The sequence below is a fragment of the Convolutriloba macropyga genome, chromosome 9 (genome assembly GCF_964194025.1).
Source record: "Convolutriloba macropyga chromosome 9, txConMacr16.3, whole genome shotgun sequence".
Taxonomy (NCBI): domain Eukaryota; kingdom Metazoa; phylum Xenacoelomorpha; order Acoela; family Convolutidae; genus Convolutriloba; species Convolutriloba macropyga.
The window spans coordinates 44,695,963-44,768,051 of NC_134476.1; the positions used below are offsets into that span (position 1 = coordinate 44,695,963).

The 72,089-nt window shown below is 37.6% G+C and overlaps 1 protein-coding gene across 1 annotated transcript; it reads right to left on the reverse strand.

Annotated features, from left to right (window-relative positions):
* Nucleotides 1–11,229: 11,229 nt before the first annotated feature.
* LOC142346233 (uncharacterized) lies at nt 11,230–53,782 on the reverse strand. Its single transcript, XM_075398748.1, has 5 exons — nt 53,405–53,782; nt 42,312–42,370; nt 19,596–19,792; nt 11,389–11,945; nt 11,230–11,297 (listed from the first exon to the last, which is right to left on the reverse strand). Exons 1-5 carry the CDS (start codon nt 53,613–53,615, stop codon nt 11,230–11,232), a joined length of 1,092 nt encoding a protein of 363 aa, XP_075254863.1. The 5' UTR covers nt 53,616–53,782.
* Between the last annotated feature and the right edge of the window lie 18,307 nt (nt 53,783–72,089).

Genomic DNA, 72,089 nt, shown 5'->3' on the forward strand with positions numbered 1-72,089 from the left:
TAAAATGATGTAAGAATTGGGCTGCCAAGGCAGGTAAAATGGTGTAAGAGTGAGGGGGTAATTTGTCCAGAGGGGTAAAATGAGGTAAGAGTTGGGCTGCCAAGGGGGGTAAAATGGTGTAAGTGTGAGGGGGTAATTTGTTCGGAGGGGATAAAATGATGTAAGAATATGGCTTCCAAGGGGGGTAAAATTGTGTAAGAGTGAGGGGGTATATTATTCCAGAGGGGTAAAATGAGGTAAGAGTTGGGCTGCCAAGGGGGGTAAAATGGTGTAAGTGTGAGGGGGTAATTTGTTCGGAGGGGATAAAATGATGTAAGAATATGGCTTCCAAGGGGGGTAAAATTGTGTAAGAGTGAGGGGGTATATTATTCCAGAGGGGATAAAATGAGGTAAGAGTTGGGCTGCCAAGGGGGTTAAATTGGTGTAAGAGTGAGGGGGTAATTTGTTCAGCGGGGGTAAAATGATGTAAGAATTGGGCTGCCAAGGGGGTTAAAATGGTGTAAGAGTGAGGGGTTAATTTGTCCAGAGGGGATAAAATGAGGTAAGAGTTCGTCTGCCAAGGGGGGTAAAATGGTGTAAGAGTGAGGGGGTAATTTGTCCAGAGGGGTAAAATGAGGTAAGAGTTGGGCTGCCAAGGGGGGTAAAATGGTGTAAGTGTGAGGGGGTAATTTGTTCAGAGGGGATAAAATGATGTAAGAATATGGCTTTCAAGGCGGGTAAAATTGTGTAAGAGTGAGGGGGTATATTGTCCAGAGGGCATAAAATGAGGTAAGAGTTGGGCTGCCAAGGGGGGTAAATTGGTGTAAGAGTGAGGGGGTAATTTGCTCAGAGGGGGTAAAATGATGTAAGAGTTGGGCTTCCAAGGGGGTAAAATGGTGTAAGAGTGAGGGGGTATATTGTCCAGAGGGCATAAAATGAGGTAAGAGTTGGGCTGCCAAGGGGGCTAAATTGGTGTAAGAGTGAGGGGGTAATTTGTTCAGAGGGGGTAAAATGATGTAAGAGTTGGGCTTCCAAGGGGGTAAAATGGTGTAAGAGTGAGGGGGTAATTTGTTCAGAGGGGGTAAAATGATGTAAGAGTTGGGCTGCCAAGGGGGTAAAACGATATAAGAGTGAGGGGGCAATTTGTAGTAATGGAGCAATTCTAACAATTATTATTTATATATATAGACCGTCAAGAGTTGGACAAGCATCGATGGTCTGGAGGATAAGGCGACGCAGCTGAGCGTACAGAGATTGTGGGTTCAAGACTGGCAGTCTTCAGGTATGGGGGCTAAAAGATTGAGGGGGTTAATTGATGTAAGAGTTGGGCTGCCAGGGGTGGGGGGTAAAATGATGTAAGAGTTGGACTGCCAAGGGGGTAAAATGGTGTAAGAGTGAGGGGGTAATTTGTCCAGAGAGGTAAAATGAGGTAAGAGTGGGGCTGCAAAGGGGGGTAAAATGGTGTAAGTGTGAGGGGTAATTTGTTCAGATTGGATAAAATGATGTAAGAATATGGCTTCCAAGGGGGCCAAGGGGGGTAAAATTGTGTAAAAGTGAGGGGGTATATTGTCCAGAGGGGATAAAATGAGGTAAGAGTTGGGCTGCCAAGGGGGGTAAATTGGTGTAAGAGTGAGGGGGTAATTTGTTCAGAGGGCGTAAAATGATGTAAGAGTTGGGCTTCCAAGGGGGTAAAATGGTGTAAGAGTGAGGGGGTAATTTGTTCAGAGGGGGTAAAATGATGTAAGAGTTGGGCTGCCAAGGGGGTAAAACGATATAAGAGTGAGGGGGCAATTTGTAGTAATGGGGCAATTCTAACAATTATTATTTATATATATAGACCGTCAAGAGTTGGACAAGCATCGATGGTCTGGAGGATAAGGCGACGCAGCTGAGGGTACAGAGATTGTGGGTTCAAGACTGGCAGTCTTCAGGTATGGGGGCTAAAAGATTGAGGGGGTTAAATGATGTAAGAGTTGGGCTGCCAGGGGGGGGGGGGGGTAAAATGATGTAAGAGTTGGTCTGCCAAGGGGGGTAAAATGGTGTAAAAGTGAGGGGGTAATTTGTCCAGAGGGGTAAAATGAGGTAAGAGTTGGGCTGCCAAGGGGGGTAAAATGGTGTAAGTGTGAGGGGGTAATTTGTTCAGAGGGGACAAAATGATGTAAGAATATGGCTTCCAAGGGGGGTAAAATTGTGTAAGAGTGAGGGGGTATATTGTCCAGAGGGGATAAAATGAGGTAAGAGTTGGGCTGCCAAGGGGGGTAAATTGGTGTAAGAGTGAGGGGGTAATTTGTTCAGAGGGGGTAAAATGATGTAAGAGTTGGGCTTCCAAGGGGGTAAAATGGTGTAAGAGTGAGGGGCTAATTTGTTCAGAGGGGGTAAAATGATGTAAGAGTTGGGCTGCCAAGGGGGTAAAACGATATAAGAGTGAGGGGGCAATTTGTAGTAATGGGGCAATTCTAACAAATATTATTTATATAAATAGACCGTCAAGAGTTGGACAAGCATCGATGGTCTGGAGGATAAGGCGACGCAGCTGAGGGTACAGAGATTGTGGGTTCAAGACTGGCAGTCTTCAGGTATGGGGGCTAAAAGATTGAGGGGGTTAATTGATGTAAGAGTTGGGCTGCCAGGTGTGGGGGGTAAAATGATGTAGGAGTTGGACTGCCAAGGGGGGTAAAATGGTGTAAGAGTGAGGGGGTAATTTGTCCAGAGGGGTAAAATGAGGTAAGAGTGGGGCTGCAAAGGGGGGTAAAATGGTGTAAGTGTGAGGGGGTAATTTGTTCAGAGGGGATAAAATGATGTAAGAATATGGCTTCCAAGGGGGCCAAGGGGGGTAAAATTGTGTAAAAGTGAGGGGGTATATTGTCCAGAGGGGATAAAATGAGGTAAGAGTTGGGCTGCCAAGGGGGGTAAATTGGTGTAAGAGTGAGGGGGTAATTTGTTCAGAGGGCGTAAAATGATGTAAGAGTTGGGCTTCCAAGGGGGTAAAATGGTGTAAGAGTGAGGGGGTAATTTGTTCAGAGGGGGTAAAATGATGTAAGAGTTGGGCTGCCAAGGGGGTAAAACGATATAAGTGTGAGGGGGCAATTTATAGTAATGGGGCAATTCTAACAATTATTATTTATATATATAGACCGTCAGGAGTTGGACAAGCATCGATGGTCTGGAGGATAAGGCGACGCAGCTGAGGGTACAGAGATTGTGGGTTCGAGACTGGCAGTCTTCAGGTATGGGGGCTAAAAGATTGAGGGGGTTAAATGATGTAAGAGTTGGGCTGCCAGGGGGGGGGGGGGGTAAAATGATGTAAGAGTTGGTCTGCCAAGGGGGGTAAAATGGTGTAAGAGTGAGGGGGTAATTTGTCCAGAGGGGTAAAATGAGGTAAGAGTTGGGCTGCCAAGGGGGGTAAAATGGTGTAAGTGTGAGGGGGTAATTTGTTCAGAGGGGATAAAATGATGTAAGAATATGGCTTCCAAGGGGGGTAAAATTGTGTAAGAGTGAGGGGGTATATTGTCCAGAGGGGATAAAATGAGGTAAGAGTTGGGCTGCCAAGGGGGGTAAATTGGTGTAAGAGTGAGGGGGTAATTTGTTCAGAGGGGGTAAAATGACGTAAGAGTTGGGCTTCCAAGGGGGTAAAATGGTGTAAGAGTGAGGGGGTAATTTGTTCAGAGGGGGTAAAATGATGTAAGAGTTGGGCTGCCAAGGGGGTAAAACGATATAAGAGTGAGGGGGCAATTTGTAGTAATGGGGCAATTCTAACAATTATTATTTATATAAATAGACCGTCAAGAGTTGGACAAGCATCGATGGTCTGGAGGATAAGGCGACGCAGCTGAGGGTACAGAGATTGTGGGTTCAAGACTGGCAGTCTTCAGGTATGGGGGCTAAAAGATTGAGGGGGTTAAATGATGTAAGAGTTGGGCTGCCAGGGGGGGGGGGGTAAAATGATGTAAGAGTTGGTCTGCCAAGGGGGGTAAAATGGTGTAAGAGTGAGGGGGTAATTTGTCCAGAGGGGGTAAAATGAGGTAAGAGTTGGGCTGCCAAGGGGGGTAAAATGGTGTAAGTGTGAGGGGGTAATTTGTTCAGAGGGGATAAAATGATGTAAGAATATGGCTTCCAAGGCGGGTAAAATTGTGTAAGAGTGAGGGGGTATATTGTCCAGAGGGGATAAAATGAGGTAAGAGTTGGGCTGCCAAGGGGGGTAAATTGGTGTAAGAGTGAGGGGGTAATTTGTTCAGAGGGGGTAAAATGATTTAAGAGTTGGGCTTCCAAGGGGGTAAAATGGTGTAAGAGTGAGGGGGTAATTTGTTCAGAGGGGGTAAAATGATGTAAGAGTTGGGCTGCCAAGGGGGTAAAACGATATAAGAGTGAGGGGGCAATTTGTAGTAATGGGGCAATTCTGACAATTATTATTTATATATATATAGACCGTCAAGAGTTGGACAAGCATCGATGGTCTGGAGGATAAGGCGACGCAGCTGAGGATACAGAGATTGTGGGTTCAAGACTGGCAGTCTTCAGGTATGGGGGCTAAAAGATTGAGGGGGTTAAATGATGTAAGAGTTGGGCTGCCAGGGGGGGGGGTAAAATGATGTAAGAGTTGGTCTGCCAAGGGGGTAAAATGGTGTAAGAGTGAGGGGGTAATTTGTCCAGAGGGGTAAAATGAGGTATGAGTTGGGCTGCCAAGGGGGGTAAAATGGTGTAAGTGTGAGGGGGTAATTTGTTCAGAGGGGATAAAATGATGTAAGAATATGGCTTCCAAGGGGGGTAAAATTGTGTAAGAGTGAGGGGGTATATTGTCCAGAGGGGATAAAATGAGGTAAGAGTTGGGCTGCCAAGGGGGGTAAATTGGTGTAAGAGTGAGGGGGTAATTTGTTCAGAGGGGGTAAAATGATGTAAGAGTTCGGCTTCCAAGGGGGTAAAATGGTGTAAGAGTGAGGGGGTATATTGTCCAGAGGGGTAAAATGAGGTATGAGTTGGGCTGCCAAGGGGGGTAAAATGGTGTAAGTGTGAGGGGGTAATTTGTTCAGAGGGGATAAAATGATGTAAGAATATGGCTTCCAAGGGGGGTAAAATTGTGTAAGAGTGAGGGGGTAATTTGTCCAGAGGGGTAAAATGAGGTATGAGTTGAGCTTCCAAGGGGGTAAAATGGTGTAAGAGTGAGGGGGTAATTTGTTCAGAGGGGGTAAAATGATGTAAGAGTTGGGCTGCCAAGGGGGTAAAACGATATAAGAGTGAGGGGGCAATTTGTAGTAATGGGGCAATTCTAACAATTATTATTTATATAAATAGACCGTCAAGAGTTGGACAAGCATCGATGGTCTGGAGGATAAGGCGACGCAGCTGAGGGTACAGAGATTGTGGGTTCAAGACTGGCAGTCTTCAGGTATGGGGGCTAAAAGATTGAGGGGGTTAAATGATGTAAGAGTTGGGCTGCCAGGGGGGGGGGTAAAATGATGTAAGAGTTGGTCTGCCAAGGGGGGTAAAATGGTGTAAGAGTGAGGGGGTAATTTGTCCAGAGGGGGTAAAATGAGGTAAGAGTTGGGCTGCCAAGGGGGGTAAAATGGTGTAAGTGTGAGGGGGTAATTTGTTCAGAGGGGATAAAATGATGTAAGAATATGGCTTCCAAGGCGGGTAAAATTGTGTAAGAGTGAGGGGGTATATTGTCCAGAGGGGATAAAATGAGGTAAGAGTTGGGCTGCCAAGGGGGGTAAATTGGTGTAAGAGTGAGGGGGTAATTTGTTCAGAGGGGGTAAAATGATTTAAGAGTTGGGCTTCCAAGGGGGTAAAATGGTGTAAGAGTGAGGGGGTAATTTGTTCAGAGGGGGTAAAATGATGTAAGAGTTGGGCTGCCAAGGTGGTAAAACGATATAAGAGTGAGGGGGCAATTTGTAGTAATGGGGCAATTCTGACAATTATTATTTATATATATATAGACCGTCAAGAGTTGGACAAGCATCGATGGTCTGGAGGATAAGGCGACGCAGCTGAGGATACAGAGATTGTGGGTTCAAGACTGGCAGTCTTCAGGTATGGGGGCTAAAAGATTGAGGGGGTTAAATGATGTAAGAGTTGGGCTGCCAGGGGGGGGGGTAAAATGATGTAAGAGTTGGTCTGCCAAGGGGGTAAAATGGTGTAAGAGTGAGGGGGTAATTTGTCCAGAGGGGTAAAATGAGGTATGAGTTGGGCTGCCAAGGGGGGTAAAATGGTGTAAGTGTGAGGGGGTAATTTGTTCAGAGGGGATAAAATGATGTAAGAATATGGCTTCCAAGGGGGGTAAAATTGTGTAAGAGTGAGGGGGTATATTGTCCAGAGGGGATAAAATGAGGTAAGAGTTGGGCTGCCAAGGGGGGTAAATTGGTGTAAGAGTGAGGGGGTAATTTGTTCAGAGGGGGTAAAATGATGTAAGAGTTCGGCTTCCAAGGGGGTAAAATGGTGTAAGAGTGAGGGGGTAATTTGTTCAGAGGGGGTAAAATGATGTAAGAGTTGGGCTGCCAAGGGGGTAAAACGATATAAGAGTGAGGGTGAAATTTGTAGTAATGGGGCAATTCTAACAATTATTATTTATATATATAGACCGTCAAGAGTTGGACAAGCATCGATGGTCTGGAGGATAAGGCGACGCAGCTGAGGGTACAGAGATTGTGGGTTCAAGACTGGCAGTCTTCAGGTATGGGGGCTAAAAGATTGAGGGGGTTAAATGATTTAAGAGTTGGGCTGCCAGGGGGGGGGGGTAAAATGTTGTAAGAGTTGGTCTGCCAAGGGGGGTAAAATGGTGTAAGAGTGAGGGGGTAATTTGTCCAGAGGGGTAAAATGAGGTAAGAGTTGGGCTGCCAAGGGGGGTAAAATGGTGTAAGTGTGAGGGGGTAATTTGCTCAGAGGGGATAAAATGATGTAAGAATATGGCTTCCAAGGGGGGTAAAATTGTGTATAAGAGTGAGGGGTTATATTGTCCAGAGGGGATAAAATGAGGTAAGAGTTGGGCTGCCAAGGGGGGTAAATTGGTGTAAGAGTGAGGAGGTAATTTGTTCAGAGGGGGTAAAATGATGTAAGAGTTGGGCTTCCAAGGGGGTAAAATGGTGTAAGAGTGAGGGGGTAATTTGTTCAGAGGGGGTAAAATGATGTAAGAGTTGGGCTGCCAAGGGGGTAAAACGATATAAGAGTGAGGGGGAAATTTGTAGTAATGGGGCAATTCTAACAATTATTATTTATATATATAGACCGTCAAGAGTTGGACAAGCATCGATGGTCTGGAGGATAAGGCGACGCAGCTGAGGGTACAGAGATTGTGGGTTCAAGACTGGCAGTCTTCAGGTATGGGGGCTAAAAGATTGAGGGGGTTAAATGATGTAAGAGTTGGGCTGCCAGGGGGGGGGGGGTAAAATGATGTAAGAGTTGGGCTGCCAAGGAGGGTTAAAATGGTGTAAGGGTGGGGGGGGGGAATTTGTTCAGAGGGGGCAAAGTGATGTAAGAATTGGGTTGCCAAGGGGGGTAAAATGGTGTAAGAGTGAGGGGGTAATTTGTTCAGAGGTGGTAAAATGATGTAAGAATTGGGCTGCCAAGGGGGGTAATATTGTGTAAGAGTGAGGGGGTAATTTGTCCAGAGGGGGTAAAATGAGGTAACAGTTGGTTTGCCAGGGGGGGTAAAATGGTGTAAGTGTGAGGGGGTAATTTGTCCAGAGGGGTAAAAAGAGGTAAGAGTTGGGCTGCCAAGGGGGGTAAAATGGTGTAAGAGTGAGGGGGTAATTTGTTCAGAGGGGGTAAAATGATGTAAGAATTGGGCTGCCAAGGGGGTATAATTGTGTAAGAGTGTGGGGGTAATTTGTCCAGAGGGGGTAAAATGTGGTAAGAGTTGGGCTGCCCAGGGGGGTAAAATGGTGTAAGAGTGAGGGGGTAATTTGTTCAGAGGGGGTAAAGTGATGTAAGAGTTGGGCTGCCAAGGAGGGTAAAATGGTGTAGGAGTGAGGGGGTAATTTGTTCAGAGGGGGTAAAATGATGTAAGAGTTGGGCTGCCAAGGCAGGTAAAATGGTGTAGGAGTGAGGGGGTAATTTGGTCAGCGGGGGTAAAATGATGTAAGAATTGGGCTGCCAAGGGGGTTAAAATGGTGTAAGAGTGAGGGGGTACTTTGTCCAGAGGGGGTAAAATGAGGTAAGAGTTGGTCTGCCAAGGGGAGTAAAATGGTGTAAGAGTGAGGGGGTAATTTGTCCAGAGGGGTAAAATGAGGTAAGAGTTGGGCTGCCAAGGGGGGTAAAATGGTGTAAGTGTGAGGGGGTAATTTGTTCAGAGGGGATAAAATGATGTAAGAATATGGCTTCCAAGGGGGGTAAAATTGTGTAAGAGTGAGGGGGTATATTGTCCAGAGGGGATAAAATGAGGTAAGAGTTGGGCTGCCAAGGGGGTAAAATGGTGTAAGAGTGAGGGGGTAATTTGTTCAGAGGGGGTAAAATGATGTAAGAGTTGGGCTTCCAAGGTGGTAAAATGGTGTAAGAGTGAGGGGGTAATTTGTTCAGATGGGGTAAAATGATGTAAGAGTTGGGCTGCCAAGGGGGTAAAACGATATAAGAGTGAGGGGCAATTTGTAGTAATGGGGCAATTCTAACAATTATTATTTATATATATCGACCGTCAAGAGTTGGACAAGCATCGATGGTCTGGAGGATAAGGCGACGCAGCTGAGGGTACAGAGATTGTGGGTTCAAGACTGGCAGTCTTCAGGTATGGGGGCTAAAAGATTGAGGGGGTTAAATGATGTAAGAGTTGGGCTGCCAGGGGGGGGGGGTAAAATGATGTAAGAGTTGGGCTGCCAAGGGGGGTAAAATGGTGTAAGGGTGGGGGGGGGGGTTAATTTGTCCAGAGGAGGTAAAATGAGGTAAGAGTTGGGCTGTCAAGGGGCGTAAAATGGTGTAAGAGTGAGGTGTAATTTGTCCAGAGGGGTAAAATGAGGTAAGAGTTGGGCTGCCAAGGGGGGTAAAAGGGTGTAAATGTGAGGGGGTAATTTGTTCAGAGGGGGTAAAATGATGTAAGAGTTGGGCTTCCAAGCGGGTAAAATGGTGTAAGAGTGAGGGGGTAATTTGTCCAGAGGGGGTAAAATGAGGTAAGAGTTGGTCTGCCAAGGGGGGTAAAATGGTGTAAGAGTGAGGGGGTAATTTGTCCAGAGGGGTAAAATGAGGTAAGAGTTGGGCTGCCAAGGGGGGTAAAGTGGTGTAAGTGTGAGGGGGTAATTTGTTCAGAGGGGATAAAATGATGTAAGAATATGGCTTCCAAGGGGGGTAAAATTGTGTAAGATTGAGGGGGTATATTGTCCAGAGGGGATAAAATGATGTAAGAGTTGGGCTTCCAAGGGGGTAAAATGGTGTAAGAGTGAGGGGGTAATTTGTTCAGAGGGGGTAAAATGATGTATGAGTTGAGCTGCCAAGGGGGTAAAACGATATAAGAGTGAGGGGGCAATTTGTAGTAATGGGGCAATTCTAACAATTATTATTTATATATATAGACCGTCAAGAGTTGGACAAGCATCGATGGTCTGGAGGATAAGGCGACGCAGCTGAGGGTACAGAGATTGTGGGTTCAAGACTGGCAGTCTTCAGGTATGGGGGCTAAATGATTGAGGGGGTTAAATGATGTAAGAGTTGGGCTGCCATGGGGTGGGGGGATAATATGATGTAAGAGTTGGGCTGCCAAGGGGGGTAAAAAGGTGTAAGAAAGAGGTGTAATTTGTCCAGAGGGGTAAAATGAGGTAAGAGTTGGGCTGCCAAGGGGGGTAAAATGGTGTAAGTGTGGGGGGGTAATTTGTTCAGAGGGGATAAAATGATGTAAGAATATGGCTTCCAAGGGGGGTAAAATTGTGTAAGAGTGAGGGGGTATATTGTCCAGATGGGATGAAATGAGGTAAGAGTTGGGCTGCCAAGGGGGTAAATTGGTGTAAGAGTGAGGGGGTAATTTGTTCAGAGGAGGTAAAATGATGTAAGAGTTGGGCTTCCAAGGGGTTAAAATTGTGTAAGAGTGAGGGGGTAATTTGTTCAGAGGGGGTAAAATGATGTAAGAGTTGGGCTGCCAAGGGGGTAAAACGATATAAGAGTGAGGGGGCAATTTGTAGTAATGGGGCAATTCTAACAATTATTATTTATATATATAGACCGTCAAGAGTTGGACAAGCATCGATGGTCTGGAGGATAAGGCGACGCAGCTGACGGTACAGAGATTGTGGGTTCAAGACTGGCAGTCTTCAGGTATGGGGACTAAAAGATTGAGGGGGTTAAATGATGTAAGAGTTGGGCTGCCGGGGAGGGGGGGGGGGTAAAATGACGTAAGAGTGGGGCTGCAATGGGAGGATTTTTTAGGAAAATGCAGCTCAAAACTCTTACGTCTTTTTGGGCTGCATTGAGCTTCCAGGGGGGGGGGTAAAATGGTGTAAGATTGAGGGGGTAAAAGACAAATTAACCCCCCACTCTTACATCTTTTTTGGTCTGCCAAGGAGGGTAAAATGGTGTAAGAGTGAGGGGGTAAAAGACAAATTACCCCCCAACTCTTACATCGTTTTACCCCCCTTGGCAGTCCAAAAAAGATATAAGAGTGGGGGGTTAATTTGTCTTTTACCCCCTCACTCTTACACCATTTTACCCCCCTTGGAAGCCCAATGCAGCCCAAAAAGACGTAAGAGTTTTGAGCTGCATTTTCCTAAAAAAATCCTCCCATTGCAGCCCCACGCTTACATCATTTTGGGCGGAAAAATTCAACCCGGGTTATCACGCATAACAATTTTACTTATCACGCATAACAATTTTCCTGTGTCAAGTCCGTGTGTCAAGAAAACGATAAGTTTGTTTTGGTTTTAGTTCAAACTTCAAACTGTATTTACACTTATAAATACTTACGTAATTACCTATCTAAATGGTATTTTTTAATAGTGGAGACTAATTGCAAGTAAATGATATTGGTGTCATATGCCAAAGGTATGTCATAAGCCAGTAATAAGTAATAGAGGACACTTATAAGAAATGACCTGAAGTGGTTGTGTGCTAGATTCTGATTTCACATTACTGTGGTTACTTAACATTACTGTGATGCTGCTAGCAACTTGGCCTTTTAAGGAAGAATCTGGACTTCTTGTTTCGATTGATTAATTTTCCTTGCAGGACGCTTTCGTGATACTGTTTTAACAGTGCTTCGTCTTCCTTTCTGGATAAATTTGTCCGACATCAGACGGTTATCCTTACCAACTGAACGATTTTTTAATCAAGTTACGTAATGTTTTACTGTTTTGCCGACCCACCTTTTTGATCGCCCTTAGAGGATGTTGACTCCTGTGACTCTTTCGTTCCTGCAAAAATGATTAAAAGAGGCTAACTTCTGAAACATTTCATGTAATTTTTTTTAGTTATTTAAGTCCTCAGAAATTAGGTCAAACTAACTTGAACTCTTCCCAGCTGTAGACTTTTTGAGTTGTGATTTGGATGTTTTTGAGGAAGAAAGCTCTCCATCGCTATCGCCAGTCGCTGAACCGACAACTTTAGATTCCTTCATTGCCTTTGAAGATTTTGAACTTGTGCCCAAGCTCTTTTTCGAAGACCTGCTGTCTCCCTGGCTGTCTGTGGAATTTCTCTTGGTTGATGGTGTTCTGGAGGATGTTTTATTCTCTGTCTCTTTGCTTGTTCGCCTGGAGCTGCTCGTGCTGCCACCCCCAGTGAGTTTCTTTGTGCCAATACCATCCGAGGCTAATGTACTTCTTGCTAACCCCGATCCCGCGCTGCTACGTCGCTTCGGCTTATCCGCATCACGGATGGATTGACCGTGGAATTTCTGTTTGATCATGATGTCAAGTTCATTGTGAAATAGTTTTGAGGGATTTGAGTCCTCGAATTGGGTAGTTGCATTAGATCGACGCACAAAATCTGTGCACATGTGGGGCTCACAAAGACGCCGATCCTGCATGACTTCGTTTGGCTTAATGGCAACTTCCTTCTTTTTGCTGAAAAGTACATCAATTGATTTTGGGATCTTCTATTGGTTTTTTCTCGCTACCTTACTAATCATAAAACGAACCGTGTATGATATCTTACCAATTATAAAACGGACCATGGTACTTTATTAACCATAGAACACACCAGAAAAGAACAGCTTCTCCATAAAAAGGAAAAATATTAATAGAATTAATATATTAAAATATTATTATACTTAAATATCATATAACGAACCATATATGGTAACTCGAATTATAGCAAGATCATAGAACAAAAACTTTTTATGGATTCTTTGGGCCATTTATGGTCCGTTTTATGGTAAGTAAGGTACCAAATATGGTTCGTTGTATGGTAAGTAAATTTGATCAACCCGGGTAACCAGGTCTGCTCTTATGTGGGCAGTCAGAATTAAATGATTTGTGTCATTGCCCGTCCTATTTTGTAATTTGCTATTAATTTGAAGCAAATTAACAGTGACGATGCTTTAGATAGCTTCAACCAAACGTCCTATTAACGGGAAACGAACAAAACCCCTTTCCCCTTTACGGGAACCTACTCAGGTTTAAGCCTCGATTCATGAATAGACCCCGCTCGACCAAAATGACCATGAAAAGGCTTTAGCTCGACTGTAGATATAATCTAGGCTTTAGCTCAACCCAAATTTGATGCTGGACTGTAGCTCGACCCATAAATGAATGGACTTTAGCTCAGCCAAAATTTGATGTCTTTTAAAGGCTTATGGATAGATGATCAGCATATGGGCAGAAGATCAGCTTATAGATTGGCGATCAGCTTATTAGCAGAAGATCAGCCTATTCATAGAAGATCAGTTTATGAGAGGGAGATTTTTTATATTTTTAGATCAAATAGCGCTTTTTCATTAGGTCAAGGAATTGCTAAAATCTTGTGAAAGATCTCCAGTGTGTATAGAATTATAGCAAGAATTCTGGGTGTAGCTTGCCTAGGAAACAAATCACTGTTTTGGACGTTGGTAGGCTATGAAAAGACTTTAGTTCGACACATGAAAAGACTGTACTCGATTTTAATTGACAATGAAAAGACTTAGCTGGACCCATCAAAAGACTGTACCACGACTTCAATTAAGTACTGGACTGTGTGACTTTGTGTAATTATGGTTAATAAAGACCCCTAGAATTGGGTAGTCTTTTCATAAGTCGAGGCCTAAACATGGGTAGCCTGAAGTCAAATTTGAAAGTCAAAAAACCCTACAAAAATATAACACCATGGAGTTAACACCTCCACTTTAGAAAACAACAAAAGACTCCAAAGTTTTTGGGATTGGAAAAATTAAAAACGTCCAAAACAGATAAAAACTGACTACGATCATATATGAACAATGATTTAAGCAACTTATCGCATCTGATTGGATTCTCACCAAAATGGATTCAATGAGTTTAAGTCCTACGAAGAAATGAAAAGCAAATTTCGCAATATTCAATTGAGCCGAAACTGGTGGCTTTTTTTAATTATCTTTGAGGAAGAAGAGTTTTTGATGAGGATGGGGGTTATTCCTTTGGAGTTGTCTATCCGTAGATTTTTTCGACTTCTTTTTTTAACCTGATCTAACTTCTTTTCAACAACTTGTGCTTAAGTGACTTTGTCTGAGCGTGTATTCGCAGGTTTTCTAGGAAAAATAACCCTAAAGTTGAGCTTTTTTCAAAATTGAATCAATTTTGTCGGAGCTAGATATATTTTACAAAACGAAGCTGAATAACCTTAAACTTAAGAGAAGTGCAAAATCCCCAACTTTTGGAAATTTTCAAATTCATAAAACTTTGACACGAAAAATTCCTTATTAATTTTTTAATGAGTGATGCTATTCGTTACTATGCTAAATATTAATTAATGAAAACTCTAATTATAACAATGTTTATCAAAAAATCAAAAAGAACTAGTTTTCAGTTTTCATAAAGTAGGTATAGTGAGTGAACCTGAAATGAATAAGTATGGCGAGTGCAATTACGAAAAATTGACTCAACAGAAAAAAAACCTCACTAGCATGAAGATCTTATTTTTGAGTATAGGGCAGTAAGTGATCGTTTCGAAATTACTTGACAAAATTGAAAGTTCAAATTTGAACTTTGAACTCGTGCATATAAAAAAGGTTCGTTAAAGTTGGAAAGCAAACATTCGAGAAACTCCAAACTTTCTAATGTACATCCATTTTGTTAATTTGTATGTCAGTTTTTCTTCATTAAGTTCAATTGTATTGAAACAATTTGCATGCTTAAAATTGAACTTTGACCTTTTAATTTTTTCAATGCGTTTTAAAAATTTGCCTTTATGAGGCAGTCTATATGGCGGGTTTCAGAAACTTGAACACACAAACTAACGTTTGCATAACTCAGGGAATGCATATGAACATCCGTATGCCAACATCTGTATGATTTAAATTTGAACTTTGAGCTTCGCAACTTTCGCTAGGGTTCCAATTTTATGCTACTTTCTATATAGTTAGTCCCATCAAGTTACAACACAGGCAATCGTTCCAAATACTCGTGACATAAAATTAAACAATAAAAGCTTATCTCAGCATGTTTTAAGTGTAAAATTTGACCTTTGAAAAGTTCGATAGCGTTAGAACTTTAAACTAACAACCAAAACTTGATAATAATAGTAATACTTTTGGTTCCTGCGTAATCGCAGCGAACAGCATTACGCCTACAGTAGCCTGTTCTCAGCTGCCCTTTTTCTTATTATTCCCCACATTTCAGACTGTTCTTTTTATGAGCAGCATTGCTCTTTTTTGGTGAATTTGGCCACTTTTTTTGCGTCTGAAACTTTCACGTGATACCATCATTGCAGCCAACATTGGTCAGGCTATGGTCAACCTGAAGCTATGGTTCAGTAAGAGCTTATCCTTACACAGACAGCTTCACGGAGGCAGGGGATCGAACTCTCAATCCTTGTCGTGTGTCCACTGATAACTACACTGAAAAAGCTAAAGAGAAAGGGCCTGGACATGCTAATTTGCCCATTAGTGAGCAATTGTTTGTTCGGTTTCTCGAATCTTTGCTCATTTCATCCTTTAACTAGTCACATAAAGTTGCAACGCAAGCAAACGCTCGACAAATTTATTCATGCACTTGTACAATTATCTTTATAAAGTCCGTAGCTTAAAGTTGAAACTTTAAGACACTCGCTATACATGCTGTTTAAAACTTGAAACGTTCGATGGGACTAACTATAGGCCATATAGCTTCAGTAGCTTACACTATAACTCAAAGTTGAAAACCGTACCTATCTCCAAGTGAGTTTCAGTACTGGGCCAGTATAAATGCAAGTTCTCATCTTTGTTGAATCATAGACTGATTCATATCCAGGTCGAGGTGGCCAGACCGAAGTGGCCAGACCGAAGTGGCCTCTGATCAGAACGTCTTCGAACGCACACATGTTCTCGGTGCGCTCGAACAACATGGTCTGGAAAAGGCTTCGAGCAAATTTTTGTGAGGACAATGATCTGGAACTTGTCTGATCAGAGTTCACTTCGGTCTGATCGGAGACCATTTTGTCTACTAGTCTGATCCAAGCCCGATTCGAGAGAACTTTTTTCATTTTTTTACTGAGAGACGTTGCCTCTGTCAAGAATCAACAATACAGCACCATTTTTAAATCACTATATGTTGAGTATAATTCCGTTTTAAGGTCTTTAAGTAAAATTTAAATGTATTATAAAACTCACTACCTCTACCAAAAAATAATTTTTCTGGTGTTCTACATTCCAGTCGAATTGTTTTAAGTCCATTAATTATAGAAACACCTGACTTAATCAGTAAATTTATAGACAAAGCAAATTCTAAACTTTGTTATTTGTGATGAGAACGATTTTTTAGCTAGCTGTTTTTGGCTTTGCCAAGTTACACTTTGTTTTTGTTTCATTTACCATAAATAAAAAGAAAATTATCTAATTGTTTTTGAGTAATATCAATCGTTGATAATAGTTGTTTAGCTATTTTAAACATCTCATCAAATAATCCATCTTTACATTTTCTTGTTTCTAATCTAATTAATTCTATTCTTTCTACTAAATCATTTGGGTTCGTTAGCCCAAATGCTAAAACCCTCGAGTTTAATATTAGTTTTATTAGTTTTTGTGCATTGTTTTTATCACCTGTATTGTTATCATTGATTATATATGTAAAAAAGTGTGTTTTGTTATCTTTTTCTCTTTCTACATCATGCAGTTTTACGCTACTATTAGATAAAACTGAATAATTTTCTGTGGAAATAAAAACTTTTTGCTGCTTACTATGATTCGATTTCACAAAAGTTGGGCATCAACACAATTGATTTCAATTTCGCCTTCTCCAGTACTTTTGTTGGCATTATCTTCAACTGACTACTGCCCTCAGAATTTACTTTTAATAAAACCCCTATTGTTCCACAAGTTTTCATAGATATCTGACCATCACCATCTTTTATCTGAAAAGGTTCATTGAAAACTAGTGCAAATGTTTCTTCGGCGTTGGACATTCAAGCTTCATATGATGTTCTTTTGTTTTCTATTAGTTTAATTCGAGAGTTTAATAATTTAGTTAATGGATCAAATAATTCTTCTATGTTATCATAGTATTTTTGTTGTTTTTTCTTATCTTCTGATCTATTTCTTCTCTTTCTTTTTCTAGATTATTTATTTCTATTTGTTTTTCTTGTTTTTTCAAATGATATTTTTGAAAATCTCACAATATTAGGTCAGTTTTCATTAATTATAAACTTAAAACATTAATACACTCTTGATAAATTTTGTTTATGATTGTCTTTGTGTATCATTAGAACAAAAAGAATACCTCAGCTAAGTTTTGATAGTACATAACATATAGTCAAAAAATAATATTTAAGAAAATATTCAAGAAAAACCACAATCCAAATTTCCCCTTTTAAAATTTGAAATCTTTGATAAATTGTCTCTTTTCAATGCATTTTATATCAGTAGAGAAAATCCTGGGGATAAATTGGGATATCACATGACCTTCAAACAAAATTTTACGTCAAGTTTTTGGTTTATTGAAGAATAAAAATAAATTGGATAGAAATTGGTCGATTGTAATTACTTCAAGCGTTAAAATGTTTCTCGGATAATTTTTTTAACAGTGTGGTTTATAACATCAGAAGGAAGAAAACCTACGCCAAACTCAGATACCACATCAAAAATAATAAAATTTTTCACTTTATCGTTGAAAAACCTTGGTTTTTAATCTATTCATATTTTTAATGCACTACTTGTAATACTTAAACGTATCATCACTTACCACGCTTTTCCTAATCTTAATATGTTGCTCAAATACCACTGTGTACAACCCTCGCTTACCTGCTTCAAAAATTTCTTAACCATTATATACCAATCTTTAATCATTGGATATGTTCCAACTCAACTAGTTGTTAACGTTTTGGATGCATCTTAACCCATTGTAAAATTTTTACAGGCGTTTTATGTTGAAATAAAATTGAATATTTTTTCCATTTTTAAAGCGCAGAATTAGAGACTTGGGCGAAACTTAAAAACTGAAAATAATACAAAAGTAGTTTTTTATCAACTATAAATTAGATAAGGATATTTACGGTTCGACTTCCAGCAGAAAATCTCAAAATAAACAGGATTGAATAGTTGTTAATTGATTAATTTGATTTTATTAATGCTGAGGTCATTGCTACATCTTGATGTCAATTGTTTCTCTTTTCTCATCTCCTTCTTTAACACTTCTCCAATTGTTTTTCCACTCTGAATAATAATCTTTTGAAACAAGAACTCTGGAGAAATTTTCCACCAATTTTGAAAATTGGACAAATCTGTTGAATAGGAATACCCTCTGCTGCTCAATTTTTTATTCAAGTGATATTCACATTGTTTTCATCCTGATTAGCATGATTTATTTTGCATAGAAAACACTTATCTCAGGCAATAAGTAAATTTATTTGTTTGGGCTCTTTTTCTTGAAAAATTGATTTTTAGAAGATAATGTTCATGTAACTCCAGTTGAAGTTATCTCGCGTGTCTTCTTGCGATCATACATATTCTGGTATTGCCAATAGAAAATTGTCAGAGGTTTCCATGTGCTCGTAACTGCATAACACTTTTTGAATATCTCCTAAAAAAGACAGAACAATTTTTCTTTAAGTGGCTTCTTCACTTCCATTTCAACATTGTATTTGTCTTCTGTTGTTGAAATGGACCTGTTTTTCTTGCAAAATTGGTTCAGTTCTCTAGTCATATTTTGAATTGTTGTAAAGTTTTCATCACTTAAATTCAAAGTTTTTCTCCAACCGCCCTCATTAATAGTCTAATATTAGCAAAGTTTTTGATTTCGTGAAACGCATTCTGCTTGCTTTATTTAAAGTAAAAAGTGAGTTTGGTTCAGATAGGAACACATCGCCTGCATTTTCTTCAAAGAAAGTTCTGACGTGCTTGAGAACTAATAACTATTTATTTCCCGAATGATTACCTACTTTAGAACCTTTAACTATTTAAACCCTTCTATTTAATTAATCAGTATATGTTAATTTGAACTGTTTTTTTAGAATTATTTAACATTTAATTTACAAACTAACATTATTTAAAGACATTTTATCTTCGAATTTTTTACAAGTATAAAGCTTATGTAATGTGATAATAACTTGTTTGGGTGACCCCAGGGCATCAACTAAAGGGTTTCCCACTAAGCCTACCTTGCATGTAAATATCTCATGACCAATTGCACATTTTTTTGTTCTAAGCATAACTTGATTTACTTATTGGTTAAAGAATATCCTTAAAATATATAGTCGTAGTCACTTGGATGTGGGTGGTGATAATCGCGGATTTGTTCCTGATCAATTTTGTTGAGAAATTGAAGTTTGTTGACCTATTTTCTATCTATGTTAGGTAGATTTTCAAATTTTTACTTAATGATTGCACTTTTCTGTTAGTCCTAACTGCTATTATACCTATTGAGAGAGAAATAGATGTGTTTCATTCATTCATTTAAGTTTTAGAGTTTGCGTTTCAATTTGATGGTATGAACAAGCTTGTTTGAAGGTAATTGATTTTGTTCAGTTTCTTTGTTGGCTTAGTTACAACATGCGTTGAACTGTTTATTCAACCAAATTTTATATGTAAAAAAATTCATTGCACACACACTTTATTTTTTTTAATGGAGATGGAACTTATAACCGGTATTTGGTTGTTTTTGTTTTTCATTTCACGTTTTGGAAAAATGTCGTTAAAACTGTAATTTTAACGTATTTTTGTTATTGATATCAAAATTGTATCAGAAATGAACATTTTTTTTTTATTTCTCTCCTCTCTTACCGCTGCAAGTACCCTATACATACTACTTTTGACTATAGTATACGGTCCAAAAAATGGGAAAAAATGCAAGGCACGGCGGTGTTGCCTGCTCATCAATTTTGCAATCGGAAGTGCACACTGTCTGCATTTTATTGATCTCTGGGACTTCAAAATTGTAAACATAGTATTACCTGCAGATTGTACCCAATTAGTCGCAAACTCAGTACCACAATGCACTCAATTCTAAGGTCAAAGTAAGTCTAGATACGATGGTTTCTTAATAAAAGGGGCCAGCCTTGGTAAAAGGGTGGAATTGAATCTGGAATAGCCCATTAAAATTTTGATACTTAATTGATATAGTGATGAGACTAACCCAATATATGCGGCAGTTCTGTTCTCTGGTAGAAGCGATGTCTCGTGATAGAGAAGTTTGTTTCTGGACTTGGGATTGGGTGGCAGATGAGTGATTACTCTTTCGGGTGTCCAGGGGTCGGGTTCGGGGTCAGGGAACACGTAACCTGTTATGTTATCCTCTGGAAGGGTCCGGTAGGCTGTTGCCCGTACTGTCGACTGCCAAAAATCACACCAATGAAATATTGGGCATGCTTTAGTGAAACAAAATGGGAATACATGCGAGGATGACTTCCTGGGTTGACCAAACTTACTAACCATAAAACGAACCATATATATGGCACATAAATGCCATAAAATCTATTTGTTCTAAAATCTTGCTATGCTAGTAGTGTGCTGCACTTTCTAAGTGGAAGATGATTGCATAGCACACATTATAAACAACTATTCTATCACGTTTTTTTTTCAGCCACTAAAAATTGTAGTGTAATTACCATAAAAAATAGAATCACATTAAATCACGTTATTTAAGTGATTATTATCAACAGGGAATATCACTTAGCTTCATTATTTATAGATTAAGGCATAAAAATATCCCTAAAATGGTGTTATAATTTTAACTAAATCAAAAACTTGTTAAAACCTTAAACACAAACAAAAAGGAATACTGTAACACTACTCAAACATTATAGAGTAATCTTTTTACATCATTCTGCTAAATTCTTTTCAATATTCACACGATGTGTACTTCTCATAATGATGATCTTCTTATGATGAAAGTGTACTAAACGAATATTTTTAATTGAATAAAAGATAAGTAAATTAGAGACATTAATAGAATTAAGCAAACTAGAAAAACAACACAAGAAATAGATTGTAAGACAATTTAAAACAACAGGAACATTATGGTGATATAGAAGAATTATTTGACCCTTGCTTTGAAGCAATAAATTTTCAAAACCAGAAATTTGATCGGTTAAACCGCTTCACGGATAAACAAACAAACTTGATGATTGAAGATATTTTTAACCCAAAGCAAACACGACAAGCCTTGTAAGATTTAGAAATCTCATTACGCTTAACACAACCTTATAACAGAAGCAAATCATTTGCAGCTGAAAATGATGTGATTAGAATTCTAGTAGAAATTGGAAAGCAAACACATAAACAATTAGAATTGAAACAAGTTGATGAATCTTTAAACAAATTAAAAATGACTGATGTAGATATGTCTCTATATCCCTATAGTACAAAAAGAAATGACTATCTGTAATTATCCTATTCGTTGAATTATGTTTATCGTTTATAAAGATGTATGTGAACTAGATATAACAGGAGAAGAAGATTAAATTAAATGATTTCTAAAAAATTTTATTGATTCAGTTCAAAAATGAGATACTAGAAGTAGTAGAGCAGGAGTTGTGGCATTTTTAAGGCACAGGCTCTAACAAAAAATTATAGTAGTGAAAACAATGTGTTATCGCAAGGAAGCGGCGTTGATCAGAGCGAACAAAAAAGCTACTTCTAGTGATTTAGATTCCTGATTATTGATCATGACGTTTTAATTGAAAGATTAATATTACTTATACTAAACGAAAGCAAGGCAAGATGGTTTTTAAAATGCGATGTTTCCAGATAAATATTTTTTGAATTCGGTTACATAGATAAGCAATGAAGAAACAACAACAATAACAACAACAATAACAATAACAATTGTAGTGAAAACAATGTGTTATCGCAAGGAAGCGGCGTTGATCAGAGCGAACAAAAAAGCTACTTCTAGTAATTTAGATTCCTGATTATTGATCATGACGTTTTAATTGAAAGATTAAAATTACTTATACTAAACGAAAGCAAGGCTAGATGGTTTTTAAAATGCGATGTTTCCAGATAAATATTTTTTGAATTCTGTTACATAGATAAGCAATGAAGAAACAACAACAATAACAACAACAATACAACAACAACAACAACAACAACAACAACCAGAACAACGACAATTACCAACGTAACTAAAGAACTGAAACTAACGAAAAACTACAACTAAAGAAGTTTTTATCAGCCAATTAACAAAACTCAAAAGAAAAAGAATAATACCGTTATCAAAAAACAAACATTTTCAGCTGATTTAATTCATAAGTCATCTTTAAGAAGATACAATTTCAAGTGTAAATTTACATTAACAATACCAAGTTGACTGTGTTCTGAACGTGCGTTGTTAGGTTGTTAAGCAAATTCAGCAGCTAAAAGGAGAAAATTATCGAAACTTGAGCTCGATATAAATACTTTTTGCCCCCTCCCCCTGTTTTTGCATCCTGATTATTTATTTGTGGAGTGCACGTGGAATCTATTTGTGGCTATTGGGGCTAGACGAAGACCTTTATATCAATTCCCCGGTGAGATCGTTCCTTTTCTAATACTTTTTACGTATTTGTTGCCGCAGTTGCCATAGTCTTCATTCGTCAGGAGTCACAACATTTGTCCCACCCCCACCCCCCAAGTAAGTTTCCTGTGGTGGCTGTTCCCCCAAGTTTTCTGGGGCGGTTTGCCTGTGAAAACAATGGTCTCAAATTATTCCCCAATTCGCGTTCTTCATTCACAAGTAGGAAAATAAAAAACAAAAAGATATCAAAAAAGTGAGTTCTGCTTGCGGTTCTTGCAATTTAAATTGCAGAGATTATAGTTTCACGATAGACACGAATCGAGATAAATTACCAAACACCCAGTTAAATTTGATTGAAACCGGAAACCGCTTATTTATTCACTGTTTTTGCGTCCAATTATTGTTTACCATGCACAACATACTTAGTTCTGAGCAAGCTAATCAGCTTGATACAACACAAAAAATCCAGACAGGTTTTGAATCCGCCGAGTTCAGTGATAGCGAAAACCAAGAAATCCACGACGAGTATTTTGTCCATAGGAACACTGAAATCTGGATTCCTGGTCACGATAAAAACATATACAAAGCAAAAGTTATTAGCCACGAAAACAACAGACCAAGAGTCCATTATGTGAGTTGGAATAGAAAGTATGACACCACTTTTGACTCGTATTCAGTTTGGATTTATCTGCAATTGGTAGAAAAACTCAAGCAGCATACAGTTATGACCGAAGAGGTAAACAACCTGATACAAAACACTTTTGAAAATCCAGCGCAATTTAGTTTTGAGTCTTCTTCTAGTGGTTTAACACAAGATTTAGCGAGGCTTAATCTAGGGGACAATAATCGTGCAGATAAAATTTTATCAAATGCAGAGAAAGAATCTTTGATGAAAGAAATTTTTCCACTCAAAAACACAAATTACAGCGTGCCTCATGAGAACGAAGTGCTTTGGGAAGATATATGAAATACTGTTTGCACACAGAGATGCAAATTTTACAGATTGCCGGCGGGAAAAATTGGTAAACAGTATGTTGAGATGCTAAATTGCGAACTTGAATTGTTCCTCAAATCAAATATTCCATCAGAGCGACTTCTGGTTTTTTCGTCTCTCATACTCCACAGAGACAACAAAGTGAGACACTCCAAAGATGTAAAAATAACAATTGAAAATAGGATGGAGGAGTGGTCGGCGGAAAAATTTCAACCTCTTGTTCAATCTTTTAAGAGATGTACTCAATTCTCGAGCAAAGCTGTGAGAACTCAAAAGAGCGACCCCGAGGAGAAACTACGAGCGTTTGCAAAAATGGTTCAAGAAGGGAACATCAAAAATGCAACTAGGTTCCTTGCAGACAAAAACGGAACGAGTATTCTTAAGCCTTCTTATTTAATAGACGGAAGAACTAACTAAAATTCTGCAAGAAAAGCACCCGAAAGCCTTGCCATTATTTGAGGAGACATTCAAGATATCAGAACTTCCTCCTGCAGAAAAACTGAATATAACAAGTACAGTTAAAAAACAAGCCCGGAAACTTTTTGGTAGTTCAGGACCCTCTGGATCAGACGCCAACCACTGGTTTGATGCGTTAATTAAGTTTGGCTTCGAAAGCTCCAGATTGAGAGACTTAGTTTCTCAGCTAGGTAATTTGATCGCAAACGAAATCATTTCGTGGCATAAAATCAAAGCCTTGTTCTCATGTCGACTTATTGCATTAGATAAACAGCCAGGAGTCAGACGAATCGGCATTGGTGAAACTTTGCGAAAATTACTCGGTAAAGCAGTAGCTGACTTAACTGGTGATGAGTTGGCTTATGCGTTTGGATCAGAACAATTTGCGGTTGGAGTGTCATGTGGAATTGAGGGGTCGAATCATGGACTTCGAGAGTTGTTTGAGAAAAAGTCTTCCAATGGTTTTGGTTTGTTGCTGCTTGATGCAAAAAATGCATTCAGTTCTATAAAAAGAAGTTCCGCACTTCTAAACGCTAGAACCATTTGGTCCAGAGCTTCCACTTTTCTGTACAATAGTTACCAGGAAATCTCTAAACTTGTGCTGAGCAATACTGACGTTTTTATCCGCAGCGAAGAAGGGAGAACTCAAGGCGATCCTCTTTCAATGTTGTTTGATGGTGTTGCTCTATTGCCTTTAATACAAAATTGCACAACCCGACGAAACATAAACAAAGTTTTTATGCAGATGATGCCGCGGTTTGCGCAAAGTTTGATGACTTAAAACAGAGGCTGCAACAAGTAGTTGATGAGGGGCCAAAGTATGGATACTACCCTGAGCCAAAAAAAGCTTCTTTATTGTTCATCCAGACCATGTTGATGAAGCCATGAGTTGCTTTGAGCAAACCGGTTTGAAAATTGTTACTGGAAAACGTTATCTTGGAAAACGTTATATTGGAAAACGTTATCTTGAAAGAATTTGTTCATGAAAAAATCAAAAATTGGCAGGCTAAGATTCAACTTTTCAGCGCTGCAGCCAATTCATGCCCTCATGAGAGTTTCTCGGTGTTCACTAAATCAGTCCAGGCCGAATGGAATTTTTTCATGAGAGTTGTCCCAGGTTGCGATGAATTTTTGAAACCACTGGAAGATTCAATAAAAAACCAGTTCATATCAACCGTAACTAACATTTATAATGTGAGTAATCCCCAACGTACCCTGTTCAGTTTGTCTGCTAAGAATGGAGGATTAGGTATTCCTTAACCAGTAGTAAAGGCGAGTGAACAGTTTGAAATGTCCAAGAAAACATCTTCACTGATTTCGGATTCTATTGTGAATGGAACGGCATTGGACTTCGACGCACACAAAACTCACGTTCGCTGCAGCAAACAAATTTTTCAGCTGGAAAATGAGTCCCAGCAGAGTAATACATATAAGGCTTTGTTAGAACAAGCATGCTTATCAGAGAGAAAAAGAATGGAGCGGAATTTCGAAACGGGAAACTCTTGTTGGTTAACCGCAAAAGTGTCAGAGAGAGACAGTTTTGTTTTTTCGAAGAACGAATTCCAGGATTCCAAGGCGCTAAGAAACGGTTTACCCCTATCAAACCTCCCTGTGAAATGTGACTGTTGTGGAGAAGATTTCCATGTTCAGCATGCCTTAATCTGCAAAAAAGAGGCCTGATTACACAAAGGCATTATGAAATTAGAAAATTATTGGGAGACTTATCCTGCCTTGCATTGACTTACACTCAAAAAAAACCAGTAATTCGTAAACATAAAGAGAATCAGAAAGCTTTAAGAGCCGATCTTCTCATAAAAGGTGTCTGGAGCCCGCAAGAAACTGCCTCGTTTGATATTCGTGTCACAGACACTGAGGCTAAATCTTACAGCAACAGAAATCCAGAGGATGTGTTGGAAAGCTGCGCTGACGAAAAGAGAAAATACTCCGAGGCTTGCCATGAAAAATATATCGCTTTTACTCCGTTAATTTTCAGTGTTGACGGCATGATGGCCATAGAGAGTAAAATTTTTCTCAGAAGACTGGCAGACAGACTCGCTTCTAAGTGCGACAAACCCTACAGCATTATCACGAACTGGGTCAAACTGAGATTAAATTTTGCGATCTTAAGGGCTTCAAATCTGTGCATAAGAGGAACTAGATGTAAGTGGAGATCGTTTCGCTGTGAAGATGGAGCTTTTATTCCTTAAAAAAATATGTTGACGTTCCTGTTGTAATCGGATAAAAGTTGTCAAATATTTTTCACGATACTTGAGAGGACGACGTACCTGTAGAATAAATGTCTGCTGGTATGGATTCAAAAATCTGTTTTATAAGTCATCCAATCAGCAAGGGCAACAAATTTTAATGCCAATTATTAGCGCTCTGAAGTTTTTGTCACCCAATGAGTGGGGGCATCAAACTGAAATCAAATTGAATATGGTGCGAGCAACTTCAAATCGGCTCAATTTGAAAATGTCATCAACCCGAAAAACTACATTATGTATCCAAAAGAAAGACCTCTAGCTAAGTTAATGCCTAAGATCACAAGTTTTTGTTCTTACCTCATCTAAGTGGGGAGATCAAAAGCATATTGCAAGAGGCCTATTGCTTGTTGTGAAAAAAAGAAACGGACTGCTGATATTTGATTAAATGAACTGCTAATCTGCTGTGTTGATGAGAATATCATGTTAACCAAGTTAATTGTCAGTTGATTTTGAACGTAGATTTTGCAATTTATGATTTTGTCGTATTAAATATATCTTTTCCAAATATGCTTGGGCTATATCTTGAATGAATAATACAGGTATATCTACAAAAATGGTTTTAAAACAATTTTATTAGAAGTAAAACCAGTACAAAAAATCTGGGTTGATATAGGTAGGAGTTTTTTACTTAATAATTTAACACCCAAATCAAAATCAATTGAAATAAGAGTTTGATATCAATATTTTCAATCAAACTGTAATTAACTTTCAACTAAGAGAAGAATGTGTTAATAGAAGGAGAGGATTCAAAAATGAAGACCTAATAATAGGAAAAAGTGTTGTGGAGCATTTTATTGCAATTTTACTTGAAGGTGAAACAATTGATGACAATGAACAATCAAGACTAGAAATACAGTGTAGAGAAATGGAGAGTTAGTTCTCTCGCATGAGAAATGACTGCACCACCTAAATCGTTTTTTGAAGAACCACAAGTAAAACCTTTATTTTACGCGAAACTCTCAAGTGTAGCACTAAGACCAATAAATGAGATAATCCTTGCAAATAAAAAGAAATTTATAACAATAGTGATACTGTAAAAAGATATAAGACATTATTATAATACTGAAAGATTGAATTACACTAAGAAAATGAGTGGATATGAAACATATAATAACATAGCAGAAATAACAGAAATATTATTATGATCAATTGCAACAGCTGCAACAACAACCGCAGTTCCATAAACAAATATAGCTCTACCTTATTCAATATCAACAGCATTTGCATTAGCAGCTGTATAGTATAGTGATTGCTATCAGGATCAAATAATTATAAATATGAAAGAAGGTTATAAAAATTTGACAGCTGTTTATTCCAAATGAACAGTAGAGTGATCATATAAATAACTCTATAATAAATCGCCAATGATGATCAAATATATAATAATGAGTACACTGAACTAGTTAAGAAATTTGAAGAGAATGAAACGAATAAGAGGACTAAGTTCAGTGTTTAGAGTTTTCGTAGATAATAATAATAGTGTTTTTAGTATCAAAAGATAAAGATAACTCGACAAAAAATATAAATAAAAATTGGGTTTTTCTCAGCTTCTATTTATAGCCCTCTACCCTTATGTACTACAATTTTACCTTTGCCAGTAGTATTAGTAAAAAAATTTATTTATTTTATGAGTTGATTTTATTACTTTCCCTGAACTCTTAGTTGCTATTGATGTATCAATATTACTAGAAAAGTAATTTGCTCTTAATGGGATAGTGGCAACATTTTTGCCATATTTACCTGCTGCTTTATGAATACACTAAAAAATTTTAATCCTTCTGCACCAATAAAAGCATCACAGTGTTATTAACTTTTTAATTTAAGCACACTTGGACCTTTTGCACATGGACCTTTCAACTGTAGCAGTAGCATGAATCTTAGTAATAGCCAGACAATGTTTACAATTATGAAACGAGCTGTTTTTAACCTTCCTGATTGTGACATTTTATTTTATAAAAATATGAAAATGAAAATTGCAAAGAATAATCCTCGTGTAAAATTTAAACCTACTAAAATTCCTAGAGCTACTAATTTTAAACCTAAACTTAACCCACCGAAGAAAAACTTAAATCTTTCTATGCTTAAGTTTTCATTAAACCAACCCCAGTAAGAAAAAACCCCAATTGCATCATTAATAGCAAATTTTATGTTCTGAAAACCTTATAATTTTTTTTCGTTTTCCCACACCAAACTTTACCACCATAGTTGATATATTTTTTTGACAAGTAGTATATCTCATCATGGGGATCAAACACAACAACTTGGAATATTTTATCATTAAAGTCACTTAAACTCTTTTTTGTCTGTTTTGTTGATGCCATTATATCTTCTAACTTTGTTTTCAGTACTCGGGTACAACTCTTTCTTCATCATACATTATTGTATTGTAGTAATCGACAAGCTTACGTTTTTTTTCTTTATTAATAACTTGCTCTTTCTGATCATCACAACAAATTTTTTTTGATTTTAAACCTATGAAGTCTTCTATAGCCTTACTACCAAACTCACGTTTAATTTTACCAGGAACTTCATTATAAGTATTATTCGGTCCGTCAAGATTATTAGATCAAATTATTTATCATCACCCATACCATCAGCGTATATCAAAATTAAACAATCAATGTCAACTAAATGAAGCAGTAGATCATTAGGATTAAGGATAGTACATCAAAAACTAGTTCATTTATGTGTTACTTATTTAACTGGAAACCATTAGTGCCGGATACAAAGTTTTATCGTAGTCTATTGTTTTCCTTGCATGTGCAACTACAATGTAGACATCACACTTAAAAACATTCTTAGATGTTGGTTCACAAACAGTTTTTATTGTTTTTTCTTCATCGTTTAAGAATTTGGCCTGCCTATAGTTTAATGGATTCATATATCTTTTTCTGCATCTGTTTTAGCTAATGTTCTCATGTTGGTATTATTTTGAATATAACCTTTACTTATGTTTTTGTGTTTAAATTCAATAACTCTATTTATTTAAGTTATGTTTGAACCATTCTTACAATAAAACTTCCACAATCTGCAATATACATCATAATGATATTTATCTTTTTGATCTTATACCAATTTCTCAGTTTTACATGAACTCTTCTTTCTTTTCCTGTATCCAAATTTATGCTCTTAATTTTTCTCTTAAGGAGATAGTAGTTGTAAAATTCTTACTCTGTCTTTGCTTACATTAAATTTCCCTATATAACAAAGAACACAATAACCATTTTAATATCCTTGGTTTTCAATATTTCCACTAAAATAATTCTAAAATAATCAAGTTGTACTATGGTACTTTTTGCATCAACGCTATAGGTTTTCATCATCTATGTATTTTAGTTTTTAACACTAGCTAGTTGCCTCGCGGTTGTTTTGTTTGCAGAGCAAATTTAGTCAGTGGCCTCGTTTTTAGGTCTCTTAACATTAATGAAATCCTCTAAAGCTTGTTTGAATTGTATTTTACCCACTGTAACTCCACTTGACATTAGCCAACAGTCATTATTATAATAGGGGAGTCTAATATAAGTAGGGTTGAGTCCACTATCTCTTATACTTAGTTAAACGTATTCATTACAACAAAAACACAACATATATGTTTAAAATGAATACTCGCTAAACAGTCAAAAATGCACCGACTATAACGCATATCCTACTGTCATCCCTTTCAACATTCGCAAATTATTTCTATCATCCAAAGTTATCAATGCGTGCAACAGAACAAACTGGGATGAACTCGACAAATACGTCAACAAAAAACAATTACATTATATTTTTAAAACAGCGTTTTTTTGTTTTTTTTTGGTAAAATAATAGTACCACTATTTAAGAGGCGTAATTGATTAAATTATACCCCGGAGTCACCAGTTATTGCTAAAAACTGCCACATTGGACAAGTTCATCGACATCCTACCGGCTAAAAATAAGGGTTACTTGAAAGAAAGTTACGAGAAAAAGTCCAAACTTCTCTCTTCCTATCAAAATTAAAAGCAAGCAGAAACTTCAGAAGATCTGAGTGACGAGGACGCAGCTTCTTTCAACAAAAAAATCATCAACAGCAAAAAAATTCCGTCATTTCAGAAACATCTAAAATTGTTTCAAAAAACCGGGGACTTCCTAATGAAATGTACCTGGAAAAAAGATAAAACGGGTAAAGCTCCAAAGGAGACGGCAGACGACAATCTTGGAAACATGAACCATTCAACAAAGTTTTCGTCAGCGTCTTCAGCACAAAGGAGAAGATCGTCAGTTATTAACAACCCTTGCTTAACCCAAAAAGAAATCAAATTTGCCCTTTAAAAACTTGATTTCACTAAATCAAGTGGCCTCAAAAATATGGGCACAATTGTTCTAAAAAATATTCACAGCTTATTCATATTTTTCCGGCTCAGCTTTCAGACATTTAACCAAAAAAAGAATGTTAACCAGGTTAGTGGAAACTCAGCTAAATTACCCCTATTTACATTGAGAATGACAGAGCAGACAACACTCAAAATCGCCCAATCAGCCACCTCGCTAATGCTTGAAAAGTTTTTGAGCGGATATCATTTATTTGTCTCTATCGAGTTATTGGAAATCATCTCACAGATAGACAATAAGGGTTCCATCGAAAAAAAAACAGCTGTATTCCAGCTCTTGATCTACCTAAATGAAATTTATTTCAAAATTCATAACGGAGAAATAGAAAACGTTCATTTAATTTACGTTGATTTCTGCAAAATTACCGGCAAATTATCTCAATGGAGAACAGTAAATCAGCGGATCAAAGTTAAAAATGCGAGGTCAGAGCCGTTACGGGTCACAACTGGTGTCCAAGAGGGATGGCACCTGGAACTCTTTCGTTTCTCAGTTTACGTTAACGTCCTGCCTAAATCGTTGGAGGAAAACTTGTCCTACTAAGCAGAGAATTTTAAACTAATTTTAGCTAAGTGACTACCCGACAGAATGAACTAATGGAGTCTGGTCAACCTCTTGTCTCTTTACAAAAAATCAAGATCCTATGCATCATAGGCAAATGCTAAAGCACATGAAAATTTCATTCTAACAAAATGCTAACCAGAAGGACCTCAGTGTATTGGTCACAAAAAACATTCCTGAAATTATAATTGTGCGAGAAATGATTGCAAAGCATTGAGATTTTTCTTTTTTCTAAAGTGAAACTGCTCAAAAAAGTCTTCACTCTGAATAACAGAAAAGAAGGCAATAGAACACGCACAAAAATCATCTCGATTGATATGCAACAGTCAGAAACAGTACAAAGAAAGCTTGTTAGAACTGAAGCTGCTTCTCATCTTCATGTATAAGGAACTGCAGGATGCTTTTTTCCTGTTAGCTGTAATTAGTGTCACTTACTTCGCAATCGAAAACGTACAACCTAAAAAAGTCAATTTGGAACTCGTCAGGACTTGGAAATTGAAGTCTCGAATCATCAACTCAAGGAATCAGACAAGCTGCTATGGAGGCGATCAGCTAAGTTGATCAATTTTCTGCGGCGACACACCAGGAAAGCATTGAACAAACAGACACTCACAAAAGTGTACACCAAATTCTTCAACAGAAGCTACAATGAATTGGTTCCTGCACCTCGAGATTTTATGATTCTTTGACTCATAAAATTTGCTCAAGAAAACCGTGCAACTTGAAAGCTGAGGGGTAAGCAATCCCTAGAATAAAGACTCAGATTACTACTACTATTGAACAGATTAGACACAAATTATGCGAAATAAATTCCGCACGTGTGCAAAACGGAGATCTCTCTGGAAACAAACCTCACAAATTGATTGTCCCAAGTCGAAAAACCATCGATACTGTAGTAAAAAGTTTACGGCAGATGTGTCTCAAAAATTCAAATCTGCGCTTTAGAAGACAGTACTTTACGCGGAAGACCTGGATGCTATATCAATGAACCCACAGACCGTAAAAGAGCTTTCACTGAAATGAGTAAATATTGACAAAAAAGCAAGCGTATTTAAAATCAATGCAACCAAAACTAAAGCCAAGATTTCCTTGCATTCAAAGAAAACCCAAGTGGGAATTGGAACTCTCTAATTTGATAATGTTCTTACTTGCTATAAATACACAAAACACTGCTGAAATGGATATATTTTTCAGCTGTGACATACTGTTTATGTTTAAAAAAAATTAAAAACCAATAAGCCTAGTTCTAAATTTAAAAAAAAGTTTTCGCTATAAACACCATTGTGAGATTATAAACTTTAACCTATGAGTGTTTTCAACCAAATCAAAAATTTAGCAACAATTATTACTAATATTGAAGTTTTTGAGTTCTTGGAATTGATCAACTTGTTAAAATTGAATTTTTTGAATTTCGAAAATCTTTTATATTCAGTTTTTGAAACATGTCGCTATGTTTTTTCATTTCTGAAAACTTGAATTTTCCGACAGTTGCGTGTTTCCCTTTTTTGCATATATTGTCCGTTAAAATCTTCTAAAACATGGCGACTCACATGTCACGATAATAATTGAGTGTCAATTCCCCCCCCCGGTGTTCGTCGCGCGTGTTTAGTTTCTGTTTCGGTTGCCTTATGTGCAATGCCTCCACGGTGATTTATTTTTCAGTATCGCTGAACTAGTCAATGATTCGCGAATTAAAAGCGTTTGACGAACAACAGCAGTCGCTAATTTGCTGACTGAGTTGTGAATCAGGTTTCTGGTGGTCTGTTACCCTCGTGGCAACATGACCGGCACAGGTTGATTCGCATCAATTGAACGAATTTTCATAAAACACGTGATATTTCAGATTTTTATTCAGGCTCGACTGAAGCAAAGGCAAGCAAGTTTTTATTTTCCTAGTAAAAAAATTATTTAAACGAGATATTTTCTGTAGTTTGTTTCTCAATCGCACGCTTAAATTGCGTCTGTATTGCCCCTGTATTGTTTATTTTGTGCGGCAATAGGGCCCAAACATTCAATGGGTAGCCCCAGTTGTAGAGGAAGACATTCCATTTATGCCTGTTATTGCAGCTAAAACAGAACTACATTTCAGACAAGAGCACATTTAAAACAATTTGTTACGCATTTTTTTAGAATAATTTGGTAAAACAATTAACGTTGGTTTTCTGATCTGATTGTTTCACTGACGCCTTATTTGCGTCAACACGGTTAAACCTTGTTTTCAGTAAGGGGTTTGGCGTAATAATAATAATATTGATAACAGAATTTAGAGTCAACAGAATTTAGAGCAGATTTTAGAGTCCAGGTGAAGGAATGTTCCCGGAGTTTCAGTTTTGTCAGAGAGTTTATGTCAGTTTCATAAGATTTCTGCAAATTGCACATAGACAGGTCAATCTCCATGTACACACATTTTCAAGATCGTAAATTTCGGTGACGAATCTTGTGTAGACTTCTGTTATCTTCTTCTTTCTGCTTGCGGCTATAGAGTCTAGGTTTTGACCATTTTTTCCACCAATGGTTTTTGCAAGGTAGACGCCTCTAGACCCCATTCATCACTGCTCAGTTAATAGACTTTGCAATAAAGTTAGTATCGTCTGATTGGATTCACTGGGCTTTCTTAGGACTACTTTTTTGTGTATTTCTCCTTTTGATGAGATTGGATGTTTCCTTGCTCGCCCATGGAGGAAGAATCAGTCGATGTTTGGTTTTCTTTGGAGTGTTCTTTTCAAAGATGTTAAGTAGCCCCGCATACCAATGATCCACTATCACATCCAATTTACTGTAACAATATGGCAAGAAAGAGTGGGCTTCAATCTGAGATTCGATGTGATTCCAATCCGTTTTGTTTTACGAGAAAATGCTGAAATTTCCTATTTCTAGTGTGGTTTTCTCCACTTTGAACTAGTCAGAAGCAATTAACCTCAATTGGAAGGGTTCGTGAACCGAATTGTGCATCTGTTTGACCTTGTTGTCTACACGCACATTCAATATAGGGTCAGTGTTGTTCGTATGGACTACATACAAATGCTTTTTTTGTCCTTTTATCTTTTGCTGGAAGTTGTGATCGAACATGTCTTCAACAAAGACGGCTTTATTGTAATGTGACGATGCCATCTGCTGCCAGTCTGTGCAATCAAAATTTATTTCGCCCACAATGAGATTCAAGCTTGCTGCTGACTGTTGCCAATAACGTCGAGAGTAAAAATAAGGTCAGACAGAAAGAGAGGTGGGTGTCGGTATTAACTTCCTTTTGGAGCACTGTAGATACAATATATTATGCAGGAATAATCGGTAAAATCTACCTGAATGGCTATGGTATCTGAGAATTTCGGTTCTAAGTTCAGGAGTTTGTGCCTCAACTGCTTTTTGGTGTTACTCAGGAGAGTTTATGTCAGTTTAATAAGATTTCTGCAAATTGCACATAGACAAGACAATCTCTATTTACACATAATTTCAAGATCGTAAACTTCGGTGAAGAAACTTGTGTAGACTTCTGTTATCTTCTTCTTTCTGCTTGCGGCTATAGAGTCTAGGTTTTGACCATTTTTTCGACCAATGATTTTTGCAAGGTAGACGCCTCTAGACCCCATTCATCACTGCTCAGTTAATAGACTTTGCAATAAAGTTAGTATCGTCTGATTGGATTCACTGGGCTTTCTTAGGACTACTTTTTTGTGTATTTCTCCTTTTGATGAGATTGGATGTTTCCTTGCTCGCCCATGGAGGAAGAATCAGTCGATGTTTGGTTTTCTTTGGAGTGTTCTTTTCAAAGATGTTAAGTAGCCCCGCATACCAATGATCCACTATCACATCCAATTTACTGTAACAATATGGCAAGAAAGAGTGGGCTTCAATCTGAGATTCGATGTGATTCCAATCCGTTTTGTTTTACGAGAAAATGCTGAAATTTCCTATTTCTAGTGTGGTTTTCTCCACTTTGAACTAGTCAGAAGCAATTAACCTCAATTGGAAGGGTTCGTGAACCGAATTGTGCATCTGTTTGACCTTGTTGTCTACACGCACATTCAATATAGGGTCAGTGTTGTTCGTATGGACTACATACAAATGCTTTTTTTGTCCTTTTATCTTTTGCTGGAAGTTGTGATCGAACATGTCTTCAACAAAGACGGCTTTATTGTAATGTGACGATGCCATCTGCTGCCAGTCTGTGCAATCAAAATTTATTTCGCCCACAATGAGATTCAAGCTTGCTGCTGACTGTTGCCAATAACGTCGAGAGTAAAAATAAGGTCAGACAGAAAGAGAGGTGGGTGTCGGTATTAACTTCCTTTTGGAGCACTGTAGATACAATATATTATGCAGGAATAATCGGTAAAATCTACCTGAATGGCTATGGTATCTGAGAATTTCGGTTCTAAGTTCAGGAGTTTGTGCCTCAACTGCTTTTTGGTGTTACTCAGGAGAGTTTATGTCAGTTTAATAAGATTTCTGCAAATTGCACATAGACAAGACAATCTCTATTTACACATAATTTCAAGATCGTAAACTTCGGTGAAGAAACTTGTGTAGACTTCTGTTATCTTCTTCTTTCTGCTTGCGGCTATAGAGTCTAGGTTTTGACCATTTTTTCGACCAATGATTTTTGCAAGGTAGACGCCTCTAGACCCCATTCATCACTGCTCAGTTAATAGACTTTGCAATCAAGTTAGTATCGTCTGATTGGATTCACTGGGCTTTCTTAGGACTACTTTTTTTTGTGTATTTCTCCTTTTGATGAGATTGGATGTTTCCCTGCTCGCCCATGGAGGAAGAATCAGTCGATGTTTGGTTTTCTTTAGAGTGTTCTCTTCAAATATGTTAAGTAGCCCCGCATACCAATGATCCACTATCACATCCAATTTACTGTAACAATATGGCAAAAAAGGGTGGGCTTCAATTTGAGATTCGATGTGATTCCAATCCGTTTTGTTTTACGAGAAAATGCTGAAATTTCCTATTTCTAGTGTGGCTTTCTCCACTTTGAACTAGTCAGAAGCAATAAACCTCAATTGGAAGGGTTCGTGAACCGAGTTGTGCATCTGTTTGACCTTGTTGTCTACACGCACATTCAATATAGGGTCAGTGTTGTTCGTATGGACTACATACAAATTCTTTTTCTGTCCTTTTATCTTTTGCTGGAAGTTTTGATCGAACATGTCTTCAACAAAGACGGCTTTATCGTAATGTGACTTTGCCATCTGCTGCCAATCTGTGCAATCAAAATTTGTCGCCCACAATGAGATTCAAGCTTGCTGCTGACTGTTGCCAATAACGTCGAGAGTAACAATAAGGTCAGACAGAAAGAGAGGTGGGTGTCGGTATTAACTTCCTTTTGGAGCACTGTAGATACAATATATTATGCAGGAATAATCGGTAAAATCTACCTGAATGGCTATGGTATCTGAGAATTTCGGTTCTAAGTTCAGGAGTTTGTGCCTCAACTGCTTTTTGGTGTTACTCAGGAGAGTTTATGTCAGTTTAATAAGATTTCTGCAAATTGCACATAGACAAGACAATCTCTATTTACACATAATTTCAAGATCGTAAACTTCAGTGAAGAAACTTGTGTAGACTTCTGTTATCTTCTTCTTTCTGCTTGCGGCTATAGAGTTGACAATTTGACCAAATTTTCGACCAATGAGTTTCGCAAGGTAGACGCCTCTAGTCCCGAAATTGCTCTTCTGTTTGTCTCCAGAGATTACTGGTCCTTGAAACGTCTTGTATTCCCCGTTCTTGTGTTCTGGTCATGCTGTTTGGTAACTTGTATGAAACTCTGCCATTTAATTTTGTATCTGCCACTGACAATGTCCAGGAATAACAATAGCCTGTGGAGCTCATGATAGAGCGATAGAGGAAGGATATCTAGCTTGCGCAGTCTGTCTTTGTATGTCAGTTGTACACTGGATAAGATACATTTCGTAGCTGTCATCTGGATTTCTTCGACTTCCTTCAGTTCTTGTTGGTTTGGTTTCCAGGGAACTGTCGCGTTTGAAATGATTGGTACGATATAACTCCGATATAGATTTTTCTTGGCTTGGCGGGTTGTTCCTCTTCGAACATTCCGTTTGATGGTGAAAAAAATTTTCAACGCTTTTTCGCAGCGGCAGTTGGCGTTTCCTGTCCAGGAGAGACCCTTGTGTATCATGTTTCCCAGGTCATTCTCCTTTTCTGACTTTTCAAGCTCCCATCTATTTATCGTAGCCTTCCTTTCTCCTTTCATACAGAGGACATTGCATTTGCTGACGTTGAATTTCATCAATTTGTCAGTGCACCATTTCCAGATTTTAGCGCCATTGATTTGTATGCTGATATTGTTTCTGCCAACGACTTTATAATCGTCGGCATATCCAAAGCAATCAGACATTTAGTTGTTGTGATTGTGTTGAAAACAAGCTTGAGAAAGAGACAGATAGAGATTGAGCTGTTCGTTTGAGAGACAGGTTACCTTTTCCATCTGGGCCTTTAGCTTTCCCAGGGGGCAGTTTTTTGAGTGCTGTTTTGACCTCCGTTTGTGTGAAATGCAGTTTGTCAATTCTCATCAGGGCATATGGGTCAAATCCATTTTGCTAGTGGTCTTGAGTGAAAACTGACTGGAAGAACTTGTTAAAACGCTCGGCGTTTTGTAAGTCTGTAATGGCTTTCTCTCCCTCCAGGTACATTTCGGACAAAGGCTGTGTAGATAATTGGATGCTTTTAAAAAATCTCTGTATTTCACAGAATCTACCGTTTTTGAAGACTAATTTCTCACATGCTCGTTGATCATTGTTCAACTCATTCATCATTGCTCAGTTAATAGATTTTGCAATAAAGTTAGTATTGTCTGATTGGATTCACTGGGCTTTCTTAGGACTACTTTTTTTGTGTATTTCTCCTTGTGATGAGATTGGATGTTTCCTTGCTCGCCCATGGAGGAAGAATCAGTCGATGTTTGGTTTTCTTTGGAGTGTTCTCTTCAAAGATGTTAAGTAGCCCCGCATACCAATGATCCACTATCACATCCAATTTACTGTAACAATATGGCAAAAAAGGGTGGGCTTCAATTTGAGATTCGATGTGATTCCAATCCGTTTTGTTTTACGAGAAAATGCTGAAATTTCCTATTTCTAGTGTGGCTTTCTCCACTTTGAACTAGTCAGAAGCAATAAACCTCAATTGGAAGGGTTCGTGAACCGAGTTGTGCATCTGTTTGACCTTGTTGTCTACACGCACATTCAATATAGGGTCAGTGTTGTTCGTATGGACTACATACAAATTCTTTTTCTGTCCTTTTATCTTTTGCTGGAAGTTGTGATCGAACATGTCTTCAACAAAGACGGCTTTATTGTAATGTGACGATGCCATCTGCTGCCAATCTGTGCAATCAAAATTTATTTTGCCCACAATGAGATTCAAGCTTGCTGCTGACTGTTGCCAATAACATCTGAGCATTTCGGTTCTAAGTTCAGGAGTTTGTGCCTCAACTGCTTTTTGGTGTTAATCAGCAACCCACTGTGTTTTGCTTGCCCATTATCTGATGGTTTGTCATTTTTGTGAACCATAAAACTGTCCATAAATCAAGCGTTGTCAGTTATTTGAGGTACAAGCCGCGTTTCAGTGAGAGAAAAAAATTTGTAGTGGTCTCGGTATATAAGAGCGTTCGCAAAATTCATTCTTCTTTGAATGTACACTATACTTCTGAAGTTGAAAAAAAGAAGATGGACTTCGTTATCTTTTTCATTGGGACTTGTGGATAGTCAATGGGTCAAAGCGTTACCGCTTACTTCGATTTCCTTCCACTCGTCTTCTCTTTTCTGGGTCAGCTTTAATTCTTTGATTCTGAGGTCTTTCCGATTTACCCCAGATTCAATCAGTTCTTTCCTTCTTGCCAGCAGTAGTCTCTCTTGCTTGGCTTCCTCTGGAGTTAGCTCTCTGCTGACAAAGAACTGTTTTCCGTAGTCCTTCAGTTTGCTTAGCGATATAATCTTAACAGAATAAGTCTTCGTTGATACTTATTCGTTACGAAGAAGAGCATAGTTCTGGTCTTATCTGCGTGGTATTCACCTATCATTTTCAGTTTAGAGATTTGACACTCGATGGGCATAAACGTGAGCATTTCTTTTATTTCTGACATGTTGTGTTTGTTTGTCTCTACGGCAAGTTTTGAGGTGCTTTCAGGTACTCCTCTAACTCGGATTCCCTCCGAATGCGTAGGAAGTTGTGGCGTAGGCGGTGGCCTTGGAGGAGGTTGATTTGGAGGAGGAACTGTCGAGACGCTTGCATTCTTGTTGACGCCCATTTTCATCTCTGTGATGGCTTTTTGATTTCCGCGACCTCCAATTGGAGTTGCTTCAACTGTTTATCCTCTTTCGGGTTTGTATTTTCGAAGCATTTTCTATCCCTCTGTTTGCTTACAGGCTTCAGTACCAAATAAAATCCCACTCCATATGTAAAACAGTGGAAGTCTGGTTCATCTGCAGGATTATCGTGCTTGCATTTCTCGCAGAATCTCTGTCACAGTACCCTGCTGCCTTGAGAGGTCACTTGTTCAATTACAGTTTCGATTTACGAAAATTCGAGAAAGAGGTGAAACTTGATATCACAGTTCCCTGCTGACGAACAGTCAATTGTTCAATTAGGGTTTCAGTTACACAAAACTTCACCTGAGTTGCACCTGTGCCCTGCTGACGTGAGCGGTCACTAGATACCTTCTCAGGCAAAGCTACGAGAAAATAGGTAAAGCAAAACAATAATCCGATTGCTATGCGTGCCCTGCTGACTTGAGCGGTCACTGGATAAAACCGAAAATTTGGGGGCTTACCTAAACTTTTATGACGACTGATGGAAGGGTTTTGCGGGTTCTGTGAAGACTGGGTGCAGACTGCTTGGGTGTTGACCACTTTCTTCTGAGTCGTCGTAGCTGACCAGGTTCTAACACTATTTGTAGGTCGCAAAGTGGCTGCGATTTCACATCAGGAGTAACTGTTGAGGAACAGCTAAATGATGATAGTTCCTTCAATTTCAGATTTTGACGACGCCTACCCGATAGCCTTTTCTTCTTGCGACAGATGCCGTCTTTGTCCCCTTAATGTTTCAAGACAACGTAGAATTTTTTTAGCTCGAGACTATGGGGTTGATGAATACTACTGTATTTTTGTTCCAATTCCTCACTTTTTGCGCCCTTCCGTGATGCCAGGTCCCTTACCACGCTAACGACAGGAAGATCGGCCTCTTTCAGTTCCTGATAAATGTCCGGCTTCACTTCTGCGCATTGAAGTTCAATTCTCCGACAGTATACTATCAGTTCGAAATCGACTTCAAATAGTTCAGAAGTTGCTGACCAATAAGGGGGTTGTTGAAAGTGTTGGGGCTAGCTGCTAAGGAATTGTTGATCGCGTCGTGCCAAATGATATATATATTGTTGACGGATCTGCCCTTCGAATACGATAGAAGATCGGTTTCCTGGGGTTTCTAGGCCTAATAGTTCTGCTCATCGGCTGGTTCTGCTTCAGGTGCTAGGGCCCTTTTCGACGTCCCGGATGTTGATGGTTCTACTCCCTCCACCTCCGAATTGGCCCCAACTGGTAATATCTGTATGCAAATGTCATGCAAATGACAGTTTTGTGCGATCGATGCAAGAAAGAAGTTGCGTATTAAAAATTCTTGACTGTCACGTTCAGTGCAAAGTGGATTGAGAGGTCAGCCCTAGGGCAAGTATCAGCTCATGAAACCAAGCAGAATAAAACGGATTCCCTAATTGCTGAAGTCTAAGTTCTGAAAATAGAAGTAAGCTCCCTGAAAAGGCCGGTAAATCCTTACTGACGTGGTCTCAGAAGCAGGGAAAATAATGCAAGTGATCGCTGCTCCAAGGAGTGCGAGGCCAAGATTAGGAAGCGACAGTTGATGCGTTATAGAAAGACGACCACCACGAAGACCAAAAAGCGAGAGTGGTTTGAATCAAAACATGGAAGCAGTTGCAGTAGATGAGCTTCACCGCAGGATATCACAAACAATTGCGGGCTAAGAATTTTGTCTACTATCTAATGGAAAGATCTATAGGGCCGAGTCACATTTGAATTTGTTCCACTGCGTCTTTTGTTTTGTCTGTGAAATTGTTAAAGAGCATATATTTTGGCCTGAGCTTGTTATTTTCTCTAGATTTTACCTCCATGCTAACGCCCGAGAGTTAACTTTATCAGCCAAAATGAGCGACTCTCCTGAGTCCTCGAATGATTATTATTCTTAAAATTTGCCGTCATAACAATCAAGTAGTAGGTCAGGTTTTCTGCTTCATGCCGTGGGTGTTGTTGATCAAGAAGAAAACGATTGATATTTTAGCCATGATTGAATCCCTAAGTTGTTTTATTGAAATGGTGATCAAAAGGAATCAGTATGATGATTGCATTTGCCGTTTTTATGCCTAATAGGCTAATCTTTTCTAAGTGTTCTGCCAGAAGGAAGGATTGGAGGTGGATTGGCATTTTTATTGATTCTTCGTTAGAACTAGTGAGCTTCAAAAATATTAATAATGATCCGAGAAAATTTAAGTTAAATGTTGTGATAATAAATTTTTATTGATATTGCACACCAGGAACGAACATTCCAGAGTTTCTCGGGGATATGGCTCATTTGACTCATCTACTTTCTCCATTAGAGATGTTCGTGTTCTAATGCTGTCTGTCTTTTTACATTTTTCTCAGCTGATGTTTGTATATTTTCATTTTATTGAATAGATCTAAACAATACGAAATGCTTTATTAAGTCGCAGAGCTGGGAAGGCCCCGGACCAGCCAATATTCTCAGTATTGGCAGGGGCATTTCTAAATTTAGCTTTTGTTATTTAATTTATGATAACCGCCTACTTTTTAACGAAATCTTGATTTTAGGCAATATCAATGTGGACCTCCAAAGACGCCACTCGCAATTGGCGTTTAATTGCTCTTGAACGAATTTCATAGCAATTGTAGTAAAACCTGTTGGTTTTTTATGCAAATTTTTCGCTTGGACGTTTTTGCGCTTTTCTTCTAGAACATTCTTTGGCTTTCGTTCTTCAGTTTTGAGTGATCTCTTAATCTCACTCCGAAGTAAAGCTTGTTGCTAAAATAAATTTGATCGCAGCATAGCAAGATGCAGGGACTGATAGCCGAATGGGGAGTGTTTCTGGTGAGCGATCGGGAGATCCATGGTTCGAATCCCAGCGTGGTCAACTGTTTTTGCACCGATAAAGAAATATTGAGCTGGGCTACAGCCCCTGAATTGCCTCGCCTGTCATTCAAGAGCAATTCTTCCGACATTATTCGGTTTATCTTCTTTCCCTGATGAGTAATTATTCCGTGTGTTGTTAATGTTTCCATTTTATTGATAGATTGGAAAAAAATACAAAATGCTTTATGAAGACGTAGTGATGTGCTGGGAGGTCCTGGAATAGCGAATTTTTACCCAGTGTTTGGGAGGGGCTTTTATCTTATGTTTGTTCAATTAAGACATTTTGCAACATTAACTGAAAACAACTGTTAGTACTCGGATGCGTTCTATTTGTATACTGTTTTCATCAGTTATATTCGATCAAGTCTGTAATTAAGCGGATAACCACAATTTACCTTTTTTACATATTTTGCGCACGAGTGGCTGCTATGGCTGATTAAGCATGTTTTATGTGTATTTTATTTTTTGTAGCCTTTTACTAAGCAAAGTGTTCTATCAAAACAGTGGATCCAAGTTATTTCCCTCTGCTGTTAATAGTGTAACTGTACCTACCGGTGGTTGGCTGCAAAATCTCTCGGTCCTCTGTGACGTTGGGTGCTCCCCGAATTTTTCTAAAATGGAAATTTCTTCAAAAATAGTGCTCTAGTTTGAAGTAACTACCCGAAAGTAGTATCACTAAATTTTATCCCATTAGTAAAATTAAGCTGTTTGGCCATTTGCCTGTTTGGCTATTTATCAACTGTTTGGCTGTTTTGTACATTTACCTATTTTGCAAATTAAATGTTTCTCTTCACAAACTTGGTGGTTGAGAAGTTTTATTTGGTTCTGTTAAAGTTTGTGATACTGGAAAAGCTGTTTTCAGAAAAATGTGGTGGGTTGAAGTTGGAGTTCCATGCGCAATTGTGGGAGTGTGCGCCTCCTTGCCATATTTTGGACGGAAGCTCAACGATCAGTTTTTCTATGGCAAGAGGGAGAACTGGACTGACCCCAGAAAGTATCAGCAGCAGAGGTACATCCCTGAGCCTATTCAGTACCAATGGTGTGTGAGGGACTATTTCATCACTGGCAATTTTTATCACCCTCGAGGAATCGAATCCGTTAAAGACAATTACACTCGTAGCAAATAAGTTACTGATTGAGCTCACTACATTTCCCTTAAAACTTAACTACGTAGATTGCTATTACTGACTAATTGGGATAATAAACCTCAAATCAATTTTTTTTCTCATGTGTCTTTTATAAAATAGCTAAGTATCGGTAGTAAGCCATGTTGCGATAGTTTTGTTTTCGTCGTGTGACTTTCCTTCTGCGTATTTTTTGTTCTGACAGCCCTATTGAATTGTATTGAAGGGCTGTCATGCTGTTTTTGTTAGTAAAAGGTTCGGAGGTTTTGTGTTCGGACTGAAAACGTCACGTGCCTTGAATTAAAAAACATTTAATTTCTTGGATCTTTTCCGTTTATGCCCCCCCCCCAGCTTAGTGGGCGCATATTATTTGCACCCCCTAGACGCACGTGCCATATTTTTACATAATGATTTACTATGTAATGGCACGTGCTCTGTAACTGGGGGCACAAACGGAAAAGATCCAATTTCTTTGTATGAACTATAAAATACAGAGCATAGGAAAAGTCAACGATGTAGTGTTAAGAATATTACAATGAACAGCACTTATTAGAAAGTTCTAACATGATTTAAATTTACACTGGCAATGATCTAGGTTTCAGCTTTGATCTGTTGTTTATATTGTGCGATAATGGCCGTAAATTCATTGGGTAGCCCCAGTTACTGGAGATTTCAGATTGTTCCATTTGCACTTTTTATTGCAGCTACTACAGAACTACATCTGAGACAGCAGCACATTTTTAACAATATTACAAATATTTAGCTCTATTTAGTCTGTTACGGATTTTTCAACAATATTGTGGGCAAAAAGTTGTCGGTTCTCTACGCATTTGTTTGTTTCCCTGATACCTCATTTGCATCAACACGTTTAAGGTTTGCTGTCAGTTAGGCATTTAGCCTATTGGTTCTTCGCATCCACTGGACTGCTTGAGGTCCTAGGGCTCTTATTTAACCTCCGGGATAATGACGGCGGTACTCCCTCCGCCTCCCCCTTAGACCCACCGACAAATCCTAACTGATGTGGTCGCAGAAGCAGGGAAATTAATACTGCAACTGATCGCTGCTCCAAGGAGTGCAAGGCCAAGATGAGGAAGCGACAGTCATTGCGTTATTGAAAGATAACCACCACGAAGACAAAAAAAAATCAAGAGATGTTTGAATCAAAACATGGAGTAACCGCTTGTTGCCGTTGAATAGCTGGACAAACAGTGACATCTATAAAGTGACAAAATAGTCTCTCCGCGGGATATTAAAAACTTGTAGGGCTAATTTTTTAATCTGCTATATAATCGAAAGATCTATAGGGCCGAGTCACCTTTGAATTCGTTCCACTGCGTCTTTTGTTTTGTCTATGAAATTGTTGAAGAGCATATATTCTGACCTGAGCTTGTTAATTTCTCTAGATTTTACCTCCATGCTAACGCCAGAGAGTAAACTTCTATCAGCGAAAATGAGTGACTCTCTTGAGTCCTCGACTTATTACTATTTTTCTTAAAATTGGCCTTCATAACACTTCAAAACAATTGATATTTTAGCCATGATTGAATCCCTAAGTTTTCAATAAATTGTTTTATTAAAATATTGATCATCTGAGTCGGCGAATGATAACTCATTTTCTATGATTTGCCTTCTTGATTTTTTAGCCATGGTTGAGTCCCTAGTTTTTACTCTATTTGATAGAAATCTTGATCAAAAGCAATCAAGATGATAATTTTTTCTCCAAAATTAATGCTCAAAAGGCTATTCTTATCTAAGTGCTCCGCGTGAAGGAAGGATTGGAGGGGAATTTGCAGTACTATTGATTCTTCGTTAGAAATACAATACTTCAAAAAATTTGAGTACATTCTGCGTAGGTTCTCAGTTAATGTCGTTTTTGATAAAAGTTTCTCATTGATATTTATTTCTCACCAGGAGCGAGCATATCAGAGTTCTCCGGTAATATGGCCACTTGAATGTATAATAACTGCCTACTATTTGAGATAACCTTGATTTTGGGCGATTTCAATGTCGTTCTCCAGCGATGCCAACCGCAATTGGCGTTCTTTTCCTGATGAGTTTAGCCTAGGGCTGCATGTTGATGCCTCTACGAACAAATGTGTTGTTATACTGCATCGTATAACTACAACTAATGGCGTAAAATTGACCATCTTGATGTCGGCAAATTTACGTGATCTGATTATGTTGTTCTCAGTGTATCATTATTCAAGGTAAGGAATGGATTTGAAGAAAACTTGATTTTCGGAACGGGAGGAACTTCGATACAAAAGCTTCTAGCAACTAATTGGTAAAGTGAACTCTTGAAGATGCAAAATCGTCCTGGCAAAATATGGTAAATGAGTAAATGAAAAGCATCCACGTCGATCAAGTACTTTAAATGAACACGGCTGTCAGTTCTGCACTGCAATGGTTTATTGAAATTGTTGAAAAAAGCAGGAAAATGTGTACAAAAATGTCAACGCTGCAAAGCAGAAGTCTATTTTTGAGTTTAATCACTTTGTATTTTGATACTTGGAAGAATATATTAAATATTTCTTGGGTTGTAGGGATTCAAATTAAAAAGTATGCTATGCTAAAGTAAATTTTAAGAGAAACTGACGGAAAGGTCCAAAGTAAGTTAGGAAGTATAGCCAACCTCGTTTAGCTGTGTAATATTTTTTTTTGTTTGATAGGTTCTTATTGAAGATCAAATAGGTTCTTAAAGCTGTGCCCTATGAAGGTAGAGTAATTGTTGATCACCCATGTGCCATGGCATTGGTGTCTTTCATTGAGCTCTCAGACAACGATGTTTTAACTCTATGTTCGAGATATCAATTAGGTTTTCTAGTGATATCTTTCCTTATAATTTTTACAGGGTTTTGATGAAGCATAGCATCTACTGCGTGACTAAATGCTTAATTTGGCGTTCGCCTTGGATTATTCTCCCGAAGACTTAATAGAAGACATTGCCATCACAGAAGGCATTTATAGATTTTATAAAACTACCGGCCTGTAACCAACCTGCGCCTTCTAACTTAGTTTAAAAAGCTGGTTATGAACAAATGGCACATCTGGAATCATTTTTTAGTGAATACCAGAGTGTTTCTATGATTTCGTTTTCTACCGAAACAGTTTTCCCGAGAATCTAAAATGATCTTTTATCTTTTTTAGACAAATATAAGTCAGTTTTTTTTACTGTAAAGTTGATGTCTTGTGCTTTTAATATCATTGCTCCTGATGTTTTGCTCTCTTCTCTCCAACCGTCGTGGAAAACGTGTAATTGCCCAACCACTCTCAAAAATTTGCCATGAATGGAGTCTTTTCTAATGGAACAAATGTCGACAGCAGTTCCACATGGATCAGTTTTGGATCCACTGCTTTTTTGTCTTCTGCGTTTAGAAGATAAATATTTAATACTGGATTTGAACAATCATTCTTCTGCTGCTAATATTGCTATTTTTGTATTTGTTTCATCGATTTTGCAAAGTAATTTTAATTATGTTTACAGCAGTGTGGACTTACTGTTCGCTGGAGCAAAATTAAAACAACACAGAAACTGAGTCTATGATCGTCAGCAAAAGTGATGAAAGTGCAACTTGTATGATCTACCTCGAAATGCATAGTTTGCTGAAATTGTTGAATTGCTGGGTTTTCATTTTGATTGTAACTTTAAGTTTGTTCGGCAGATCATTTGGGTCTGTTCAATTTCATATATTTTTTAAAAAAATTGTGTTCGACGCGGTCTCTAGTACTATCGAGTGTTGACTACTGTAATTGTATTTTTGCCTGTCAAATTGCTTGCTTGGTAAGCTACAGCTCATTTTCATGCTTGTATACGATTGATGTTCTACCTAATGTAGGAAAGACCTGTCTTAGAAAGTTTTACTAGCTTCCCGAGAGGAAACGTGTATTATTCTGTTGCATTTACCATCTTCCGGGAAGCGTTTTCATTGCAATTATTGCAGTGTTATGCGAACTCAGTGTGTTTAATTTTTTTTCGCAAGGAAACTCATCTTTTCTAATGGCAAATAATCTATCCTTCAGAGTGATAATTGAACGGAATAAATTGTTCTTCGAGCTTAGTAGAAAACTTCAACATTTCTTTTTTGATTCTTCTGCCCCGTTGACGGTATTTAGTGATTTTATTGAAATATTAAGAACGGCGATAATAAGAAATGGAGTTAAAATAAAAAGTAATGAAACAAGGTATAGGGTTAAAGTACTACAAGAAGAGAAAAACTTACAGAAAAGGTCATAGTTAAAACTTTGAGCCAATTTAAACATTAATTAAAATAATTTTTGATTAGAACTATTTTCTGAAATAAGTGTCTTTGCTGACTGTCGAAAGAGATTTCTTCATATCTTATTTTTGTACCCTTACTAATTCGCCAGCTTTCCCTGTGGTTGACTTCCTGTTTAGCTACTTTGAGATACTCTTTTATTTATAACAGCTTACTGTGGGCTATTGATCCGGACCAAGGAAAACAAAAAACTGAAAATGAAAGCATATTAAGAGGGTAAGAAAAAACGAGTAAAAATGTAATAAATACAAATATAATATTAATAATGAGACCGAGGTAAAAGTTTTATAGTTTTAAAACAGCCTGAGATGCAAGTATCCATTTGAAAGAGCTTGTGTCTTGGGTGTGAGGAATGGTAATTATTACTTGCAGTGCTCAAAATCCTTGGCATCATGTCGTGCATCGTGAGAATGCTCCAGGAACACTGGGTCCCGAGCAAGGGAAGATGCAAGGGCTCGGGGGGGCAGAGCTTCGCATTGCTGTGTGGGGCCATTGTCTTGAGGTGGTTGAAGATATTTTTTTTTCTTCCTTAGGGGGCGTGGTTCACTAATGTCCTAAATCAAGTCATTGGAAGTACAAGTTCATAATTCTTATAGATCCTGTGGAGAGCAGTATCCCGGGTATGCACAGTATTTGAGATAGTCGCTGACTTTGTTTGCCAATGCAAAGGAGAATTTTATGTGCTAAGTTTTGCTGGTAAATTTTGAATTTATAGGGAACTGAACACATGTTGTTTGGAAATCACGTTCGGGTCCTTCTGTGTACTAGTCTTCGAACTAGCCAATACTAATATGGAAGGCTGTGATTTTGAGTGGCTAGTCTGGAAGGGGAGCGAGATAATTTATTCCTCGGGAACGTGAATCTCAAGGTCGTTAATTTGGGCAATTGTGAATTGATGAAAATTATTTGAAAAAATGATGAAAAAATTTTTCATTGAAATTTTTGCAGTTTTATGCGAACGCAGTATGCCTAATTTTTTTGTCGCAAGGAAGCTCATCTTTTTTTATGGCAGATAATCTATCCTTTAAAGTGATAATTGAACGAAATAAATTGCTCCTCGACTTGAGAAGAAAACTTCAACCATTCTTTTTTGATTCTTCTGCCACGTTGAGTGTATATTTAGTGCTATAGAAATAATGAAAACAGCGATAATAAGAAATTGAGATAAAATAAAAAGTAAAGAAGCAATTTATAGGGTTAAAGTACTACAAGAAGAGAAAGACTTACAGAAAAACTCTGAGCCAATTTAAACATTAATTTCAATAATTTTTAATTAGAACTAACTTCTGAAATAATTGTGTCCTTGCTGAGTGCCCAAAGAGATTTCTGCATATCTTATTTTCTACTCTTACGATTCGCCAATTTTCCTTGTGGTCGACTTCATTTTTAGCTACTGTGAGCTACTCTTTTATTTATAACAGCTTACTTTGGTCTATTGATCCGGACCAAGCATAACAAAAAACTGAAAATGAAAGCATGTTAAGAGAGTAAGAAGAAAGGAGTAATAATGTAATAAATGCAATATAAGATTAATAATGAGGCCGAGGTAAAAAGTTTTATAGTTTTAAAACAGTCTGAGATGCAATTATCCAATTGAAAGAGCTGTCTTGGTTGTAGGGAATGGTTTCTATTACTTGCAGTGCTCAAAATCCTGGGCATCATGTCGTGCATCGCGAGAATGCTCCAGGAACACTGGGTCCCGAGCAAGGGAAGATGCAAGGGCTCTGGGGGCAGAGCTCCGCATTGCAGTGTGGGGCCATTGTCTTGAGGTGGTTGAAGATATTTTTTTCTCTTCCGTAGGGGGCGTGGTTCACTAATGTCCTAAATCCAGTCATTGGAGGTAGAACGGGTCATACTTCTGGCATACCCAGTGGAGAGCAGTATCCCTGGTGCGCATAGTATTGAGATGGTCGCTGTTTTTGTTTGCCAACGCAAAGGAGTATTTTATGTGCAAAATTTTGCCGGTGAATTTTGAATTTATAGGGAACTGAACACATGTTGTTTGAGGATAACGGTCGGGTCCTTCTTCTGTGTACTCGTTTTCGAACTGGCCAATACTAATATGGCAGTGATTTTGAGTGGTTAGTCTGAAGGGGGAGCGAGATAAATTATTCCTCAAGAACGTGAATCTCGTGTTCGTAAATTTGTAGGACGTTAGTGAATTGATGAAAACAGAAATTCGGTCAAGCTTAGCGGTGCAGAGTGCTCTGTACGCAAAAAGTCGGCTGGTTCTTGGCATCTGTACAGAGGTAGGGGGTCACTGTGGTAGACTAAACGACAGTTACAAATGAAGATCAGCATCTCATGTCGGAGTATATGGGGATACCTGACTGCTGAGGTGTCTGTCGGGTGCCTTGAAAAACATCAGTGTGTAACTGACGTCTTTCTCGTTTTCGTGGCGGAGAAGTTTCGGGTACGTAGATCCTGATAGTCTGAAGCGATTTGTTGTTTGTTGGAGTGACATGAATGTTTGCTCTGATAGTTTTGTAAAAAAACTGACAGGCGTTGTGAGGATTGTTGCTGTGGATATGTTTTATACATATCACATGTTAATCGTGATGAGTGGTTATTTGAGGATGAGGATTTGGGCCACGAGGAGAAGGTGGTTGTGTTTTTATCGTGAGAGGGATTTCACTGGTAATGTCGGAACAGGATGTTGGTGTCAGGTGAGAGTAAGGAGATCTAAGGTCTAGACTTGAAGAGGTGGTGGGGCCGCGTTTGCGATGGGGATAGTAAAGTCGGAGAAAACTTGTACATTATTGATATTCTTTGAAATAAATGTGAGCAAACGTACAATGATTAATATTTGTTTATTGGTGGCCATAGCTTTGAAAAACCATCAAGATTTGATTTAGGGGGTTAATGTAATTATCCTTAATTGAGTATCAAGTTTTACTGGGTCTAAAGATTCTGCTGTGCTTTCACTTATTCGTTTTTCATGATATTCGTGATGTTCGTATGGAACGTGGAACATCATTTATATTAACATATAAAGACACCAAGATTTGTGATAAGACTTTTTCGTATTAAAGGGTTAAAGATGTTGCTCGTCTCGTGAACGATGAAGTTTAGGGCAGCATTGTTGCCGTGTAGTTATAAGACGTCAACCTTTTAGAAGGTCTACTTTGGCACTCGGTTATATGCGCTGTTCATGTCGGCTACTGCGATAATCAATCCTTTAATTCTTGTTAAGATTATTTGTTTTGGCTGAATCGGCCAATTACATTTTGTTTCATCTATCGTAATTAATTCTCGAGCTTCTGAAACTTAAAAGGATTCACCCTTCTGCAGTATATGCATTGAGTTTATGAAGTTATTCCCTGTACTGAGGGAGGAGTGTTTTGCTGGTGCTGCTATAACAAATCGATTAAGAATATTACTTTCTCTTAATTGTAGTGGCTTGCGACTTGTATATATTGCTTTTTATTTAATGAGTGTTTTAGTGGTAAATTTAATTCTTTATTTTCCCTATATTGAATTTTTAATAGCCTAACATTGTTGTTACTGTAGCAAGAGATTTGCTGCTTCGTTAAAGCGTTCTCCTATTAACTTCGCGTGTTCAACGTTTAACATTTGTACAAATTTAACTTCTTCCTTAGTTTTAGAAGAGAAATCAGATGGAATATTAAATATTTGTTTTCCTAGGATAAATTTGTCTCTTCCCTGTTAATCGATATGAAGACAATGTGTTTTTTGAACGGCTATTACTTTGATAATTAGAAAGATAAGAGTCTAGAAACTCTGACTTCGATAACTTTTTAAATGAGTATCAGTGTCGTTAGGTGAGACATCTTGTTCTGAACAAACAATTAGTCAACGTTTAGGAGAGAGTTTGAAGGAATATTGTTGTAAAAGATCTGAACAAAGAATTGGTATGGGTATTCCATAAAATTTTCATACGGCTATTAATTTCTTATGATGACAGTTTGTAGGTCAATATGACACAACTTGTTATAAAAACTGTTCTTCTGTGAGGTTTTCTGTTTCAGTTGTGTCTGTTGTAGATGGTTTCTATGTTGTCTGTGTACTGTTTGCTTTATTTTTTTTTCTGAGCTTCTATGACGAGAGGAACCTCTGTTATCTGCGTTTGCTTCTTGAGCGATATGGTAATGGAATAGGTTTGCCTGCTATTAGAGGCTGCAATCAATATTGGTTTTGATTTCCTTTTGTCGCCTGATTAAATATTTGTTCAGAAACTATAATTGTGGTTGATTCGCTGTTTGTGTGAATTTGGGAAAGTAGAAGTACTATGGTTTGATCTGGAGCAGTTTTAAATTTTTTATATATGTATGCTTTCCTTGAAATTCGGGGGTTAAGAGCATTGACTAGTGCGTCATTCGTGTGATTCTTATATCGTGTGTGTGCTGTCAACGTATGCTTTTGAAGCCATTTTTTTCAATTTCAAGGGCGAGTTTTTATCTGTTCTTCTGAGGCTAGGGTAATGCCTTTAAGGAGAAGTTGAGATGTCAAATGTCTTTTGGAACTCTGCAATTAATTTCGGCTGGTAAATATAAAACTGTTTTTTGGATGAGCCTGCACATTTCTTATCAAACTTCGCCATATGAGCCATGTCAAAAGTTTGAGTACTTCTAGAGTATATTTCTGTTAATTAGCGTATTGAAAACTTTTTTTATGAAATAATCATTGAAATGATGGAAACCCTCACTTATTTGGCTCTTTTACGAGCACTGGCATCTCTTTAAAAATTAGTCTTCATTTATGGCGATGATGCAAAACGTTTAAGAAATCAAATTAATGATTGCCTAAATTGATCATTATGTGTGGAATTTATTGTAAGGCCGTGCTTACTTAGAAACAGAATTCATCTGTTAATGCAATGTTAGCCATCGATAGTTGCTGTATTTTCTCCCTTCTTTGTTCACTGTTCTGTAAGGAGAATAACTCTTGTTGTTTAAAAAGCGCCTTCTGAAAATAGGGGTTCCAGTGTAAATTTGTTTGCCAAAGAAGGCGCGAATAATTTCTGAATGATTATTTATTGTGCGACTGTTTTCTGAATTTTGCTGCAAATATTTTATTGTTTCCAACAAGTAATAAAAGTGATAACTTTATACCACTCAGCTGCTAAATTTGTGTGAGGGGCGGTCTTGAAACTAGATTATTATAGAGCTCGTAACCTGAAAAACCAGAGTCTGGGATTTACTTTTCACACTTTAAATCTAAAAGTCATGAAAACGTCAGCAAAAATGACTATCACTTACTTATTCGAGTTTAATTGAGGGTATTAGTTGAGTACAACTGAGCTACTGCTTAGTGCTACGAAGCGCTTGTTTTAACCCATATTCTGTTGTTCTGATTTTAACGGCCATCATAGATTGATGGATCGTTTCTATTTCACCTGAGACAAGTTCACCTGAATTTATTACAGCAATTAGGCATAAATATGGCTGAATATTTTTAGGGTTTTTTTTGATCAATACTTGGATTTGGATGGCGCAACGACTCAATCGCAGCTCTTTTCAGGCTATCACCCGGCTATTTTTAGAATCTTAGAATAAAAAGTACTGATTATATTGTAGTATAAGGAGCATTGATGGGAAAGGGAACGACCCTAAGGTACTTCAAGACAGTAGTATTGGCTACTGAAGTCTTGAACGCTAATATTTTCACACTCCTGTGAACTCTCATTATTTTAGCTTTGATTTGAATCTTGTTGATAAACAAGATTTTTAGAAAGATTTGGGAATATTTGGTTTGTTAACGAATTAAAACGGTTGGGCGAGATAAACAAAAAGCAGTTCTGCCTGAATTTTTTTTCATAAATTCTTGATGCATGAAAGTTATTAATTCAGATCTTTACCGTTTGTGCCCCCCCCCCCCCCCCAGCTTAGTGGGTTCATATTATTTGCACCCCCAGAAGCACGTGCAATATTTTGACGTAGTGAGTTACCATGCAATCATATGTGCCCTTCAATTGGGGGGAGCATAACGTACTGGGGGGGGGGGGGGGGGGGGGCACAAACGGAAAAGATCCATTAATTCTTTAAAAGTATTTCGTAGTTTTAAACAGAACTTTTGTACCGTGGAGGATGGAAAGCCCATTAAAGGTTAGTATTATAGGAGAAGGGTCTTTACCATTATATAGCCCCCCTCCACCCCAGCTTAGTTTGTAGATAATCTACAACCCCCATCATGTTGAGTATACCATAATGGGGGGGGGCTATAATTGGAAAGACCCCAGGAGAATAGGGCCTTGACGAAAAGATTTTAGTGTGTAATATTTAACCTTGTTGTTCGGACAATGGCTTAGCAGTTGCCTTGGTAGAAGTATGATAGTTCTTTTGGAATACGTTGCTCCAGGTTCTGTTGAAACTGGCATCATATAGTGTTGAGTAGGGCTTCGCAGGTGCTTCCTCTCTAGAGGTGTAGGCTTTCCTTTTCTCCCGTGTTGTATTCAGAGGGTTACGAAGTCCTCTTGGGAATTTGTTGTCATCCATGGGAAAGTAATTGTTAATTTAGTTTAATCACTGTAAGTTCAGAATACGCGCAGTTTGTGAAAATCGACAAAGATGAGCACTCGTTGTGTTCATTGGCACGTGCTTTATTTTGAAAATTTGATCTGCCTCCTTTTCAGTAGGTATGTTTTGATGAAAGTAGTTTAGGTCAAAATACCAGTTCAGCTGAATGGTTCTTTTAGAGATGGCCACAGTTCCTCCCCTCTCCTCTCCGTATTGAAATGTTTTACAATAGGATTTTGAAGCTATTCTGTTTCGATCCCCAGGCCACTCGTGACCCCATTACAAATTATGTGATGTTACATATCACGCTATTGTGTAAAAAACAGCGCTGGGGCGTAAAAGTTATGCCCATCAATCTTGGGTGATAGATCCTGAATTTTAAATTGCTCTCGAACGAAGTTTGAAGCAATTATTGTAAACTTGTGCGTCCTTGTTATGCAAAATTTTCACACGTGACTTCTTAATTTTTGTGTGATTTCAATTGCTCTTATTCCGAATTAAAATAATTTTAATTTATTGCTAAAATACAAGGGCTGGGTCCCCCCCCCAGTACGTTATGCACCCCCCCCCCCCAGTTACAGCACGTGTCGTTGCATAGTTAATCATTATGTGGCACGTGCGTCTCTGGGGGTGCAAATAATATGCACTCTACTAAGCTGGCGGGGGGGGGGGGGGCACAAATGGAAAAGATCCAAAGCGCTTGTGAGCGATTGATCTTTTCTAACCCGTTATATCGTAGTAGTAGTAGTAGCTGAGCAGACCTGGGGGGGGGGGGGTAAAAGGATGTACCTATGTATTAACATCTATTTTCGTCCAATTTCCAAAGATGTACCTAAAAAGAGAGTGAGAACAATAGACCTGTCATCTTATCGTAATTACCCAGGGATAATTATCTTAATTGCCCCAGGGAAATGCATCCGCTCTAATGCACTTCAGCTAATCTTATCTACTAAATAAATTATATCAGCAGAACTTTTACTTTTAATCATTTTAAGATTTTATTCATTCGCGCATACCTATCACAACTATAACTTTCGTTCATTCATTTACATGTGGAGAATGCTATTTTATCATTTTCAATTGTAGTTCAACAGAATTTACACGATTTTGTGCTGATATACAAAATTTTTGACAATTTTACCATTTTTTTTTTCCAAAAATACCCAATTTTTCCCAAAAATAACCAATTATTGGCAAAAATACCCAATTCTTCCCAAAAAATACCCAATTCTGGCCAAAAAATACCCAATTTTTATCAAAAAATACCCAATTCCTGGCAAAAACACCCAATTCGTGGCCAAAAATTAACCAGATAGAGCACAAAATACCCAGTGTTTTTAACATATTTCAAAAAATTACCCTAAAATTCAAAGAAATTTACTCAAATTTGTCTAATTTCTTCCCATTATTCCCACAATTTTGTAATTTCAGAACCTTACAAGTTTCAAAATCTTTATTGTAATAACGAAATCTCTCACGTGATCGCATTGGTTTTGTATGGAGGTAAATGACCTCTGATTTGTGAATACCCAATAACAAATCTGTGCCATCTATTAATAATCATAAAATTCTCACGTGATTAGACAATTAGTCTCTGAATTGACAAAAATACGTCGTAGTAGCGTCACAATTACGTTATATTATCGTCACAATTACTCATAACAACATCACAATTACATCATACTATCGTCACAATTACGCCATAGTGTTGTCATAATTACGTCATGATGTCGTCATAATTACGTTATAGTGTTGTCTGTATTACGTCATAATATCGTCATAATTACGTCAAATCTGATTACGAAGTTCTTTATCATTTTTATTCATTTTTCATTTGTTTGATTTTAAACGTTCAGTGCAGTTGAATAAAAAATTCCTCACAATTTCTAGCAATCCGATTTATTCCGTCACAAATTTTATTTCTACATTCTGTTTTACTCTGTTTCTATCTCACTTCTTATATTAGTTTTCCATTAATCTACTTTTCAGATAAAATGCCAAGAACTTCTAATCCAACGGAACAGTGTTCTTCATGCAATAAACTTATATTGAGATCTAATATGAGCAGACATCAGAAGCTTCACGCAAAAGCTTGATCACATTGCACCCAGTCATTTCCTGACAAAGATAAATTGCAGAAACACATTGCTTCTGTACATGCACCGTCTGTAGTTGTCAAGAAAAAGTTTTCTTGTAGCAGCTGCAATTTATCGTTCTCCACATATTATCAACTTCTTCATCATAAACGAAACAATCACCAGCATTCTGTTCCAGTGGCTTACGATGACGTTGACTTAACTATCTATGGAGACTCTCCCGCTCTTCATAGTGAACTTCAAACGGTTCAACACTTTTTACAAGACTCAGTGCTTGAATTGTCTAGAAAGAAAGTGCATAACTTCAAGTTATTCGAACTCAGTCACGAAACAGTGATCAACAAAATGGATTTCGTTTACAACGACTTACCCAGTTCAGCGAAAATTAACATTTCCTTTGGTTTTGTACTTCAAAGTGTGCATAACTCGGACGAATTTCGATACTTTTACGCGGCAGACAACAACCCCATTTTTTTAAAATCCTATGGTTCTCTCCGATGACTCAGATGTCAATTTTATCAAATCGAAATTGAGAAGTGAAGATTTTCTACCCAATCTAATCAATCAACGTCCAGACACGAAATGGAAGTTTTATTGTGTTACAAATGTCACTTTCTTTGTATTTCTCCTCAGTGGTGTTCCTCTAGGCTGTATAACTCAAAATATTCCATCTATTTTGCTCAGGAACGGTTACGTTAAGTGTTTTGTTTCGGATTGTGAAAAAAAGCCCTATGAAGACAACCTGTGTATGTTCCGTGCTTTAGCTTACGATTTGTACTGTAGTGATGAGCTACAAAATAAAACAATGGAATTGATGCAGATGTTTCTCTCAGCGACAAAGAGAGATGACGAAACCTTTCCAGGAATACATGAAGACGATATTCCTGTACTTGAAGAGATAACTGACAGAAATATTCAAGTTTATACAAAATTTTTGTTGAGGAACAATCTGAAATGCTTGCTGAACTAACTCGTCGCTCCTTGAAGAAACGCACAAAGACAACTTCGTTGCTGAGATATGAAAATCATATCAGTTGGACAGCGGACATCAACAAATTCCTCAAAAGATTTCGCTGCTACATATGCGATCAGTATTTCGACAGATCGTTCAACCTATTGCGACACATGCAAAATTGCTCCGACAACATACATCACAAATACCCAACAGGAGCCTATCAGTTATCAGAAACTATTTTTGATCGTTTGGATGACATTAAAATTAATGTACCTCAAGAGCTCAGGCTTTTTTCTCATCTTATTGTATTTGATTTTGAGTCAATAACCGTCCTCGACAATACACTCAGAAACACTGATTTGACTTCGTGGATTGGAAAACATGTTCCCATTAGCGTTTCGATAGCTTCCAACCTACTTAAAGACCCAATATTCATTTGCAACGAAGATCCATATCAATTGATTCGTGATTTTGTATCCAACTTGACATATATAGCGGAAAAGAGCACACTATTAATGAGAGAAAAACTCAATGCTTTCGTGCTGGAATTGGAAGAAAAGTATTGGGCAGTTCGACAATTGGTTCCAGAGAAAGACAAGCAGGTACCCACTGCAGTGGAAGACTTATTTGACAACGAAGCTGAACCCGACGAAGAGGAGGATGAAGAACTTGAAATTAGGAGACTGAGGTGCGAGCTCAAGATGTTATCAAAATTGAGACAGGACTTTGAGAACTATTACAGCACCATTCCTGTTTTTGGGTTTAATAGCTCTCGGTATGATTTGAACCTGATAAAAGAATATCTTCTGCATCATCTGTTAATCGAGAAAAACGTTGTTCCCAAAGTGATTCGAACGGGGAACAAATATATTGGAATGAACTTTCTTGGCTTGCAATTTCTGGACATTCTTAACTTCCTGGGAGGAGTTACAACTCTGGATAATTTTCTGAAAGCGTATGGAGCCAGTGAAGAGAAGGGTTTTTTCCCTTATGAGTGGTTTGACAGTGCTGACAAAATGAATGAGTCCCAACTGCCACCAATTGAAAGTTTCTGGAGTAAGTTGAAAAACCTTAACGTCTTGTCAGTCGATTACGATAAGTTCATGGATTGCAAAAAAAGGGGAATTGAAGAAAAGGAAGCTTTAAAGAAGCTGAAATTAAAAACAGTTCCCAAAAATGCAGAAGAGAACTACCGGGAACTTCAGAACATTTGGGAAAAGGAGAACATGAACACTTTTCGTGATTTTCTCAAGTGGTATAACAACAAAGACGTCGTGCCCACTCTTGATGCGATGACAAAGATGATTCAATTCTACCACTCAAAACAAATTGATATGTTGAAACTGGGCTATACGCTTCCCAACTTGGCAAACAGATTTCTCCATTCATCAACAGATGCTGCATTTTTCCCATTCTGCGTGCAAGACAAGGAATATGATAACTATATCAGAAATTGGCTGACAGGAGGACCCTCGATTATCTTCACCAGATATGCAAAAGTTGGCGAAACAAAGATTAGAGAGTCCGAAAATGTGTGCAAGTCTATTGTGGGCATTGATGCGAGTCAACTCTACCCCCATTCTCAATGACCAGGGAAATGCCAACGGGACTCTACACAAAATGAGAGTTCAATGACGACACTGCAAAGTTTCACCCAAAAAGGAATTTGTTTGAGGAGTTTGTTTGAGCAGCAGGTAATCGAATACTTGCAGAGCACTCGTCCAGAATGTTTAATACAGTCACAGTTCAGTCACAAAAAACAGAAAAAAATTGGAACTTATCTCGTCGATGGCTTCTGCTCTCATTGCAACACAGTGTTTGAGGCAATGGGGTGCTACTTTCACTTTTGTCCCTGTCAGGAGGAAAAGCCGCTGTTATTTGAAGATATAGAGAACGGATTAAAGACACGGGAACGAGATAGTGATCGAAGAGAGTATCTGCAGGGATTAGGATACACAGTTGTTGAAATTTGGGAGTGTCAGTGGAAACAGTGGAGGAGGGAAAACATAAATGGAGTAAAGGAGTTCGTCAACAAGAAATATCCATTTCAACCACCCCTTTCTAAAAATGCTCTTATTGAAAAAATAAAACGAGATTTGTTTGGAGTGGTCGATTGCAGCCTTGAAGTCCCCGAACACTTGTACCCTTACTTTGAAGACTTTCCTCCTATTTTTAAGAATTGTGAAGTTGGACGAGACAACATTGGGGTCCATATGAAAGAATTTGCTGAGCGACACAAGTTATTGTCAAAACCAAGAAAAATGCTCATTTGTAGTTTCAAGCTTGACAGAGGACCAATTATTACTCCACTTTTGTTATTTTATCTGGAAAAAGGAGTGATTCTAAGAGACGTTTTTTGGTTCCTACAATACACTCCCCGCCGCTGCTTCCAGTCCTTTGTGCAAAACGTTGTTGATGCTCGCCGCGAAGGAGACCGAAACAAAGACTCAACAGTCGTTGCTGAAACTATGAAATTGATAGGTAACAGCTCATACGGGTATCAGATAATGGATCGTAGCCGGCATACGACCACAAAATATGTCAAGGGGCCGCAAGTTGATAAGTTTATCAACAACAGATTTTTCAAGACTATGAATGAACTACCAGAAAAAATTTTGAGGTAGAAATGAGCAAAACACGTATCGAGCACAAGGAACCAATAATTGTTGGCTTTTTTATTCTGCAGTACGCTAAACTTACAATGTTACAACTCAAGTACAATTTCTTCTCCACTTTCTGCGACAAAAATAAGTACGAACTCATTGAAATGGATACCGACAGTCTGTACATGGCGCTTAGTGAGGAAAGACTTGACAAAATCATTCGACCAGAAATGCAATCATTGTGGTACTGGATGAGACAGAGCGACTGCAGTGATAATTTTGCAGCAAACTCAAGCAGCAACTTTTTCCCACGTGAATGTTGCAACAAGCATGCGAATTTTGACAAGAGAACTCCAGGCTTGTTCAAAGAAGAATTTAGATGCTCAGAAATGATTGCTTTGTGCTCAAGAACTTATTGCTGCTACGATGAGCAATCAGATACTGTAAAATTATCCAGTAAGGGGCTCAACAAAAACAACATCGAGGAACCCTTAGCCAAATACAGAAAAGTATTGTTTGATGAGGAGCGAGTATATTCAACGAACAGGGGATTTCGCGTAGTCGACAATAAGAAAGTATGCACATATGAACTCAAAAAAGTGGGACTGTCATACTTTTATCCCAAGCGTAAAGTCTGTGAAGACGGAATTCACACTACTCCTTTAGATATATAAGTCATTTTCTTTAGATTTTGTAAATTTTTAGCCTTCTTTCGTTTTATATCTTTTTTAATTCACTGTTTACCATACAAAATGTCTTTTGAAAAATATCATTGTATATAATAACTAAATTACATACAAATACACATACAAATAATTAAGTACAAAATTTACAATTTTTTTTAAAAAAGTTTTGAAAACCATTTGCATCATTATACGGATTAATGTTTAAACAATTAAAGATTTTGGTTGTCAAAACTTACAAAACATCAGCAAAGAACTTCAAAATATGAAAATCATTTAAATATTTAGACGAGACTTTAGAAAATAACACATGTGCAAAATAAATAGCATATAAAACACACAATTCTGAATCTTGGAGTTTTTCCTGTACTAATGAACCAAAGTTTGCTTTTGTCCTGATGCCATATTTTTCCAAAACTTCTCCCATCGAATCACCGTAGAACAACTTTCCATTTTTATTGGCTAGCAAAATCCAGTGCGAGCCCGGTTGAGTAGATGGATCTGTGTTGATTATACAAAACGTGTTTGTAGGTAAATTTTTTGGTCGAAGATCTGCAGGGAAGGAACCCAGATATTTGAACTTTAGGTGTGGGAACCTGTTGACAACATGTAAGAGTTGTTGATTATCCATTTTTGGTGACTGATCCCTCTTTGTCAATTGCAATTGAACTTATACGTTCACCACTAACAAATAATTCTACAGTATTAGCCAAATTGTTAGCAAAGTAGAGCTCTAAACGAATTCCTGCTCCAACTACATCAGGAAAATGCATTTCGACATTGGCCTCCTGTGTTGAAGTAAGATCGAAAAATAAATGAAAATGGTTTTCAAAATCCTTGTATTGAATGTTAGGACCGTCATCATCAAATTTGAGTGCTTTCATCGTTTCAGCATAAGCTCTCACATGATTTTCCGTTTGCAAGTTAACTATAGTTTGATTCCCACGCACAGTTTTAACTTGTCGAAGACCAAATTTACGAAAATGGAACGGATTCGTGTTGTATGTTCCACTGAACTCATTATTCAGATTCATAGCAATATCAATCATTCGAATTGGCTTGTTTGAAAATATATTTTCTTGTATAAACTGATTCTGTCCAGCTGGAATGATAAACGTTTTTGGAAGTTCTTCATTATAGTAAAATATGGCAGGTTCTCGCAGCAGTCTGCTTTTGAAACTTCTCATCCAGTTATCTGAGATTGCTACCTGTCTAGTAAAAAGGCAAGCTTCCAAAATTGTAGCCTCAGAGTTCAGCCCACCAGTATCGATCATATAGAACGCTGGAGATGACCGGATCAATTTCTGTCTGAGGTTGACATTTGGGAGAAGTAAAGTTTCACAGGCAAATAGACCTATTGCTAACGGACCGTAAAAAGTAAAATCATCTTTATCCTTTTTAAAAACAGTATCTGTAAATGCTCTTTTTGTAAAATCGTTTGGCTCAATCTCGTATCGATATCCTCGGCATTGAGATAAGCTTTCCTTCGTTCCTTTTGTCCCTGAAAATTCAGCAGAGACAAAAGCTTGATGAGCATAAAGAGAATTGGCACTGTGAACTTGTTCATTGTTAAGATATACTTCGCAATTAGAGAAAAGAGAATGAAGAGCATTGTTTACCAATAATGTTTCTTCGGCATTATCTAAACGTGTTCGATCTCCTTTAATAACCCTTCCTCTGATGAATAATCGAGTAGAGCGCAAGTCAGTAAAAATATAACGATCAGTTTCCAATTGAAATTCGATTGTTGACTCGTTTAAGGAATTTGTTGGAAATATTTGCTGTTCATTGGACCAAAGAATGGGGTCTAGAATTGGAACTTTCCCAAAAAAGTATAGCATAGAGTGAGACAAGGAATTCATTTTAGCCGACCGTTTTTTATAATGATAATTGAGGAAATGATCAAGATTTTTTCTGGAATTATAACGTAAGTTGAACTTGACCAATAGGGAAGAAGGGAACAAGGTGCCCAGCAGCGTTTCTTAATTCTACATGGATACTGTGGAAGTTGGATTTGATTACTTTATGGAATCTCAAGTGTTCGAAACTGCGATAACTCAGAACCTGAGATCTCTTAAAATTCTCATCATTGTGGAACTCTCGGTGTTTGAACGGAAACGAGCGTAGAAGAGGACATTTCACATCACCGACTGAATTGGGTTCAACTATATCCAAGTAGAGTAAAACTGTATGTGTTCCAGTAATATCAAAAGGGAGATCTGCCGTTGCCCAGGACTTGGTGTTGTATGATCCTTTAGAATCAGGTGGCATAACAGGTTTGTCGGCTTCAACGCCCAAGTTAGCAGCCAAACTTTTGCTGAAGGATACATTTTGAGATCCTCTATTGCAAAAAGTTAGTCTTCGACTTTTTTGTCGATGTTGATAGAAAATTGAGGATCTAAGTTTTTGGGATGTCGTGCTTTTTTGGGTATATCTGTAAGACTCTTCGCAAATTCGTCCATAGAGTTAAAAACTGCTGGTGGAATAGCGAATACATGCTTAAATTTCTCATCATAGTGAAATGTCATCAATCCTCCTTCAATGTTATAACATATACCGGGATATGATACTTCGACTAAAGCTACTTCCCATGATCCATCCAGTTCAATTTTGTCGGGAAGAAAATTGGTGAACGAAGCCATTGCATTTTGAGGGTAAACTTGAGAGGAAGCGTTGGATACCAATTCTAGATAAAACGAATTCATGATGTTTGACTGTTCTGTGTGACGTTTGTTTGGAAAAATGATTAGTCAAGGTTCTTCAAAAAGTCTTTGCGAATTTTTTGTCGAGTAACACTTTGTCTAGTGTTTTTCCCCTTTTTCATACCACCACCAACTTGTTTCTGTATTGTTGATTTTGCAGTCTTCTTTACTGCTTTTTTAATCGAAGTCTGTCCTGATAAAACACCACCAATTTCGGGAATGGCTGACTCGATTACATCTCGTCCAATTTTTTTTGCTGCAGGTAAAACGTATTTCTTGAGAATGGGAAGAGTTGTCCTAGCGACTGTTCTAGCCAAGGCTCCAAAGCCACGCCCCCTCTGACGAGGAACTCCTTTAAAATAAGGTAGATTGTAACCGTCCATTTTCTAGCGCGACTAATTGAAAAATGATTATGCAACTTTTGACAATTCTTGTTCGTAAAAGATTCCATCAATGTTTTCTCCTTTCTGATCAACAACAAAATATGTCGGGAAGGGCGCTGAAGTATTTATTTTTCGAACTCGGAAAATTTCATGTGTATAGTGAGGTTTATATCCTTTCTGAAATTTGCCCTCTGCTAATGCCAACCTAACTTTATCTCCTACTTGAAACTTGGGCTTTGTATTTTTTCGTAGCTTCATTCGCTTGTACATGACAGTCAAAAAGTCAGCATTCACTACATCTTTGGGCGCCAACCCAATATTCCGATTGATTCTTGAGTTAATGAAGTCAACAAACATTTGCAGTTCCTTGATATAGGTTAATGTGTCCTTTTCTTCCAGGTAGCGGTAAATTAAAACTTTCAGGGTTCGTATAGCTCTCTCGCCAAAAGCTACTTTCGTTTCACTATAAGTGTGATAATATTTGATTCCCACGTCCTCGCAGAAATTGGCCATATCTCCGAAAAACTCTTTTCCCTGATCTAGCCATAATTTTTTTGGGAAATTGAGTTCGTTCTTTTTCGAACACATTTTGATAAAAGCTGCTTTCACGGCCTCTGCTCCTTTTCTCCGGTTCTACTCGCAGGTATCGAGAAAAAACATCTACAGTAACGAGTAAAAAGTTGATACCTCGATTCCATCGTGATATTTTATCCATTTGCGCAAGATCCAAGCACCAAATCTCATCAATATAGCGAGCATGCGCATTTAGTCGGGGAAATTTTCGTCTGATTCCTTTGTACTTCGTATAAGAGTCTTTTGACTGTAAAAATTCTGTAACTCTCTCGCGACTGATTCCACTTGCTTTTGTTAGGTTATTGATAGAACCGAAAGCTGTTGGTCCCTTCCCTTTATACAACTTCTGCAATTAGATTCTATCTGAAACTGTAATTGAACCAGTCTGAGCCATACTGTGTCCTCAAAATGTTGTTTTTAACCAGATGTGGTCTCAGATTTAGAACTTTAAGAATAAGGAAATAGTTTGGATCAACTGGAGCGTTCTTCAATTTAATTGAATGAAGGAATGTTTTTATGTCAACTCCTGTGTCAACGTTGTCGACAATAATTTTATTCGAATGTGAAATTTTTAACCGTTTGTTTTCGTATATCTCTTTCAAAGTTTTCAATGTCTCAGGATAGTTCTTATAGTGAAATTCCAGGTCTGTCTTAAGTTCTTTAGGTGGACGATTGGTTTCTTCGGAACGTTCTTCTTTCACTTTTTTGATAACTGGGAAAACTGTTTCTTCTTTTTTATAGATCTCGCTGTAGGGTTCCGATGGTTTCCTTTTTCTGGTCTCCCACAGTTCTTTTGGAACAAGAACAAACTTTTTGACCTCACTCATTGAAGAAAGTTGAAAATTTGTTCATACAAGGTTGGTATATGTAACTTAATATTGTTATTCCAGCTTTTGAGCCCAATATAAGTCTTCTGGAACTTAGGGTTGTTGATTTTGATGTGAGCTTTCTAAGTTGTTCTTGGAAGCGAGTGAACTGATTTCTTCTTAATCCTGTGAGGTTTCCTTTAATCAAGTTTACAATACACTCACAGAGAAATCTGATAAACTCTTTAGGACAATGTAGAAGGAAAGCTGGTTGAAATTTCTTGCTGAGATTCCGAAAGAGCTTCAGAGTATAATAGTTCTGTGCGTTTATCATTAATATCACTAATACGAGCACGACTGTTCGGTACAAAGAATTCTGAGGGAAATGATGTTACATTCGAACAATATTTCAACAAATCAGGTGTAGATGGTCTCAAATCAATCATAAGATGCCCATATGGTTGTTGTGTAGCGTCATCATACCATTGTTTTAGTTGTTTTCCCAGACCCAGTTGTCTTCCCAATATATCAATTTGCTGCACATCTCTGGGTGATTTGAACAAAACAATGAGTAGTCTGAAGCTCGGCGTCACGTCCAGTTTTATTTTTGTGGAAGAGATTATGTTTGATATAAACACAATTTAAATTTCGATGTCTACCGGCGGTCGCAATTTCGTTGAATTTTTCCGACTTGGAAAGAATGTCTAATGAGTCATCGAATATAAGTAAATATTTTGTGCCGTCAGCTGGTAAGTTCTCAATTAATTCAAAGTCAACACCCTGAATGAATTCTATGCCTGCAATTGATTGCATCATTGTATCGTAAATTGTCTGAAAGTGCTTATAAAAGTATAAAATTCGATCAAAAGAAGGTTGAAAAGTTTTCATTTGCAGCATATCATTAATGAAAACAGTTTTCCCAGATCCGGAAGGCCCAACAAGATACATCAGAATGCGTTCCTTTGTTGATATAATCTTGTTCATTTTATGCTCTGGGGTTAGGAAGTATTTAACCTACAGCACTTGAAAGAATAGCAATCCAAACTGTTCGTTCGTCACAAGTTTTAGCAAAAATAAGGTTGATAATTGAAAAAAGAAGAAGTATTAATACAACTAAGCACTGGAATATTGACAAAAAAGCTGTTCGAGAGCAAGTGCGTCCGCAAATTTTCCAAGGAGGTCGCTCCTGATTGTTATTATCGAAAATAAAGTCAGCTGCGTGATTGTTATGATCTGTCATTAGAGTGCAACTGATTTTTGTTCGTGTTTAGGAAATAATGATTCACACTTTGATTGAATGGAATCGTGGTGAAAATTTCAGAAAACAACAATATGCTAGACCTGTTATATGTCCCAAGAAACAAAAGTTAAATTTTGAATTAAGGAATGGAACCATGTAACATAACCCAGGACCAATATTTAGATTTGTTTTCAGGTATCCCGTTGCATCATGAAATGTGGCATGTAAACGAAAAATTTTCGACCAATTCAAAAGTTTTTCTAACTTTGAATCACCAACTCCTATTAGACCTCCAAAGGGAGCTTCTCTGTTAATTTTATCTAGATCTGCATTTTTGTCAAAACAGCCAAAAACAGCCAGACAGCCAAAAAATAATTTTTCCTTTTTGTATTTCCAACAAAAAGTTGACTGATTTCTTTTTCGAACTCTACAATTTCCTTAATATTCATATCAAGCAACTGTTCTGAAAGAATTTAATTCAAAAAGTGAATAAATAAAGACATCACATACATTATAAAAGTTTACAATTACTTCTATGCACTTTGCGATTTTGTCGGGTTTTTGACTTTGTTCAGCACTGAAATAATTTCATTGCTCATTCGATGTAATTTCTGCAACTCCCCAATTCTGACAGAAAGGAAGCATTTCCTTCTAAAACTGTCCTTTTCAGTCCCTCGAGTGAAGAGCTTGATGCTGAAATAACATCGATTCGGATCATCTTGGTAAAATGTTCTGGTGACACATACTTTTCGCCTAGCAGTCTCACTCAATTCCCAGAACACATAGAATTTTGCTTTTTCCTCCACATCAGTTGGCTGGAACAAAGTTTCGTCAATCATCAACTTTGCAGTAACTTCTGAGGGTTCAAATTGTAGTGCTTCTTTCAACATCTCAGGTAATTTTTGGATGAAAATTTTCAATTCCCAGACCGACAGCATCAGAAACTGATATAGAACAAATTCACCTTCGACATTTTCGCGAAAGACTTTCAAGTGGGTCCAATTCGAGCTTGTGTTGATAGTCTCCTCTGGGATGCTGATTTGAAATTTCCGGTTGCTGTATTCTTGGAAAGACCAAAGGTTGTTGTTTCCTTGGTGATCCTCATTTGGTTTGCAAACAGTGTCATCAACTTTCACGTTGGTATCGGTAAACAAAGAATATATGCTTTCATTATGATAATCAAACTGGGAGGAAGGAATAACTGGTTTTCCCTTATGGTTTCGTTTGCGGAAGGGGAAGGCGTAGGGTTTTTTGCTGTCAGCTGAGACTGAACTTTGATCCATCTGTGGCGTGTGAAGTAAGTAAAAGATGAGTTTTTAAAGCAAGAAAGGAAGAATTGAATAAATAAGGTAACTGAATATTGAAAACGAAAAGCAACAAATGAATGAATTATCTTCAAGAAAGAGCTTTATAAATCGAACCAATAAAATTTTAGTAAGAACGAGAATTATTGCGACTTCGTAACCAATGAGATCATGTAAAAGCAGTCGTAACCAATGAGATTTGAGTGTTCATCATGACGTAATAGTTATGTCATTTCTATTTTTAGTAACATCACGTGACGTGACAATTGATGTCACGTGAGGGAGAATTTATCAGTGAACACAAGCAACTGTTAAGACCTATATTGGAGAGCACTTGTAGTTCGAGAAAGGAACATTTTGATGAAGTGGTTGGTTCTCATCATTGTCATTTTCCTGGATAGGAGGAAGAATGAGGTCTTGGAAATTGGGTAGATCGAAGATTTGTGATTTTGTAGAAAATGTATCAGCATGTTTGGAGAACATGTCTTCTACCCACCATACACCGTAGTGATTTATATCACGAGTACGGGAACAAAATACCTTTGCAGTCTTTCAGTGGATGAAATCCTTGTTCTTTTCGAATTCTCTCAACGGCTTGAAAATAAGTGGGGAGAGAAAGTACTGAATTGTTGACTTTTTCTTCGGCTAAGTGGAGGTTATGATGTCTAGCAGCCTCTAAAGTTCTCCACAAATCTTTCGGAAGTGTTAAGCTAGTAGTCTGTGTTTTTATTGTTACTCTTGTGCAATCCACCTCAAAGGATAATTCGATGTTGTTATTAGTTACTGTTGTTCTAAATTTTGATTCCTCTTTGTTGGGAACGAAATCTAAATCAGAATGAAATGTCGAAAGAAAAGATGTTGAAGGAAATAAAGGAAGTGTTGGAGTATTTTGCATTTTTTTATGACCACTGATTTTTAACTGAAACAAAACACAAAATGAACAGAGTTTCTCGGTCCTAGCTTATTTTAACATAGATTATACGAATGATATGATTTGTTAAAAAAATTCATTATAGTAAAACATTTTTACAAAAAAAAATTAATATAAAACGTTTACATAAAAAAACTTCAAAAATTGAAAAATGGAATAAAAGAAAAATAAAAAACCGCAAAATTTGCATTTTCTGTTAAAAACCTTATGTAAAAAACCGCATTTTTGAACGAAATTTATTTTAAGTAAAAACGATTTTTTTTTTCAAAAAAAAAATTACATTAAAAAACTTCAAAAACTGAAAAATGGAAAAATAGAAAAATAAAAAAACATCAAAATCTGCATTTTTTGCTAAAACCTTATGTAAAAAACGACAATTTTGAAAGACATTTAATTTAAGTAAAACAATTCTTTTCAAAAAAAAAATAATAAAAATTTACATGAAAAAAACTGCAAAACTGAAAAATGATAAAATAGAAAAATAAAAAAACATAAAAATCTGCATTTTTTGTTATAAACCTTATGTAAAAAACAACTTTTTTTAAATAAGAAATATTCTAAAAAAATTAACATTTCTATAAAAATAATTATTTTTCAAATTAAACTCAAAAGTTCGAAAAAAATGAAAAACTATTTTTTTCTCGAAAACTAACAAATGGAAAAAAAAGAAAATTTCAAATTATGCATTTTTCATCAAAAACCTTACGAAAAAAAGACATTTTTCAACCAAAATTGATTTAATTAAATTTAAAAAAAATAAATTTAAAATAAAAAAATTTACATAAAAAAACTTCAAAAATTGAAAAGTGGAAAAATAGAAAAATAAAAACAAAAATAATTATTTCCTTTCAAAAAAGTTCAAGTAGATAAGGTTAGCTGAAGTGCATTAGAGCGGATGCATTTCCCAGGGGTAATTAAGATAATTACCCCTGGGTAATTACGATAAGATGACAGGTCTATTGTTCTCACTCTCTTTTTAGGTACATCTTTGGAAATTGGACGAAAATAGGCTATACCTAATGTTAATACATAGGTACATCCTTTTACCCCCCCCCCCCCCCAGGTCTGCTCAGCTACTACTACTCGTAGTGGTTAAGACGTCAGACTGCAGTCCTTGAGAGCTAGGGTGCGAACCCCTATGAGGTCGAGTTTGCACCCATAAAAAATTTCGGATCTATTCTGTTTTGCCCCCCCAAGCTAAGTGGGCTTTATCTTTTACGCCCCTAGGCGCACGTGCTATTATTTTAAGTAGTAACGTGCTATATAGCAACATATAATTTGTAACTGGGGGCGTAAAAAACACTAAAGGTTGCTATATCGCAGAGTTTTCAGTTCTCTGAAGCCTATTCTTCTACCACTAATAGCGCAGTTTTTTATCCCAATTTTTTGGAAAGGCCATGTGAGTTCAAATAGAAAACCGTTAGGATAAACATTCAAATGCTTAAATGGAGTTACTGTACATCATATGCTCAATAAGATAGTATTTAATGGGAAAGATCTGTTATTATTTTTTTAATTGTTTTTGCTTTTCTAGTGTTTAGCTATGGCGCTGTAGGAGAAAAATTCGACTAAAACGTTGGACATAATGGTTACCCCCATCTCAATCTGCTGCGATAATTGCGATGTACTATTCTCCAACCAAATGCTCTACAGTGGTCAGACTTGTGCTATTACAGGCCTGCTTTGTCCTCAGTGTGTTTCTTTTCACGCGAAAGTGAATCACTTAATTGGCTCTGTCACATAATTCCTGCAAATATTCTGAACTATATGCCATGGAGAAACATGAAATATGTGATTATAGCTGAGACTGCAAACGTTCTGAAATCTAAGTTGAGAAGGTACCAACAAGGCCCAGAGAAGCTCCATTCGTCTGAGTACGAAGTTGATAATGTTTTTATGATCAAAACTAGAGCACAGGGTCATGTTGAACGGATCATTGAGAATTAAAAATTATAAGACAATTATGGACTTCATAAATAACATACAACGGACAATTATGGGCGACAAATTGTCAAAAAATAATGTATTTACGACGGGATGTTCCGCCAAATGAACTGTAAACAACAAAAATAGGATGTAAGTATACAGCTGGTTTTGACGATGCTGTTTTGCGCGTATCTAAAGGTGGAGCAAAATTGTGGTATTGTAAAACAGGACAAACGGAAATATTAGCCTTCACCCTGGAAATGCAACAGACCTCGCTTGTGGATGGCATGTTGTGGCCTTACTATCTGAAATTTACCTTACTATTAGAATAATGAAGACCATGTGATTAAATTCAAGCACTGCGCAAAGTTTGGCATTTCTTGCATTTTGACGACTAACCATAGTTTTAGACGTTTGTTGATCCCTCGAGGAGGAAATTGATAGTTGCTTACGCAACATGCACTAGTTTTGAAATCATTCCTTAATCACTCCATGGTTTGGAAAACGTCAATTGTGTTAGCAATCCTTTCAGAAATACTGAATTTATTGAATGGGATGTCGGTACAAAAAAGGTTACGGTCCTTGAAAAGATTCTGATCCAAAAAACAGCGCAACTTAATGTATCGAAAAAGTCCTAAGAAATTGTTTGGAATTTCTCAAATTATTTTTTGAGTAATGAATGCAGTTTGTTCGAAGGTGCAGAAAGTTCTCGTTTCAAACTCCTGCCATCAATAAAATCCACTAACTCTGATAAATCGAGATATGGAGGAAATCGTGGTGGTGATTGAAGCGGCTCTCTCAGAAACACAGTACTGCGTGATAACTACAAGTTAAACTAAACTATCTATGTGTTCCTAGCTGAAATCTCAAGTTGAACTCAAAATGTGGAATAGTTTGAGGGACTATGCGAAGATATAGGGCGCTGAAATGACACAGAGTTAAAGAATTAAGTGTACAGCATTGCTTTATTCTCATTAATTTGTTTTTAAGAGTAGGATAACTGTAAATGATAGCATCGTTGACAAAGCTTTCAATTTCTGTTCCAATGATCTTATTTTGCTCGTTAAATTTTCAGAACGTCACGCTTATGTTAATTTGAAACTTAGTGTTAAGTTTGTTTTTGCTATAATTTCTCCGAATTCTCTAGATTAATTGAAAGAGTATGTTGACTCAAGGTTGTTAATCATATCATATTTTAGTACCAAATTAAATTAGGTGATGCCAAATAGTTTAATGTTAAATATTTTTCCAATATTTGCAATGTTAGCGTATAAAGAATTATGTTGAACCTTAGTTGTCAATCGTTGAGAACAATTTCGTTTTGTAAATATCTTAATTCATTTGTTTTGAAATTTATTGTGAATATGTTGATTTGTATATTTCTAAAGTTCTTGGAATGTTAGTATGATACCTTTCAAACAGGTGTATATGAGTAAGAGTTGCTATACGTAGTAGCGTTTTGTTGGGTCTTATCGCAGCAAGTCACTGTAAATCCAACACGTCAGTTTTGCAATAACGTATTTCTATATTGGTCTATATTAATTCAAAATTATGGGGAATTAAGGGAAAGTACCTTCGTTTTGACTCTGATGAAATTTGGATGGAATTTGCTGCGTCAAAAAAAACCAATTGTTTTCTCAAAATCGGAAGCTGCTGTTCGTACCATAATTAGTTTAATTCAACTTAGTAGATAAAAAAGTTTTGTTTGAGCTCCAGATCAATCTTAGTATGAAGATAACAAGGAGCCCCGATAATGTGCGATGGCATAAAAATGTCGAAATCTCCCATCCACAAACTTTTGAAACTGAAGAAAGGGGTTTCTTCGACGTGTGAATTAAACAAATTACATACGTGTCAAGCTAACGTGTTTTAGCCGGAGAAAACTTTGAGTGTGTATCTGAAAAGCTAAGGAACAAAAAAATTACACGAAACAACAAACGAAAGAAAAAATGTTCAGTTGTTATCGAGACTAACATAGAAATTGAAATAAATGGCATAAACTATTGAACCTTTTTTCTCAAATTTATTTTTAAAATGCGAAATATCAAATGCCGATGGTGAGAAGCTGCTGCCGATGCTGCTTAGCATCAGGTGAGAAAACATTATTCAGAGCAAATTTTTACACTGTTTCTTAGGCGGACTACTCGGTGACAGACAAAAAAGTTAATCTATATAGGTTCATTGAAGGCCCGTAATTTTTTTTCAATTTTAATGGTGCTCAGTTCCTTCTGAGGGATTTGTGGTCACATGG

Excerpts from the sequence above, each read along its gene's own strand:
- LOC142346233 (XM_075398748.1), bottom strand. The coding sequence starts at position 53,615 with ATGGATGACAACAAATTCCCAAGAGGACTTCGTAACCCTCTGAATACA. Across the intron at positions 42,371-53,404 it reads GCCATTGTCCGAACAACAAG|AAAAATTCGGGGAGCACCCA; the intron begins GTTAAATATTAC and ends TTTCCATTTTAG. Across the intron at positions 19,793-42,311 it reads GATTTTGCAGCCAACCACCG|TCGACAGTACGGGCAACAGC; the intron begins GTAGGTACAGTT and ends GATTTTTGGCAG.